General features: G+C 37.2%; 2 protein-coding genes and 1 long non-coding RNA gene across 3 annotated transcripts; 2 read left to right on the top strand and 1 right to left on the bottom strand.

Moving 5' to 3' along the window:
* Positions 1-16,237: 16,237 nt before the first annotated feature.
* LOC137268824 (uncharacterized) lies at positions 16,238-18,459 on the top strand. The gene is made up of 5 exons (XM_067803386.1): positions 16,238-16,327; positions 16,912-17,094; positions 17,206-17,652; positions 17,750-17,990; positions 18,125-18,459. The coding sequence occupies exons 1-5, from the start codon at positions 16,238-16,240 to the stop codon at positions 18,457-18,459; spliced, it is 1,296 nt and encodes a 431-aa protein (XP_067659487.1).
* A 4,603-nt stretch (positions 18,460-23,062) lies between these two features.
* On the top strand, positions 23,063-34,082 carry LOC137268822 (uncharacterized). The gene is made up of 18 exons (XM_067803385.1): positions 23,063-23,249; positions 24,030-24,268; positions 24,771-24,775; positions 25,426-25,458; positions 25,641-25,875; positions 27,859-27,990; positions 28,479-28,640; positions 28,879-29,015; positions 29,252-29,360; positions 29,604-29,690; positions 29,800-29,980; positions 30,331-30,420; positions 30,554-30,577; positions 31,078-31,135; positions 31,873-31,911; positions 32,056-32,240; positions 33,506-33,682; positions 33,961-34,082. Exons 1-18 carry the CDS (start codon positions 23,063-23,065, stop codon positions 34,080-34,082), a joined length of 2,202 nt encoding a protein of 733 aa, XP_067659486.1.
* A 5,744-nt stretch (positions 34,083-39,826) lies between these two features.
* Positions 39,827-48,830, bottom strand: LOC137268318 (uncharacterized). Its single transcript, XR_010955026.1, has 6 exons — positions 47,860-48,830; positions 45,951-46,085; positions 45,518-45,571; positions 45,363-45,392; positions 43,713-43,751; positions 39,827-43,254 (listed from the first exon to the last, which is right to left on the bottom strand). It is a non-coding gene; the product is annotated as an uncharacterized lncRNA (long non-coding RNA).
* Between the last annotated feature and the right edge of the window lie 1,884 nt (positions 48,831-50,714).

Genomic DNA, 50,714 nt, shown 5'->3' with positions numbered 1-50,714 from the left:
TATGTATAAGAAACATGCATTCCTCATTGGTGTTGATGTGATATGTGATAAGAACGTCAACTGATGATTGGTTAAACTCTTTTTTTAGTATATTATTCAACATTGGTGAAAAGCCATGCTGTTGATGAAAGGTGAGTATGTCGGGCCCTTATCACATGGTCAGTAATTCTTCTGTATGCTGGTTTCTGAGATAATGTTTTAGGATCTGTATGACTGGTGGCCTCATGTCGAAACAGTATGTCAATTAATTATTTGCATAGAAATTTGAAGTGTAGTTTTATTTGTGACAAGGAGCTGTACATGTTGATGGTGTTATATTCTGTACAGGTACTGTATCGCTCAGTCGTATGAATATATGTAATGTACAAAAACTACTTGGCGTGTCACTGTTATCATTTGTGGTCAAGTGACCTTCAGGAGGGGTGGATACGGGTTTTTAGAGAAAGGAGTTGTGCACACTTTATTATCACAGGGGTTTCAAAGGTTATGTGAGAATATTTCGCGAGGGGGAGGAGAGTGAATGCACCACCTATATTTCACTCACTCACTCACTCACTCACTCACACACTAATATTTTACTATGACCAAAGACTAATGAATGTGTACAGACTGTTGGAGGTACGGGCAGTGATGAAATGCATATAATGGAATAAAAACAACTCTGTAAACGGTAAAAGGACTTCAGAACTAGATTACGTTTGTTGCGGAATAGCAGTGAAAGTCAATGATGACACATCGCTTGCTCAAATTTTACAAGCATGTACCGACCGGTAACAACAGCTGTTCATTCAGTTTACTTTGAAACGTATTTACAGTTCCACGTCAAACCGCAGAACACCACGCGGCAGTTGCCAGCAAACAACCAGACAGTCAAGTGATCATGAACTAGAAAATTCAGTTTTCAGAAATTCACATATTTTGTTGCTTACAATGAAAACAACCCCACACGTTTAGATGATAGACTTCTTTTACAACACAGTGGGGATCAGTTTAATGGTCCAATATTTCTTTTAATTTCTTTACAGTGATTCCCTGTCATTTTGTATGTATGTAAGTCAGGAGTTAAATTATGGAATCTGTTTAGCTTAAGTCTAATATCACACACACGCTCTTTGGGCAGAAAACGTCCTCAAACGTTTACCAGTTTATCCCGAATTTGACTGAAATGTATGAACAGAAAGCATCACATTGAGCCGTCTCATGGCCAAGGTCGAAGAGTTCAAGTACAACTATTGTGACGTCATCATCGCCAGTTCTGACGTCACGGGTTTCAAGACGGCCGCAGACTGTCTCGCCTCATACTCCCGCACGGTGATGACTTGGCAAATAGGGGTTAGAGTTTGTGAGCGTAACTCGCTCACTCACTCCAAAGCGCATGCCTCATTTTCTGCCCTTCGTTATCAATTGTTGACGGTCGAAATCAGGAAATAATGCTTTCTTTAGGAAATGCATAAGTCTGTGATGGTGGTTTCATTTTCTAAATTCAAGCAGCCCCAACTCCTGGTTTCGTCAACAATTCATGATATGCCAAATAGTTGGAGGAAAGTAGTTAATGTTACAAATATTCAAGAGACATGCCACAGCTCACGAAAGGAAGCTGGGAAGACCTCACCATACCACACCATGTTGTGCCATGCCACATCACGCCACGCCATGGCACATCACGTCATGCCACATCTTACCATATCATGCCACACCATGCCACATGACACCACGCCATATCACGCCATGCCACATCACGCCATGCAACATTACATAATGCCACATGACACCATACCACATCATGCCATGCCACATCACACCACATGTCATGCCACACCACACGTACGCCATGTCACATCACACCATGCCACATCACGCCATGCCGTACCACATCACGTCACGTCAAACGATACCATGCGACACCATGCCATCTTTCATCTTTCATACTAAGGTTGTTTTGTACAACAACACCCTGCTCATGGAGGTGGTGTTGTAACCTAGTAGGTGAAGTGTTCGCATCTTACGAGAAATAACCGGTTTGATTCCCTACATGGGTGCAATGTTTCAAACCTTTTATTGGTGTCCTCTGCCATGACACACAATGCGGAACTTGGTGTGAAACAGTGCTCTACCCTTCCACTTTCAGATGTGATACAACTAAAACAAGAAAGAAGTGTTCTCACACTGTAATATACTTTATTCATACAGTGAAAAGTAACTCTCAGTCAAATATGGTCTTAGAGAAAATGAACACATGGGCTGTGTAAGAAAGCATTTTTTGTGAAAGTATTACAAACCAATGGCATCTTCACTGGAATAGATATTTGGTTCGTTAAAGCTGCACTCAGCCATATTTCATTGTATGACTGACAGCTCTCTACAACAATATAAATCCAAAAGACTCCACGAAAGGCTTGACAGTTCGTGTGCCCGGAAGATGAAACCTGGCCAGTCCTCTGACACAGCATCACCGAACAAGACCCATACACTCACCTCTTTCTTCCCTCACAAACCAACCTCTCTACTGATTTTATTTCCACCCTTACTTCTGAATGCAGTCACCATGGCCTGCTGGGGAGTCGACTACCATGAGCAGATCCACGGTCTGCCCATGCTCTCTCCTCTGTCCCCAATCCTCACAGAAATCCACATGACCTCTTTTGAACAGTAAGCATTTAATACTTCACCCATCAAGCCTATCTGCCTGTTCGGGAAAGTCGACTGATGACACCTTCAGCATTCTGCAATGATGTGTGTCCAGATCACCATGGATGACCGAATTGCCCCCCTTTCCAGATGTAGTCCTAATCAGAATCCCATTCAAAAAGATCCAAACCGTATATCAGTGGAAAGTCAACCCTCTCCGACCAATACAACATTTTGACTCTAACCACCGTCTGAGAACGAAAACTGGAACATCAGGAATATTCTTCATTATGTAGAATACTCATTATCAATCATCATCATTCTATTGCACGTTGATTATGCCAAGAATTACCTAAAAATTCGGCTTATACAACGGAACTGTTATTTATATGTAATGACACGTGTGAGCATGAATCATGTAACCCCTTGGCAGGTATCACGCTCGTCAGCACCATGTCCCTGTCTACGTTATAGTGTTAGCCCACTGAGATACCATTCAGCAGTTAAGCGTTAAAACTACACAGACACATCATACTGTCTCCCAGTCATTAATGCCTGGCAGGTACCTGCAAGTACATTATTTTCAATGTCTTTTGGTATGATGCGGCTCAGGTTCGAACCTGTCACCCTCCCCTCTAACCACTGCACCAGGAAGGTGGTGGAATGACAGGATGAAATGAGATTTGGACCCGTGATTGCTGGTTACTGGTGAGCCTGAAGGGATCCGAAAAGTCATTTCGCCTGAGATGCCTGTAAGGGTTTGTGTTGGATGTTCACGATTGCACATGCACTGCATGGAAATAATGATAAAATTTTGCTTTCAAATGAAGACAAACATTATATAATAAATGTGCCAAATATACATAGTGTCTCTTCTGGTGTTCAGAAATAGAAACTGACTCAAAATTCTGTCCAACAGCAGAGGACAAGGAATGATGATGCAAGCAAATACATACCTTATCCACAAAAATTTGAATATTTTCAAACTTGACATAATATACTTCTAAATCAGCAACCACCACTGCACAGATATGATGGCATACATACACAAAGGACATGAAGGAGTTTTAGGTATGGAGTAATGTCAATTTCCAGTTGAGAATAGTTCCGTGTTTGTGACAATGTTTGCACAATAGATTACGTACGTCATAGCATTTTTTCCGTGTAGATGTTTTTGTTATACTTGCTCAGAAAACACTGAAAAAGGGGCTTCCGAACTGCCCTTAAGATCGGATCCATCGGCCAGACGAGCGCGGGATCGATCGATCGGATCCTACATCATTTCAGGATGTCAGAACGTTATCTTCGGATCCGAGCACTTGATTTAAGATAACTTGCTCAATATTTCAGAAATTTCGGATACCACCGGTAATCCGAAATTAACGCGATGTGAGGCGCATTGAAAATATATCATGACCACGGTAATTCGGATCCGAAATTATTGTCAAACTGGACCAACCACTAGCCACAATCACTTGCACGTGTGCATCCCGTTACAAAACAGAAGGTTTAAAGTTTATAAATCCAAATTTCGCGAAACTACCGTGGGAAATTGTTGCATGTGCACTCAAAGTCCATTTCGCTACACGCATGTCTCTCGACCTCCGCGGTTTCCTCAACGCGCGCTGACAAACCTTGGGTAGCCCACACAAGGCACGCCCGTCGTGATAAACTTTGAAAACTGTTGAAAGTGGCCTTGACCTCAAGTACCGCACTCACTCGCTCACTTACGTTCTCCGACTCAGCCATCCGATAACTGCGGTCCGATTCAGCCGCTGCGACATATGTCAATGACGTCAAATGTGTGGACCCTCCCTGATAGGTTACGAGACGATCCGATTTGGAACTGGGAGCCGTTGTTTAAACCAACTTACGGTGGTCGTAGCGCTGAGATCGCGTTGTACCACTTAACTCAGCTCTTCAGCACTCCATGCCGAACGTGATGGGGTGTTCACTGTCTCGGCTGATAATCTCTGTAATCGTGTTCCAGTTGAGTATATCGAGCCTAGTCAATCACTGAATTGTCTGGTCGACACCTGATTATTTCCAGACCGACGTTCTGAAATTTCATCTTGTGTGGAGCTAAGCAACAAAACACAAACCACAAAACTCTGACAAGTGTAGTTAGAAATGCATGGGTTTTTCCTGCCATATGTGCGATATAGCTTATTGATCATTTTTTATGATCAAATTGAAGTCTGGATATAAACAGGATTAAGCTATTGCGGGGTCATCATAGCGTGGGCTGTGATAGCCTTGGGGTCAAGGCGTTACTCCGAAGAACTGGGTTCCATTCCCGGCTTGTGTACAATGTGTGAAGCCATTTTCTGGCGTTACCCGGCTGTGATGATGCTTGAATATTTCTAAGAGCAGCTTAAAGTTAAATTTACTCACTCATCCCAATGTACTTTGGGCGGTTGTTTTCTTATTAAAGCTTTCGCTTGTTATCTTGAAGACTAAAGACGTGGGGTTTTTTTTTGTTTGTTTGTTGTTTTTTTTGTTGTTGTTGTTTGTTTTGTTTCAGTAAATATGGTAGAAATCAGATGTAGCTTTTGATTCTAACACACACACACACACACACACACACACACACAAAAAAAAAAACAACCCAAAAAACCCCCAAAAAAACCAAACCAAAAAAAAACCCCCAAAAAACCCAAACAAACAAAAAAAACAAAACAAACAAACACACAAATACAAAAATAAAAGTAGTCGCACGTGTTCGATGTTCATGATGTGAACCCCCAGCTGTCTGCTCTGTGATTCACATGTTACCGACGTCGGTTGTCTCTATGCAGCACGTGGTCCTTGTCTCACTCCATCAACCAAAGATATTGCATCACTAGAATGTATGCTGTTGTAGTTTTTTTTATTCATTCAGGTATTTCTTCATGCGGTGGGCTCATAAATTACAGGACAACCAGTTCTTGTGAGAAACAAAGACAATGTCGACATCACTGTTCTCAAAAGTTTAATTCTCAACATGTCAACGTAACTAAAACAAAAACCCAACCAGCAGAATACCCGACCTGGCAGCAGAAGCGTAATGACTTAAAAAGAAAACCAAACAATTACGCAAATGTTGCATTATTAAAGCGATTCTCGCATCCTCTGCCGGCCGAACATTATTTTCAAGAAAATCTCAAAACGTTATGTCCCTTGAAGTGCCCTTTACGAATGTCCTACAACTCCAGTGGACACAGAACTCAGTCTACTAGACAAAATGGCGGCGAGTATTTATATGTTTATATGAAGTAGGATCCGATCAATGAAGAGGCAGGCCTATTTTACTTTCTAAAAATACTAGGTGAGTCAGATGAAATGCTGCACAACAAGGGCGAGCAAAGACAACTTACCTCCACATCTTGTGAAGTACGCCGCTGAAGCAGTCACTAATATCTGGCGCAAAAACATACGCGCAACGTGTGATTGAAACCAGTTCGGCAAACACCGACAACACCGTGTGCGGCAGTTTTCGAGCAATTGTTTTACATCCCATGGCAAATGTTCACTGTTTGGAAGATGTTCGCCCCGAAGTCTCAATTATCGATTCTAGGCAAGTGGTAATAATAAATTAAATTCTTTTACTGCATCATTAGCTGAGAGCATATGCAAAAAAATGTTCTCACCTTTAGATAGGGGGCGAGGCTAATATTTAACAGTTTTGATGATTTAACTCTTATGAATAGCGACCAATATCAGCACGCGCTATGTACAATATTTGACGTTTATAAAGACCCCAAATCTGTTTACAGACTTTTTCGTGTAAATTCAATACAGGTGGCAATGGATGGAAAGCCCAGACTTCTCGTCCGAAAAGTAACAAGGCTACTACTACTACTACTACTGCTGCTGCTGCTACTGCTACTACTACTGCTACTACTGCTACTACTACTACTACTACTACTACTACTACTGCTACTGTTGCTACTACTACTACTGCTACTGCTACTACTACTGCTACTACTACTACTACAGCACACTCAGCATGGTCAGGAGGCTGCTATTTTCCCCCCCGATGACTGGATGCCAGTCTCAGCACCACGTCGTATTATCAACCTCAACTCCTCAAGTCTCATCATAGCAACCCAACGTTATCCAAATCAATTTGTTTTCTCATAAATTTGGATGAACTGCATACGTGTTTTGTTCATACGTTTTGGGTCTCAGTGGTGGCGTGTAACGAAATACACTGAGACTTAATTTACTTAGACTGTGTCACAATGTAATCGAAGCGAACTACTGCAAGCAAACCATTGGTGATAAGTCGAATGGTACATCGGACGGGCACAAATTAGTTAGTGAACAACACACCGTGACGGTCTTGTCCAATATTACACATTCGTCTTCATGTTTAGAAATTGGTCAGTTGGAATGGTGGCGCCAAGGATCATGGATACTTGTCATACTGTTCCAGTAACCCTTTTAACATGTATGAGGACATTGGCTATTTTCCTTGTTCTTTCTACCTCCGGTCGACACATTTGTCGTTTCCCTTCATGAATGCAGGGTGTTTCATTTCAGCACCAACAAATACAACTACTTCTTTAATTTCAAACCTGCCAGCTAGAATAATGTCACCATGGCTGAGATAGTCAGGGAAGTTTTGAAAACGTGTCACTGGCTCTTTCACCCCATCCTTTGGAAACATAACTCACAGTCCCTTGTGGGGTAATTCCAGTATAACTCACAGACCCTTGTGGGGCAATTCCAGTATAACCCACAGACCCTTGAGGGGCAATTCCAGTATAACTCGCAGACCCTTCTGGGGCAATTACAGAATAACTCACAGACCCTTGTGGGGTAATTCCAATTAACCCATTTATTAAGGTCTTAGATTTTCTTCAAATTTTGTGAGCTGGTATATTTGGCAAGCAATGACAATTAGTAGTGATTTACAAGTAATTAAAATTTCCCATACATTTTTACACCACAAAAGTACCTTCTTAAAAAATAAGACGATATGCACAAACGGGTACAGTTTTTTGCATCGTTGGGTAGGTGCATTCACACGAGAGTCAAAATGACAGCAGCTGTGTATGCCTCTTTCGCGGAGGAAGTGAAGGGACTTGTATATTTCTTGGCCTGTCATATCATGTATTTTGTGGCGAAAATATAACGATAGCTATGGTTGGCTGCATTAACTGGTAAATTTCAGTCAGTACATCACGGCAGTTTTGAGACGTTGTAAGTGAGTGAGTGAGTGAGTGAGTGAGTGAGTTTAGTTTTACGCCGCACTCAGCAATATTCCAGCTATATGGCGGCGGTCTGTAAATAATCGAATCTGAACCAGACAATCCAGTGATCAACAACATGAGCATCGATCTGCGCAATTGAGAACCAATGACATGTGTCGACCAAGTCAGCGAGCCTGACCACCCGATCCCGTTAGTCGTCTCTTATGACAAGCACAGCCAGCTTTTATGGCAAGCATGGGTTGCTGAAGGCCTATTCTACCCCGGGACCTTCACGGGTTTGAGAACTACCGTTGTAAACTACCATTTCTTTTCTTCACCGGTGTACTGAAGTATTTGTTGCCTCTGACATATTATCCCGTAAGTGCATTTATGATTTTTCTCTCTGACTTTCTGTAGATACAGGATGGCGACATGTCCTACTCTATCACGGTACATGCCGCCATGATGTCTACCATTTTTGTATAGGGTCTTAGACAACCGTCTAAATCTTTTAGCTGGCTTCTTTTGGCAAGCAATGAAAGGAATGGGGTGTTTTACCACTAAATATTTTTTCCATACTTTTTTACACTTCAAAATTACGCCCTATAAATAGGACAATATGCAGATAAATGAACTTAAATTAGGTGACATATTAGGCCGAGGCGGGGTCAGCATCTTGAATCTTAAAATTGACTCCCTTCATTTGAAAGCTTTCATGGAATAAAACCAAGCTGATGCTATAATTGTTCGATTTCCTTAACCTGGACATGGCCACACCCATCCTTCATATATTCGACCAATTTCACTAACTAGTTGTGTTTGCAAAACCATGGTGATCAGTAATTGATTTGTTTGGTAGAAACCAATAATCTACTTACTGGCATACAGTGTTGTTTATGTAAGAAACAGGTGTAGAGATTTACATAATTTAGTATGACATACTGAGGAAATACTTACCCAAGGCCCTTCACCTCCTCCAGGTGTTTGTAGGAATGCACCTACCAAGCACTGTATAACAACCCTGGACCCATGGTTTTCTTATGTGAGGGACTAGAGAGGACTTAGGGATACATTCAGCTATGATGTTTAGTTCGTCAGAAAACATTTTCTGGGATCAAGAATGCTCATGAAATGTTCAGGGTTTCAATTTGTTAATGCACATAGGGGGACACCAGGTGGAGCTGCCAAAAGGACACATTGATTACCGGAGACATATTTTGGTGAAAATATGGAGTAATAGAGCGGTTGTCTGTGCTATCTTTGGTTGTGCAAGTTCTTGGCGATACAGGGAACGAACTGGGAGGACAAAATGGTGTCGATTGATATTTACCGAGCGAGGATCGGCAGTTTTTCTCAGCCTAAAGGGACACGGCAAGTGACGCTACACAAAGAAAGTGAGTACTCGCCGATCGTGTCAGGCTCAGATGTCCACTTCAGGTTACTTATATGTACATTTCTCATGTCTATACATCTGATCTCATCATATGCCGTGACCGATTGGATAGAAAATACAAAGTTTGAGCATTTTTTGCCCAAAGAGAACACCTACATGTGTCAAACATGTGACGTCACTGGTGACCCAGTTTTGTCTATGTACATGCAATGTGCTCCATTTGCACGTGGGATGTGTTTTCTCGGTGGTAACATGCCGCCCGTGGGTGTTGTTACTCACATTCTAATGTGTGCAAACGATATTGAAACCAACCCAGGCCCTGTTTCTCTTGAACAAGTGAGAGATGCTATTTTAGCTGAAATTCGCGAGGTCAAATCGGATTTGTCTGCTCAAATTAGTGCCATGAAAACTGAAGTGAGAACAATCGGTTCTAGATGTGACCAACTAGAAGAATCTGTGACTAAGATTAAGTCAGATATTGACAGAACAAATCAAAATTGTGATATCATACACGATGATGTTGATGCCGTCGTGGAGAGAGTTGACGCTATTGATGAACGTCTGGCAATGGTAAATGATGAGTTGGACAAGCTGGAATCCTTCAGTCGTCGTGATAACGTTCTTATCCACGGCGTTGCGGAAGCAGAAGGAGAGAAGTCAATGACATGTAAGGAAACTATTCTCTCTCTATTCTCCACCCATTTGACGTATAAAACTTGGCAACCATCCGACGTTATCCGTGCCCACCGCCTTGGACGTAAGCGTCCAGACTCAGCCAAACCACGCCCCATCATTGTCAAAATGCAAGTGTCTGACGATAAGGTCCGAGCACTGAAAGCCAGGCCTGTTTTAAAGGAATATGGATATGGTATATCCAGTGATCTAACCACACGCCAACGTCAGCAGCTGCAAGCCCTTAAGGAAACAGGCAAGTTTGACGCAAGCCAGGGAAACGCCGTCAAACAACACGACTGCATAGGAGCCCGGCCGAGGCCCGGAACTTTTACCACAGGGCCACTCTTCGGCTGACACCGGTAGTGAACACGCTCGCCATTCACGAACTGTCACTGGGAAACTCAGTATTTTGAGTTGGAATATAAATGGCCTGAGAGATAAGGTTGATGATATCGATTTCTTGAAATACCTGCGCAATTTCACCATAATATGTTTATTTGAAACATTTGGGGAAAGCATGAATTATAACTGGCTTGAAGGTTATGATGTATTTTATAACCCTGCAGTCAAACTATCAGACTATGGCAGACGTTCCGGCGGTGTTTGTATTTGCATCCACCATGGTCTTAGAAACGTATGCAAAATAATAACAACTGATCTCGATAACTTTTTATGTTTCAGACTTGCTAAGGAACTGCTTTCTCTAGATAAAGATGTCAACCTGATATGTACATACATCCCTCCGACAGGATCAACTTACTACAAACATAGGGCTTATACTTGTAATATTGAACAATTAGAACAATATCTTCTAGATAATCTTCATAGCATGATTGGGTGTCATACCCTTATCTGTGGCGACTTCAACGCACATACAGGTAAAGAAAATAATCCGATCTTGTCAAATGACGACAATGTGAATAATGTATGATGATGACTACCCTATTGAAGATCGTAACTCCCATGACAATGTTGGTAACGGTTTTGGTAAAGTGTTGTTAGACCTGTGTTGATGACTACCCTATTGAAGATCGTAACTCCCATGACAATGTTGGTAACGGTTTTGGTAAAGTGTTGTTAGACCTGTGTTGATGACTACCCTATTGAAGATCGTAACTCCCATGACAATGTTGTTAACGGTTTTGGTAGAGTGTTGTTAGACCTGTGTTATGCCTTCAAACTGTTCATAGTGAATGGTACAGTGTACGGAGATGAACAAGGCGAATATACTTACAATGGCCAGCATGGATCCAGTGTTAACGATTATTTTGTGTGCTCACCTGACTTTTTTCCATATATACATATGTTACTTCATGTTACGAACATCTCTTGTCAAAACTTGATTTTGATCTGAACGGTGCCTTAGATGATTTTGTTCACGTTGTACTAGAATCAGCAGTATGTAGGAAGAAAACATTTAATTTCAACAAAGAGAGCAGTAAGCTAACCTTAAATAATGATTGTAAAGCTGCTAAAAGAGATGCTCGCAAAGCACTGAGGAGTTTTCGGGATAGACGTACTGAGAGCAACAGACGTTATTTTTTAAAATGAGAAATAAATACAAGACTTCATGTAGAGTGCATAAAAATAAGCTGCGCAACCAAAATCTAAGAAGACTTAATGAGTGTGTGCATAATCCCGCTAAATTTTGGAAACAAATCCGTTCCTTTAAAAATCGAAGTAATCTCAAAATAAATATTTCTAAATCTGAGTGGTTGATTCATTTTAAAAGAATATTTTCAAATGATTGTATTTTTCAGAATGATACTTTTGCTTTTGATGATGACGTTCGTGATATCAACCTTGAAATGGAATACGAAAGTATCGATAAATTGATTTTAGAAACACAAATTTCTGATGATGAAATTAAAAACGCGATTAATCATTTAAAGTGTGGTAAGGCAGCTGGACCTGACAACGTTGTGATAGAAATGATAAAATACTCTCAGGTTGAGTTAATGCCCTTCCTCCGGAAATGTTTTAATCTGATATTCGAAAGAGGTGTATTTCCAAACAAGTGGTCTCGCTCAATTATTGTTCCGTTACACAAAAAGGGAACTTTAGACAACCCGGATAACTATAGAGGTATATCGTTAATGAGTATTTTAGGCAAGATATTTACAGCCATATTAAACAACAGAATTTCAAATTGGTCAAGTATGAGAACCTTGATTCCTGAATGCCAAGCCGGTTTCAGAAAAGAATATTCAACTGCAGATCATATTTTCACATTATATGCTATAATACAAAAATGTCTCTCACGAAGTAAACGCAAATTATATGTTGCTTTTGTTGATTTCAAGAAAGCTTTTGACTCTGTAGATCGTCCCAAACTGTGGTATTGCTTACGAAAAGCTGGTTTACAAGGAAAAATGTATAACATTTTAAAGTCGATGTATTCAAACATAAAATCATGTGTACGTTGTGGTGATAATGTAACAGACTTTTTTGACTGCCCCATTGGGTTACGACAAGGCTGTATTCTAAGTCCAATGTTGTTTTCTTTCTTTATAAGTGAACTGATTATGATATCACACTCTTTGGTAAACACGGTGTTCAAATGTTCCCTGATATGCTCGAAATTTTCATCCTCCTATTTGCTGATGATGTGATCTTGGTGTCCGATACAGTTACTGGCTTACAAAATCAACTCAATATCTTAGAATGTTGCACAAACAATTGGAAGCTCTCGGTTAATTTCGAGAAAACCAATATAATAATCTTCAGAAGAGGCGGTCCCGTCGCTTCAAAGGAGAAATGGTTTCTCAATGGTAAATTACTGACTATCGCTAACCATTATACTTACCTTGGTCTTATGTTTTCGCACACGATGAATTTTAGAAAAAGTGTCCTTGATTTGCAATCACGCGCAAAAAAGGCTTCCATAGATATTATGTCCGTTTCTCAAAAGATAGGTATCTTCACTCCGAAGATATTTTTCAGACTGTTCGATTCGCAAATTCAACCGATTATGCTTTATGGGTCAGAAGTGTGGGGTTTTCAGCGTCAAGATTGTCTTGAGAAGATTCATCTCTTAGTTTGTAAAAGATTTCTAAATGTTGGACAAGCAACACCGAATTGTATGGTTTATGGGGAATGTGGGAGATACCCAATTTATATAAATTCACAAATCAGATGTTTAAAGTATTGGCTTAAGATTTTGGAAATGCACGAACAGCGAATACCTAAAATAGCTTATAATATGCTTGCTCACCTCGATAATATGGGTAAGACAACTTGGGCGTCACATATTAGAAATCTTTTATTTTCTCATGGCTTTGGATTTGTATGGTTAAATCAGACAGTAGGTAATGCAACTCTTTTTCTTAAACGTTTCCGAGAGCAGTCAATTAATATGTTTCATCAAGAATGGCGTTCGACTTTAGAAAATAGTTCAAGGTATGATCTATATCGATCTTTTAAAAGCCTTATACAACCAGAAATATATTTGTCTGTTTTGACATAAAGAAATATCAGACGTACGTTTGTTCAGCTCAGACTAGGTCTATTAGATTTAAGCATTAATAAAGGAAGAAGATTGTCCATTGAAAGAAATTTGAGAATTTGCCCACTTTGTATTTCGGCTATTGAAGATGAAATCCATTTTATATTTGTATGTCCATATTATGATAATCTTAGAAGAAAATATATACCAAGTAACTATCTATCAAAACACTCAACATTATCCTTTGTTTCCATTCTCACTTCCAGAAATGAAACTGTCATCCGTAACCTTTCTTTGTTTGTGAAACACGCTGTTGTCATGAGAAATAATGTGTTATCCATGTAACTTCATAATTGTCATTGCATTATATATTATAAATATGTATATGTACGTAATTCCTTGTATATGGCCCGGAGGCCTTGAATACAATAAATTTCACTTGACTTGACTAGTTGCATATAAAAGCCTGTTTGGTTGTATTCCAGGAAATGTTTTAAATTAAAAAGAGACAATTTTAAGACTTAACAGGTTGATCTCCCACCTCCTTAGCCTAATATATTAACTAATTTAATATCTGCATGTTGTCTCATTTGGGGGGCGGTACTTCAGTGGAAATTGAGTGTTGAAAAAGCGCAAACCATTTTCTTTTCTTTTCTATTTGAACAACGAAACTTTCAAACACATTTTAATGAACTTACATAGCTAAATGAAAATCATCCAACGAGCCCCACACTTCCCGAAATTAGCAGGTGAGCTACCTCGCTACTGGAGGTGGCCATGATAAATGAACTTAAACTCTACAAGTAATGTGAATGGTTCAAACACTAAACAATTTACTCAGCTTCATCCACGTCTATACTGCACTTTTCTATCTTCGGAAGTAGGAGAGAAATGTTTTTTTGAAGTATCTGTCCCAAAAATGAGACGATATGCATATATGGGTTAAGTTTGTAGCAATAGTGTGATGCTTGTAGCTGGACCAAGTTTGTGCTCTTGCGGTAAGATTTGAGTGTCGATCACTTAAAATTTCAAAGCAGTCAATAATGCCGGTTGCACTAGCATGAACACATATAAAGTTTCAAAATGAAAAATAATGTTACAAAATCAGCTTTATTAGTTGCCACCGCGTGAGAACACTGACTCAGAGTGTTGTGATAAAGTTGTTAGATTATGAACCTTTACTTATTTGCATGTGATACCTGATATGGTAAAACAAACCTAAAATACCCACATCACTTACAGTTTGCCAGTTTATATAAACACTAAAAATAACTGTTAAGGGACCGTTCATAATTTATGGCTGAGGGGTGGTGATAAAGATTTTTATGGCATTGCATGTACAATATTAATGTGTCCTATCACCGCTCCTAACCAAAATACAGTGAATGTATATAGTAAGTAACACCCCCAACCCTCCAACCTGCTTTTGATGTACAAAATTGATGAGCCCCTCGAGTACCTGATATGAAATATTCATGCAAGGCATACACAAGTGGTTGCATGTTTTTTAAGCAGCAAGCCAGAGTCGTCTTCAACGCTCTCTTTTCCTTTCACCTGCTTGACCTTCGATGACACTCGGTCACAAGAGACATGCCGAATTGTTGTGTTGCCGTCAGTTGCTCCTTGGGGGTCGGGTGGTGGTGTCACTATGCACAGATTTCCACCGGACTCCGTAGTTTGTGCTTAAATTGGTTGTTAGTGTGTGCGAAGCGAGCGTTGTGGAAGCCTGTGGTAGATACAATGTACTAAATCGGATGGTTCGCCCCTATCACGCTTCCAGGATAGAAAATGGAGTTCAAGCTTCATCGAGTTTATAAAATCAAGACTGCTTACTACACATTGCTAACCAACAGGATTTTGCATGGATATAACGCTTTCTTCCTCGAAAATGAGGTTGTGGTCGAGGTGACAATATTATCGTAAGTAATATTATATTGACATCATATATTGACCGCTTCCAAGAGTGAAATTGGTATGTTATAAGCAATGTCATGTAAAATCGTAATGTCCATCAAGAAAGTACCTATTTAACTACCAGTGGACAGTAATTTTGATTTTGTAAGTCGGTGAAAACAAACTTAAACAGCATTCATTCTCAGAGAGGACGCCGCCAATTTTGAAAATCGTGAAGTCCTTTAGAATTATTGAGATTATGGTTTGTTCTCATCAAGTTAGAAAATCAAAACTACTTTTTAATAGTAGTTACATATGCATTTGAATCATGGCCAAAAGGATTTTGCATGACACAACTTTTAACATAAGGACTTCTTCCAAGGAAGCAAAGTGGGGATCTAAGTGACATTTATATTGCAAGCAATATCATATTGACCTCCAGCTCACTTCCAAGAGTGAAATTGTTATGTTATAAGCAATGTCATGCAAAATCATATTGTCCATCAATAAAATTCATATTTTACTACCAACAGAAAGTAATTTTGATTTTGTAAGTCGGTGAAAACAAACTTAAATAGGGTTCATCCTATGACAGGACGCCGCCATTGTTTGAAAATCGTGAAGCCAAATCCATTTGAATTAATGAGATTAGTATGGTTTGTTTTCATCAACTTAGAAAATCAAACCTACTAGTACTTTCTGCTAGTAGTTAAATATGTATTTGAATCATTAACAAAAGGAGTTTGCATGACACAACCTGTAAAATAACCTAATCGAGGTCGGTGTCGAAGTGAAAATACTGCGATTTAAAACACAGACATGTACCCGATACACGTCATTCATCACAATGTCTCACCACTGTGTTGTATGCGAAGAAATCAACATGCTGTGTCTTGCGACCGGTGTGAGTTATGGACTCACAGAGTTTGTGGCACCGGTATATCTGTATCACGCTACCGTGAGATATGCGCAAATGAAGATTTCCCCTTTGTATGTGTTCGGTGTGAAGGGAATTCCTTTGACAACATGCTGGACACCGTCAACTTCCATCTAAGTCTGGAATCAACTGCCGAGTCAAATCCCCCAGAAGAAGAAGCTATGGATCTGGACGCTGATGTAAGGGCTCCTGATATATCTGACATTAATATATCATCAGCGTCACTGGCACCTCCAGAAGACCATGATGACCGCGAACGAACTACGATTGAAACCACCATATTCCAGATATTCCAGAGAACGTCTTTACAGTCGTGGACACTGGCTCCCAGAAAGGAAAAAAGAAGCTTGTGGATTCGTATGGATTCACATATGTCATTCGGGTAAGTACAGACACATCTTCCTAAATACATGTGTATGCAAATGTAATAGTTGATTATTAATATTTAAAATATGTTTGAAATAATATGATATTTTTTGTTACAGAAATCAACGACCAACCGAACGTACTGGCGTTGCAGTGTCAGAAACAAAACAACAACGTGTCCTGCCTCGGTAATCCAGTTTGGAGATTCGTTTGAAGAGGGAAAACACCGTCATTGTCACCCACCCCAACATGGTCAGTTGACAGCGTTCAGAGTGAGAGTGGGGGTAATTATCGTGTTTGTTTAATGACTGTCCGAGCTTGTTACCTGAGTAATTAATCCGAAACTGTGAAACTGAGATTAGTGTATTAACCGTTGTGCAATTGTTATATTCTGCAGGTGAAGGAAAAAGCCGTCAACAATATCTACATGTCGGGAGCCAGCATTGTTGAGGAGCCTCAGCAAAACCACGTCGATCCGGACAAGCCTGGTGGTCGTCAGAACCAAGCCTCTTTAGTGAGGATGGCCAACAGAACGAGGGAGCTTCTTCGTCCTAAAGAACCTCGGTCTTTGGACTTTCAGGTACATGTTTGTTATATGGCTGTGTAAAAACTGTGTAATTATTTACATAAACATAAATATATTTTTTAAAAACTTTGCTCTTGCGTAATGTTACTTTTCTTCTACTTTCAGTTGGACGACAACTTTTTACCTGACTACTTCTTGCGTGGTGACGTAAGAAACAAAGGCGAGAGGCATTTGGTGTTTGCCACAGACCGGCAATTACAGCACTTGAGTGTGAGTAGGCAGTGGTTCATGGACGGTACTTTTAAGATTGTTAGAAGGCCGTTCCATCAGCTACTGACTATTCATGCTTTTGTGCGGGCTGGCAAGGACTTTAAGCTGGTGCCTCTTGTGTTTGTTATAATGTCAAGGCGGAGGACATCTGATTATGTCAAGATTTTCAAGAACATCCTAGAGGCTCTTCCGAAGAAACCAACAGTGAAAACAATAATCTTGGATTTTGAGTTGGCTGCCTGGAAAGGTGTACGGAAGTCTCTGCCTGACATCCGTATTCGTGGGTGTTTGTTCCACATGACCCAAGCAGTTTGGCGGAAATGTCAAGAACTGGGTCTACAGGTACGTTCATAATAATAATATATTCATTATTCTTTATGCGTTTCATATTCATATTTTTCATGAATAATCATATTCATATGTTTATTTACTATTTCAGGTAGCTTACATGGAGGATGACGACATTCACAAGTTTGTGAGGAAGCTAATGGCGCTCCCATTTCTTCCTGTGGCTGACGTGACAAGACTATTCCACAGACTATCGGATAGAGTTCAAGCGAATGGGATGTTGCGTCAACTCACTGACTATTTCGAAAGTCAATGGATCACCCACCCTATGTTCACCCCACGCACCTGGTCCGTCTTAAACATTGCAGTCAGGACTAACAACTTTGTTGAAGGTATACATTTCATTTCAAAATACATACAGTCATGTAGACATTATTAGAATAAAAATAAAGAGGAATGTTACCGATATTCTTGAATAAAATAATAATACATTTATAGTAATAACAGTATGTATTTTTCTGTTTAGGCTGGCACAGGTGGATGAACAACAAGGTGAGGGAGCAGTCGCTGGGAGTATACCGCCTGGTCCCAGAGCTATACCAGGAAGCTAAACTCCTTCCCCTCCAGACCAGACTCGTCCAGGAAGGACGTCTGAAGGCCTATGTACGAAAGACATCATCGGCAAGGCAAGATGAGGTTTTCACACTGTGGAACCAGTTCAAGGATGGTGATCTCTCCTTGTCCCAACTCTTGACGAGATGTGCGGCAATTCATGGGTCAATCCATTGTTTTAACAAAACTCTATCTCAACGGTCCTTTTCAGGACCACCAAACAACCCAAAAGAATGCTTGATAACTTGAAATAAACATCTAAACATTACAAACAATTATACAATAAAGTCAACATAATAATAAAGTCAATATAACAATGTTTGATATATGGTGACGTTTTAGCCCATTAATCAGTAGCCGTTTTCGCCAATTTGGTGCAGTTTTCACCAAACGATTTTGGTGCCGTTCTGCTGTGGTGCCGTTTTAGCTATAACCCGCGATAAATTTCTTCACTTGCTAAATTTACTTGGTTTGTAACGTTCACTCGTAACGTCTTTATACTTGGTCTCCTAATCCTAATTACTTATAATCATACTTGTATGCATTTTGAAACTTTACAAAAAGAAGCGATCTGCGAATGTATAACAGGAATGTAATATGTAGACATTTTATAGTTTGCCTATATGAATTATAATTCGCATGTACGCCTCGTGTATGTCGTCTGTATTATTATACTTCACGACGAAAACAATGATTCTGTTGAAAGCTACGACAACTTAATAAAAACAAAAATGCAAATATTCTAATTAAAGTTATAGGAGCTATTACCTTGTTCGAGTAATGTATCCATCAATATCCACAAAAACAAGTGATATATAATTCTTCTGCTGATTTCCCAAGTGATGTGTCTTTTAACAGTCTAATATACGAAAACGTGATGTATCGTTTCAGGTTTTTCACATTGCTGTATAGTTTCATTGGTCACCCAAGATAGCACACCCGGCAACTAATTGCATAATGTGCGTCCTTCTTTTAAAAAGGGTATTTAGTTAGCCAATAATGAGCAATCACGGTTAATCCTTTGAAAGAAGGGTGCTGTTTTTGCAAAGACACAGACACGACAGAGTGTATTCAGTATAGATTAGTAAATGTAGATACATAAACACTACCTTTTGACAAATCCCTCATTTAAATCCCCATAAAACTAATTAATCAATCAGCGTGTTATCGGTTAATTTGATCGATCCAGACACAAGAAATGCCAAATGGGGGGCCTTTGTCGGGTAACCTAAGTGGCGTTACCACTAATTATATCTGTTATAAATTCATTAACTGAGCATCAAGTGAATGATGACAAATAACGTGTAGGTTTATACTACCTAACACAACCTAGCGACACCGAGTGATTTTGACAGAATCGTCTATGAAAACAAGGGTTGTAACTCGAAAACTAGGCTAAGCAGGAGACAAAACTAAATGATAGTAGATTGTGAGAACGTATAACTTTCATTTTTCACAACAGCCTTCGCGATTTCAGGTTTGTACAAGCCTGTAAACGAAATATTTTAACCCTGAAATGTAGATGAATACTGCACAGACCCTCATAGCTATACCTACAATTACGTCACGCCGCTCTGATTATTTGAAATTTCGTTTACAGCTGAGAATTGTGCACTGTTGACAAAAAGGTCGATTTAAGTTAATTAAGGGTCAAAACGAGTAGTTTTAATGACTGGCTTTCATTTATAGCGATGTCAGCAAGTGATTTTATATTTGTACCCTACTAGAGTATATGTGATCTTTAATAACGGGACAGGTAGTCGACTGAGCCTTTTGTTGACAAAAACAAAATGGCGACCGAGGGTGCATTGACACCCGATCCAGGAAATATTACCTACTACTAGCAGATCTTTGTTAGCGTCTGTTAACTTCTAATAGCAGTTACAAAGGCAGCCTTTCCGCCACTGGAGACTAACAATTACTTCTACTACTAGACTACGTAAAATATTATTACCATATTAGGGCATCGTCAGTTTTCGCATCAAGCACGCCATCTTTGAGACTCGGCAACATACAGTTGCGTTTTTGACACTGGTAAATCACTTAAATTGCTTGTGCAGATCAATGCAATCGAGGCCTAAGAACTCAGTAATTAGAACTATTTTCCTGTTTGCCTCCATAGTAAACATCGCACTCAGTATAATTTACACTTTACCATCTCATTTATAAGGGTTAGATCTACATCTTACAAAAGGCTCAGTCGACTACCTGTCCCGTTATTAAGGATCACATATACTCTAGTAGGGTACGAATATAAAATCACTTGCTGACATCGCTATAAATGAAAGCCAGGCATATTTTGATTCTTTGCGTCACCGCTGAGGTACAGTTGTCTCCATTTTTGCCCTAATAGACTTTAACAACTTATCTACTTAAATTTGATTACATCTGTTGGTAAATCTGTATGTATCATTCGAATTAGATGTAATCATTCGAATTAGTGCCTGAACAACTCGTTCTATATCTATCAGCAATTTCCGTGGACTGGTGTAAACTTTTGTTATTGTTTTTCTCCCGTGAGTACCCAGATGATATCCCAGAATTCGTGACTGGTTCGTGACCTCTGCTGCGCAGTCCGTAGGCGCAACTGATAGTTTAATTATAGACAGATCAACTGAGGTGAAGTCATTTTTTACTTCATTACAAATATATTATGAAAACAAATGAAACACTTTGAAGGTTAATCATCTGCCAGTGGTAGAAATGGTAAAAAACTATTAGGACGGAAAATATCGAAGCCAATGTACGTCTCTATATTTTGCCTCATAACCCTAATTAGTTTATTGTCATATTTGTATGATTCTGAAAATTAACAAAAGAACACACGATCTGCTTATACTCATAGTAAATTTCTAACATAACAGCAACATTTATACATTGTATAGATTGCCAATGTGGATCCTATTTCACACACATACGGGATCTAGTGTCTGTTTTTTGTCATACAGATTCTGCTGAATGCTACAATAAATAAATTAAAACAAAATGCAAATAATGAATGTAAAACAAACTACTTTTATAGCAACAATGTCAGGCTACTACCTTGTTCAGGAGTGTATCCATCAATATCCACGTAAAAGAAATCGTATTCCATTCATCTGCAGCTGGTAAATAATCCTGCTCTGTGTCGCGTGTCTTACAACTGTCTCATTTGCGAAAAAGTAACACATCGTTTCACGTCTTTCGTTGGTGAAAACCAGATAAACCTCTCATTGGTCTCCCAGATAGCACACCTGGCAACTAATTGTATGATGTCCACTATTCTAAGTAATTTAGTTAACCAATAATGAGCAATCAATCAATCAACGCAAGGATGGTTAATTCTTTGAAGGGAGGATGTTGTTTTTGCACTCACACTTTACGACAGGGTGTTGTCATCTACACACTCTGCCCTTTGACAAATCCGCTGGAAGATAAAAGTAATTAATCAATCAGTGTGTTATCGGTTAATCCTTTGATCGATGTTTGCTTTTGTAACTCAGCTGATAAAACCTCTTGCATCACTTACATGCACATATTACATAACATACAATACATTTGCCATTACAGACCTTAATTTATAATGTTGAGTATTTACTCCAGACAGGAGAAATGCCAAATGGGAACCTTTGTTGAGTAACCGAAGTGGTGTTACTACTAATTATACCTGTTAAAAAATCATTAATTGACCATCCACAGAATGATGACAAATAACACGTGTATTTACACCATCATGCGCGAGTTACAGCAAGGAAGATGTAATCTCTGTGTCGCATGCAGCCTGAAAACACTTATGGGCCGAAACTGTTTTGAGGATACATACCAACGGAATTTCGTTACATAAGGAATATACACAGGCATTTGCTGTGTACTTTGGTAAATAGGTGAAATAAGGGGTTTTTTACGTAAGAAAATTTTCAGATTTCTCTACCAAACGCAAAGTCATCGTTTTTTGTTTACGAATTCAAATAAATCAACTGTGTGTTTTTATTATCATAAATAAGAAACCATTGTAGCTACCATAGCTACCAAATTTTACGTATGATATTTGCTATCACAGCTCAACCAACACTCAAAACTACCTAAATATAAAGCTTTGCAATCTTCCGTACTGAAACAAATGGCTTGCTACGTGCCTGTAGACATCATATTTTGATGTAACATGATTAAATATCGAGGTTAAAAACACTGAAATAGGATCAAATTGGATCAGTAACTATACCATCCAAGCATCCTAAAAGTACTACACTGCTGGGATATTTGGTTACGATCGGACAAGGAATACCATGGATATTTTTAAACAAATGGCATATGATGGGCATTCGGCCTCCTGACTGTTTAGGTGAAAAAATATGGACAGGAGCCCAGTTCCTTTGTCCGTCACGGTCGAAGGAGCGGGCGCTGACCAAATTGCGGTTTGGTTTCGTAATTAGACCGTTGGCGAGAAACATTATTCGCTCCGCATCAGTGCCCCTTTAAAGAATTTCATCTCCATAGCAGTCGGTGAGATAACCAGTTATTTAAGTAACTCCTAATTGTTCAACAGTCTCATTACAATCACAAAAAGTCTTCATTTATGTATTTCATAACTTATATAAATGTGTAGCACGTTTATAGACAGCTGAATATGATCCATTTTAACTACTGACTGATATTTAATTTTCTGGCAAAATTTTAAAAATATGTGTGTCAATGTATGTCAAGTTTAACTTGCATCCATGTTTATTCATATCTTCTTTGTTAAATTAAGATACAGTTGTTTATATATTTTGTAGTTTCTATATTCACCTTACTGTCATCTTTGTTATACTAATCTCAACCATTATTCATATATCAGAGTTATCTGTGAATGAATATGTTTTTTGTTAGAAAAATGCCTATCACAAGGACAAGGACAAGGACAGTTGTTGCGCCCTATCAACAAATTGGCAGAAGGGGGAAGTTGGCAAAAAGAAAGGTTTCCTTGCACAGGGAGCACCTGTGCAGAGAAAACAAGAAAAAGTCGGTAGAGGTGATGAGTGAGCAGATGGCAGTGGATCAAGAATATCTGCCACATCATGGTTGGTTTTTGTAAAAGTATATTCAGTATATTATGTTCATGATATTATTTTCAACATTTTATCATCATTTCTATCCACAGTTTTAATATTTATGTTTAAAATCAGTAACTCCATATACCCATGTATATAGTCAATGAAAATACTTTCACTTATTCATGTCCTAGCTGTCAAGGTTCAAGGTCTCCCTTTTGGTCATTTTATTTCAGCACATGTACTTGACAAGTGATCACTGGTCACCTACTTGTGTACTGTATAGTTGTCTACTGGAATGTTCTCAAAATGTTACACAGGTCAAGGTTATGCACAGAAAATATATGCATTTAGTCAGGTTCAGAGGGCTGGTATTTCATAGAACACATGATAACGGTATCACATTTAAATCTGTGTTGGTTTGTAACTATTTTAAGGGTCATGTGGAAATGATGGTATCTCTGTTTTTGCTATTATTTCTTATGACTTTAATATATGATATTTAGGCTTACATTGCTTTCTATTTTTGACCCTCATTAAGAGCAGCCCACTAGTGGGTTATGCCAACAGCTATTCACCCATGGCCGTGAACCTCCAGGTTAAGAACTGGTCTTAGTAACTCATGGTTGTCTTAAGAGTTGCTAACCCCTATACTCATCCTGTTGATCACTGGATTGTCTGGTCCATACTCATTTATGAACAGACTGCCACCACACAGCTGTGATATTGACAAGTGTGGTGATAAACAAGAAAACAACCTACCAACCAAACTTTCTGTTTTTAGTATAATAAGTTTTCAATTTGTTACAGAGACCAAATACACTTCTGAAAAGAAAAACAGAAGGCAAACATGGGAGACTTTAAGGGCAGACATTCTTAACATTGCAAGGAACCAACAGATTCCACAGGTGCTCTCATGTCATGTATGCCAAAGAGACACAGCGAACTTGTTCCGATGTCTTGACTGTGCACCATGGCAGGATCTTTGCCAAGACTGTTTGCAAGAAAGACATAAGTTCCCTCATCTCCATCATTTTGAAAGCTGGAGGGTATGATGTTATTTGTATGATATTCTTGTAGTTTCATCATATGTCTGACATTAGGTGACTTTGTACACTTTTTATTACAGTCACAATCAGTGCATTATTTTTATTCTCATCTGATTTCACATTTTTCATAGCTTATGCTTATAAGTTACATTCAAGAAAGAAATCTTTTATTTAATAATGATCTTTCCTCACATGTGATTTCAACATCGCTGCTTTTCTCCAAAATATATAAATAAAATTAATCTGACATGTAGTAAAGCATATGCACATTGTGTCTAAAAATCAACTCACAGCATTTCCAAGGAGTTTGGACCACATTTGTAAATTTAAGAACTTAAGCCCTTAACAACCATGAATATTACAACAGCGAATTATTGAACTCTCTTGTTATGACTTGTAGGTCCATCACTTGGAATTTAATTTAGTATGTATCGACTGGGTAAGTAATAACCTTGCAGTGAAAGAACATGTTGCTTTGTGGTTTCTCTGTATATTTTTGCAGGAGCGGTCCCATTACTGGAGGGTAATTTGTTAGTTTGTATTAGCCAATCAGATTGATTAATGACGTGATTGTCACATGATGATTTGTTTCAGTTTCATTGTTTTAAGTAACCCATATCATTCCTGTGGTTACACATCTGCTAGAGTAATTAATATACATTTATCCTTGTAATACAGTCATGTTTAAGCTCTACTGTGATACTCTTTACTCTTTGATCGGCTCTTCTGTGAGTGTATGTTCGATTCCCCTCATGTAAGAAGCCAAATTTCTGGTGTCCCACACCATCTTGTGTCTAAAAATCAATTCCCAGCATTTCCATGGAGTTTGCACCACTTTTAAGAACTTTAGCTCTGAACCAACTAATATGTATTCCGAGTTGATTTGCATGTCACCCCACCCACCTCCCACCCCACACACTTCACACCACACCTCTCTATGCACCAGTAATTATTCATCCCTTACTGTTTGCCTTTTTATACAGCAAATAGCATCTAATCAAACCAAACATATCCAGCATTATTACTTTCATATTTTAGCATTCATGTTAAGGTGTTACAAGGATGACATTCAATATCTGTTTTCAGAATGGCACTTACATAAGTGTATCACTAGATACACCTATATGGGGTTCAGCCTGTCAAACACAAGGGTGAAGTTATCAGAAGGACATGGTGGTTGTTGATGACAAGGTATCATTATATACTAAGCATTAAAATGATGTTTAAAACATGATCAAAAGAGACAATTGTGTATACCATGACCTTTTGATTTTGTCTTACATCTTGCAAACTATCTTGAACAACAAGTGCTGCTCATAATTGTTAGCCAAAGTTTTATCATTATATGACTCAATCATTTCACTGTGTTTGCAGGAAGACAGCATATTCGGTGCATGCAATTTTGCAAATGTGAACTAGAGCCTATAACTCTCATGAAGTTTCATCTCTGGCCAGCCTCACCCAAACATCCAAAGGTGGCCTCTCACACAGACCTTCTCCGGTGGATCTATGCACTGTCTGTGGAATGCCATGTCTCTGTGAAAGGTTTTTGTGAAGCCCTGCGGGCTCGGCTCCCAAAACAACATCAAGACTTTGTTTCTTTGGAGGTTAGTTCTTACTGAGTTTATTCAATCCAAGAAATTGCTCAAACAAAAAGGAAAGGCCAAAATGAGTGCATTTTCTTTACATACAATTTATTTGTTCAGAAGCATGACCCTAAGTCATTTAAAAAGTACTGCATCTCTTATGTGTTAAGTCAGTTATGTTTACTGTTACAGTTTATATTATATGGCAGATTTTCTGTGTACCTGAAAGTGGAAAAGGAACCAGTATCCTAGCATTTGTTTCCTGATGAGCCATTATACATTATCTCATGGAGTAACCATGAGTTTCATTAAAGGTCACATGCAACCAAAAAATCAAACATAATTAAAACACAGTTATCACTTGTTCATGACATAAAATGCATTTGTGATTGTGAAAAAACAAATAAACAAAATTATAACCGTACAATTGCAAATCAGAAGTGCAGTATTTTGTATTTGGGTTTACCTTCCTCGAAACAAAGCTGCAGCGATACTGAACCCAGTCAGGGCCAGTGGATATGCACTCATGTGTAACGACGCCTTGTCAATGGCCACTGGTTCATTTGCCGATATGCTTAGCCGGCTCTTTGTTTATTGGTTATCAGCACGATAGGTCTTAATGTCAAATTGCAAATGATCCGTAATTGAAGATGTTCATTGCATATTGTCATTAGCAGACAGGTACATTGTTTACTTATTTGTATACAGAACCAAGATTAGACCACTGGTCATGACCTCATACTTCGGGCAGGTATACTGTTTCAAGCACTGCGAACCTATTCACTGCATATGTTTTATGAGCGCAGGGCAGCATAGCTGTTGACACCAGTTTTTCTCCCAGCGCTGATTAGTGAATCATTTGAACTCTGATTTTGCAGACTTATTTTCATCGTGGTTTCTTTTTCAACTTTATAGGCTCAATTGGCATTTTTGATGATTTGTTTCGGTAAGCGCATACCAAAAGGTATCGAAATCTGCAAGGTTGTGTTTTACATTGCATGTGACCTTTAAGAGAAATATTGAACTCTCTCGTTATGACTTGTAGGTCCATCACTTGGAATTTAATTCAGTATGTATTGACTAACTGCGTAAGTAATAAGCTTGCAGTGAAAGAACATGTTGCTTTGTGGTTTCTCTGTATATTTTTGCAGGAGCGGTCCCATTACTGGAGGGTAATTTGTTAGTTTGTATTAGCCAATCAGATTGATGAATGACATGATTGTCACATGATGATTTGTTTCAGTTTCATTGTTTTAAGTAACCCGTATCATTCCTGTGGTTACACATCTGTTAGAGTAATGTACATTTATCCTTGTAATACAGTCATGTTTAAGCTCTACTGTGATATTTGTTTTACTCTTTGATCGGCTCCACTGTGAGTTTATGTTTGATGCCCCACATGGGTACACTGTGTGAAGCCAAATTTCTGGTGTCCCCCACCATGATATTGCTGGAATACTGGTAACAGTGATGTAAAACCATACTCATTGCACTTCGGCATGAGAAGAGAACGCTTTAACCATGAGGCCCCTCACACTCTGATTGTTGCAGAATTTCAGTGTCATGAGAATGTTATTGCAGTTATTGATAACTATTAATAACGTTATTAGAACTGATGTCCCAAGATGCTTTTGTCTAGAAATAGTCTGTGTACATGGTCTTCACCACCATTTTTATGTTGTCACATACACATAAATCCTGTGTAGTATTAATACATTTCCCTTAACTGTAGTTAAACTGTTGTGCAATCCATATGATTGTGTGAGTGAATTTGTAGTGCATCCCTTTCCTACACCTCCACTCGTAAGACTGGTCATAAGACATATTTTAATTTGTTGGCCATAGCAGTACACTAATGGCATCACACAATAATCTCTTCCCCTTCAACCAGGAGAGCTATGGAGCATGTGGCTTAACTTTGAGTTCAACTGAATGATCTACATGAGGAAGGTACAAATTCTTTGTGTAAATAATATTCATTTTCTGAACTTTTTTGTTCATCAGGTGAAGAGCATATATAAAGTTCTTATGAAAGAAACTTTGGAGGAGTTCAGATACTTCCTTTACAACATAAGCCATTTGCACCAATTCCACCCTCAACTGAGTAATGGAGCTGAGTGTGCAGCCTGCTACAAAGTAGGTCATTTTAAATTTAGTTTTATTGCAAACATAATTTTGTTATAATTAAAAAACATAAATCTGAATACTTTATATTCTGTTCATAACTCTCAAGCAAACTTTTTCTTAGTCAGTTGATGAAAACTAAAAATGTAACAAAAGTGACGTATTTAATTAGTTACAGCGGAATATTAAAAAAATGGCCAGTGTATACTTTTCAAATGAAACATTTAAAAAAACCTGGGTTTTAGTATGTGGGGGTTGTTTTTAAAGAGTGAACTACACAGGTGTCAGCAATACATACTTTTTGTAAACAATATCTATATATATATATATATTATTATTATTATTATATTATTATATTATTATATTATTATATTATTGTTTTAATAAATATACATATGTGAAACAAATTAATTTCTAAAATGTGCTGAGTGACATTTAAAGTAAAGTAATGATTATCCACTTTTAGAATTCACTATTTATCTTTATCATTGTAATTTCAGTTGCCAACTAAAGTAATCAGCCTTGACGCTGATTTCCAGCTTGTTCGCAAGGTTTCCTCGGGCAATTCATGGGGAAAGTCCAAACATACCAGCTTCTTCCTTGAACAAGAAGTAGATGAATACATGAAATCTTACAGTGGTGATTCAAAAACACCTGATGGGGTAAGTGGAAAACACATATCCCTTAGTGAACTATTATCAGAAATACTAGAACATGCTTGATAAGGTGTTAGAAGCAAGGGTTTTAAGGTGAAGTATACTACGATTGACAGGTAAACGGATCACTAGCAATGTGGTTAAGGGAGTGGAGGGGTAGGCATTGAGACATTGAGGTATTAGGCTGAGTTAGAGAAGAACATTTTATCATTATTGTAATTTTAGTAACGTTTTTGTTTGCCAGGATTGCAGTGTATTCCAGGCAGGAAATAGTTTGAGAGCCAAAAATAAGACGGCAAAGCTTTCAGAAACAGCTGTGTTTGGATCTGCATGTAGGCATGACTTCCCCCAGCTTTTCTTCGGCCTAAAACATGGGGAACGGTAAGCAAATATATGTGTTTGTGCATATTTTAACAGTGGTGAATATCATGGTGGTATTGTCACATTTTTAGATAGATAACCTAAATCACAACTATATTAATCTCCTTAATGAAGAAATGTAAACATGTTGCAACATACATTGCAAGTTCAGATTTACTTTGAGTATATTCGTAAATGATTTTGATAAATTTTCATTACTGATGTGAATAATTATATCTCCTGCATTATTCTTATAGGTTAGGATACTCTGTTTTTCTGATTGAAAAACTTTCGGAGAAAACTCAAGTTGGCACAAACTTGCATATCATGTATGATATCGCATGTGTTCTTCACAGACACTTACAGGTAATCATAAAGAACTTGTGTCAATTTTGCGTTAAAAATAGCCAGTCAGTAGAAGAAGTGTATTTGTGAATCATGACAGTTTACAGTGAAAGCACTACTCAGTTTTGCATACATAACTTGACTTATATGTATCTGTGTGTTAGCCATCTTACATCAATGCTGTTACAGAATATATAGCTAAACTTTGAAACACAAACCTTTCTTATTATCACTCTGTGTGAATCATTGTGTTCTCTTTTTCAGAAAAGCCAACATCACAGTTACTTAGTAAACAAAATTAAGCTATCTGTGCCTATATTTCACAGCTATGAACATAAACAGTCTTGCCAGGTTTGTATTTTTGTATCATTTTAGTTCTGCTATTCTTAAACAGGAAACAGGAAATGTGCTCATTGTCAAAAAGCATATATTGTCATCAAATACAAATTTATTTTCAAAGATATTGTACAGTCCAAGGAGGACAGAAGGAGTTGGCCTGTCAGATGGGGAAGGTGTTGAAAGACTATGGTCATACCTGGGAAAATTTGCAAGTATTACAAAGGAAATGACTCCAGAAAACAGGGTTGACCTGCTGAGTGATGCCCTTCTCCACTTTGGCCAAAACATTCAAGACAAATTTGGTGTGTAACAAACATGTTAATTCCATTGTTAACTCAATGGTCCAAGATATTTTCTTTTTGACAAATGCAATAACTACAACAATGCCAAAGTTTGCACAGTCTCATGAAATCTACAGAACAACTCTAATAATTTGTCTCATAATTTTGAACACTGATATAAACATGTGTCTAACAAATTATGTACTGTAGAAATAATTACTATATGTTGGGGGGCTTTCTAAGTTAAAAGGTTTTACTTTCCTTTGTTTATGTCACGTGTTGAGTCATATTTGTTGCTCAAGGTATGTTGCAATGTTTGTTGTGTATTTGAACTGAAAATTAATCTGTACTGCTTTAATTTTTTCAACTAGCAATAACTTTGGTCAGAAGATATGAAAAGGCCACTCAAATGGAGCTGTCAAGCAAGGCTGCTCTCCAGGATTTGTTGTCTTCTCAGCAAGGTATTCACATCAGTTTATGATTTGGATGATGCCTTTATAACAAAACAACCAAATCTTTTCAAAATGTTTGTTTGATGATGAATTTACTTCTTAGTAGAGACAATTGTGAAAGGATAGTAGTTACTTCCTACAGGTGCTGATTTTGGTAGGATTGAAAGTGCCATAGAAGAGGAAAGACTTGCAGCAGCACAAAAAACAGTTCCTGATATATCACACTTACATTTTGTGGTCTTTAACTTACATATGAGTCTTTGTAACAAAACATCCCCTTATCATACAATTTAGAGTATTTTATTCTTTCTCTCAAAATGCTAACAATCAAAAGAATGACAATATGTTGACTACACATATGATGTGACCATAAACATGCAAAGTAAATGACAGTCCAACTAGTATGTTCATACTGAGATGTGTAGTAGTTAGTAGGTGAACAAACAAATTCAAAATTAGCTTGAACAAAGAAACATATCTGAAGTCAGCATCTGTTTTAATGTTATCAATATGCCCATCATTACTCCCTGACTTCATGTTACTCAATTATCAGTTCACTGCTTCAATGGATTAACCAGCACTGATAAATACAGAAAATAGTATTCTGCAAAAACTTTGCAAATCAAAACACTATTGTTTGAACACTTAATTGTAGTATCTTTTCAGAGCCCCTTTCCACTGAGGAGGAGTACTGTGTCACGTCTGAAACTTTGGACAAGCTCAGGCAAGTGTATCAGACAACAAAAAGCTTATATATAACCAAAATGACCAGTGTGCAAAATAGTTTCCAAATCTTGCTTGGCATTCGGGCTAACTATTCCTTAAAGTTACTAACCTATGGAATAATTCACTAGCCTGAAATTTGAATTTAAGCAGCCAATATGATGAACATTTTTATCATGCCATAATCTTGCATGACATAAAAGTGTATTATTACATTTACAAAATGATCAGATGAAAATTCACCAGTCAGTCGGGCCAGTGATTGTGGACATTTACTGTCCTGATTGGATTTTTATGAGTCATGGTCAAGCAGCTCAGTGGCTATTTCGCATACTGATAATGACATATTCAGGTGAATGATACAGGTAGCAATCATGAGTAAATTCAACCTGTTGAAGAAATGTTATACAAATGGAAGCACAGATACTTGCAAGAACATGGATGAACTTGCTGTTTAGAGTAGAATTACACTCACATAATCTTATTCATGACTTCAGAGTTGAAAATTTGGAGATTTGTTTTGCTGTTCAAGCTTATATTTTTTAATTGCTGTACTTGATAATTATATTTTTTTAGTAATTTTCTAGCAAATATTCAACATTAACAACTTGATTTCTCTGAAAAAACAGCACAATGATAGATAGGTAAACTCTGTTGCGTGGTTGATACTTTGCTCCATTCTGTTCACTTAAGCTTAAACATATTTCGTTGTCTAATATTTAAGTCTCTATTATCCAGATCTGATAATCTGAGAAGAAATACAAAACAAGAGCAAAGGTATGTAAGTTTGTATCTCATATTGCTTGATGATATGTACCTGATACATTTATCATTGACTCGCCTCATGTTCTTACGAAAACACATTTTATTTGAGGTTGTATGACTTGGGTTGAAAAATGCATGTTGTCCTTATTGTTTCAGACTGGAGAACAAATTGGAAAGACTTAAGGCAAAGAAGAACCTTTGTAATTTGACACCTGGTAGTGAAAGGTTCATGACCCGTCTGTCATCAGCACATAAGGAAAAGTCAAAATCACTCCTAACAAAACTGAGGCACCAGTGTATTGAAAAAGTCTACTTGCAGGAACTCAACAGAAAGTATTCACGTAAGATTATTCATAAGCTAGTTCATTAGCTTTATCTCAGATCTTTTTTAAACCATTAAGAAATAATGACATTATGCGACTTTGCGTTTAAGACATGCTTTTATGATTTAATGTATTTTTCCTCATACAGGGCTCCCACAGGTCAGGGAAATGTCAGGGAGTTTTGACTTTTCCCTGAAAGTCAGGAAAGACTTCACAAGATATCAAAACTTGCTGAAAATAGATTATTGCTTTTATCTTTTGGACATATATAGTGTTCATGAACTAAATGCTGATGACGGTAATTATCATCAGTTTAATGTTTTCATGACCTGAAATTTAATTCAGTATGTGTCGACTAACTGCGTAAGTAATAAGCTTGCAGTGAAAGAACATGTTGCTTTGTGGTTTCTCTGTATATTTTTGCAGGAGCGGTCCCATTACTGGAGGGTAATTTGTTAGTTTGTATTAGCCAATCAGATTGATTAATGACGTGATTGTCACATGATGATTTGTTTCAGTTTCATTGTTTTAAGTAACCCGTATCATTCCTGTGGTTACACATCTGCTAGAGTAATTAATATACATTTATCCTTGTAATACAGTCATGTTTAAGCTCTACTGTGATATTTGTTTTACTCTTTGATCGGCTCTTCTGTGAGTGTATGTTCGATTCCCCTCATGTAAGAAGCCAAATTTCTGGTGTCCCACACCATCTTGTGTCTAAAAATCAATTTCCATGGAATTCGCACCACTTTTGTAAATTTAAGTTAATAGTAGGGGTAGATTATGGACAGAGCAACTTTATGGCTGCTGGTCACATGGGCCTTTTGGTGGGAGATAGGGGCAAGAGTCTCTGTTTTGATAAGAATAAACTTTTAAGGGTTTTGGGAGCACAGGGACAGAGGTTTCCACCTTTGAAGGAAAGGGAGATAATACAATATGTAGGGGTCAGAATAAGTACAGTACATTGTATATCAATTTTATTATATATTTTTCGTTAATAAGATATCAAAACGTGCTGAAAATAGCACTGATTTGTATTTGTTTGAAATTGCTTTTATCTTTTGGACATATATAGTGTTCATGAACTGAATGCTGATGATGGTAATTATCATCAGTTTAATGTCTTCATCACCTGGAATTTAATTCAGTTTGTATCTACTACATCACTTTATGTATGTATCATCACTAAAATCTATCTATTCTGTTCCCATAACAAACAAACATGAAACACCAACACACTTTGCATACCTAACTGTTTTGTTTTATTCTTCTATTTTCAGGAGGACAAAGTATTGCCATCAGACTCTCCAGACAAATCAAAGCCTCAAGGTCTTACATTGACAAAACAATTGCTATATACAATGACTTGAACCATGAGCAAATTACCTATGAACAAGTCATGGATTTGAATAATCCAGGATGGCATGAATTCACGTCTGATTGCTCTCCAATCAAAAGTGAAGCAATCAAGCTGTAATTCCTGGCCAAAAGATCCTCTGAAGAACAGAATCTTTAGGAGCAGGAAATGAAATCTGTTTTGTCCTGGTATTTGGACCAGCACAGGACTCTCCAACTTCTACTTTCTCAGTGTGAAAGAGTTGAAAAGTCTTTGTACATTCAAGAAGGCTTATTGCTCTAACTCTTTTGAGAAATTTGTGGGTCAAACTTCAGTTCCTTCAATGTTTACAGACATGGTTGGGATTGAAACTCACAACTTTTCACTCCTTGTTGCAAGAGGTGTTAGAGTATGAAAACATTAATGACCTAGAAGAAGATGAAATCACTGAAGATGAGTCAGATCTGAGAGTGGGTGAAGAGCTGTATGCAGGTATTGCTGATGAGGAAGACACATGTTAAACATTTAATGTGGACTCTTGTCTGCTTCCTATCAAACAAGTAATCTCTAGTCCGGTGCTTCAATCTGCTGCATGTGATACTAACATCAACTTTTTATGTGAATTAAACAACAGCACCATGACATTGACTGGCACATGCAGTTCGAATGTGGTTGTGTTAGTAGTTTGTAGTTGTAGATATTGCTACATGTAAATGTATTATCAGGTGTTTGTTAATATGTGTGTGTGCTTGTGTGCGTGCATGTGCATGTGAGGTGTGTGTGCGTGCAGGTGTGCGTGTCACATGGGTTCAGGGTGTTGGGGTCATAGTGTGTGTGTGTGTGTGTGTGTGTGTGTGTGTGTGTGTGTGTGTGTGTGTGTGTGTGTGTGAGACAGGGTGTGTGATAGTTTACTTGTGTTTTGACATATAGAAGATTTATCAGTATGGTGTATATGAGGAGTAATTTTAGCTTACTGTTGTATCTGTGTTAACTTCATATATTATTTGACCTTGTACACATGATAAATGAAATTGTTTATTATTCTTATTATTTGTTGATATTGGTAAATGAGAACAGTGATAAGGGTCACTAAAAGTGGAATTTGTGATGTTTTCTAAGAATACATTTGATAATTCATTGTGAATATCTTTACAGATGAACTGTCCAATCATTTGACACTGAAGCCGTTTGACAATGATTATCTATGCTTATGTCCCTAATTAATTGATGACCAGTAACATTTATACAAATTGTTAACCTGTCACAATTCAATGGAGAGATGTGTGAAAACAGTGTGTTTTGTGTACATATACTCTTCAAAAAAGGTAGGGGATAATGAACTTTCAATTTGGATAGGATGTGTAAACGTTAACGTTTCAAGGACATTTTATGAATGCACCACCATTTCCCTCTATTACCATCCCTAAACACAACGCATGATATGCATGTGCACAACGCAGTAGCCAAATGCACATGCATTGGGTCCCATTCTTGATTTTGACATTTTTATCAAGAAGGTCGAGAAATCTGTTAGAACATTACTTTTGACACTCATCTTGCATCACACATTTGTTAGTGTTTGTATCTTGTCGTTTGTTTTAAAATGAAAATCGTACACATGCAAATTACATGCCATACACTAATCACCTTTCAAAAGCAACTACAGTCCACATAACTATGGTTGTAGGGAAGTGCAAATGGTGATGAACTCTCAAAACATTCAGTTATATCATATCAACATTGATCGACTCTGATAAATCTCCTAAATATTTTTAATCATAAATAAAAAACTGAAGATCTCCTACTTTTTTTGAAGAGTATATAACTGATGAACTTTCTAAGAGAAAAACGTGAAATAGTACCAGTGTAAGATCTTCCATTTAGCATTACTTTTAAAACAGTGAATTAACAATACATTCGTATATTCAGTAAATCGTGTATTAACCTGTAGGTTTTGTCATCAGTTTCACATTGTGCTGATTTTTCCTCTTGTTTGTATAGTATTTTTTTTAAAATATAGAATGATCATAGATGTGTCTTTTGTCATTTACTTTGCATGTATTTTAATAATGATAGATGAGAATCAGTCCATGTATGTTGTGCAAAATCCACACCAACAGCATGCTCATGATAGCACAGGATTATTATCCGGATAACCGAAGCTGCCTGTTTGGTGCTAGATGGGTAATAGTCACATGACTTATCCCACTGGGTACCTATGTTTTGCCGGGTGGACTGAGGCAATTTTTAATAGTCTCACTTGCTTAAGATTCGTTTTGGGGCAGGACTGGAGTCCTACAAACTCTCAGCAGTCAAAATGCGAAACATGGTAACCCTTCCAAACTGACTCTTGCTTTGATAAATTCAGCTGTTTTGTGACTGACCTCGGTGCACAGGGCCAAACACCACCATATTTTGTGTTATCAGTATCTTTAAGAATTCTCAAATGATTCACAGTTGCTGTTACTCAGTTCAGTGAAGGAGAACTGAAAACTGTTTCCACTGCCTAACATACTTAAGAGTTTCACATGTTTTACACAATATTAACATATATAAAAAGAAAAACACATATTGAAAACATATTTGAAATAAGGTTACGGTCATCATCTCCTCATTATCTGTACTGTTTATCATTCGTACTGAGAAATTGATCCTTCGTTTCTACATATAATAACACTGACTTTTTCAAGATTTACTCACAATCTGCATTTCGAACAACATGTATTCAAAACATCTAGCTGTTCCTTCAAGTTATAAACTGTATACGAGAAAAACACAATCGCTTCGGTAAAGAAGAGCATCGTCAAATCTTCAACCCTAAACTGGTCCGATTATAAGTGTAAAATGTGATGGAACAAGTGCTAGTACCTAAATACAAGTGCTGTGTACATCCAAATGATTCGTAAATCATTTATGTTTTCCAAACCATTTAGAAATTGTCAACGCATGTGCAGAATACCCCACTGTACATGTCACCGTGAGTTTGAAATCCAGATCCTCAGCTATATATTTCGAATATATGCGGAAAATAAATATCACAGAACAAACGCTTGGGTGTTTGTACAAGACGTGTGCAGAAAGATATGATATATAATCTTGACAGAATCTTCAACAGTAAACGATTTCATGTACCAACTCCTTTGATTCTGAAGTCAGAACCCTTAACTATTTCGAATATATGTGGAAAATATCACAGAACTAACGCTTGGGTGTTTGTACAAGACGTGTGCAGAAAGATATGATATATAATCTTGACAGAATCTTCAACAGTAAACGATTTCATGTACCAACTCCTTTGATTCTGAAGTCAGAACCCTTAACTATTTCGAATATATGTGGAAAATATCACAGAACTAACGCTTGGGTGTTTGTACAAGACGTGTGCAGAAAGATATGATATATAATCTTGACAGAATCTTCAACAGTAAACGATTTCATGTACCAACTCCTTTGATTCTGAAGTCAGAGCCCTTACCTATTTCGAATAGACATGTGATATGTAACAGACTAAGCGCTCCAGTTATAGGCAATATGCACTTATCCAGATCGTTCTGAAATGCCGTCGGAAATCTTTGTCAAGACCTCGGTTGATAGCTCAGAATGGTGGACAACGGACGGAAGACGAAAGTCAGGTGTGGAGTTAAGGACGACAGCAGTCATGTTTATTTTAGTTTATCGAGATCTAAATAATACAAGTTAATACATAAGAGAACGTACACCGTTGGCTGATGCTTGAAAAGCGAGAGTGTTTCGAGGTTTTTTTTAGCTCCTTTGAGAGTTTGCTCCATAGAACTGCAGCATAATAAATGAAAGATCTTCGGCCAAACCGTTTTTAGGTAGTTTTCGGAATGTGGAAGAGATGTTGGCCGGCAGAACGAACAACTCTGGATGGCTTATACACGTACATGAATTCGAGAAGACGTGATGGTGCGGATCCGTAGTGACATTGGTATGCCAATACCAGTAGCTTGAACTGCACACGTGCTGGTACAGGAAGCCCATGTAAATTGATGAGTACAGGTGTTATGTGTCCAAACTTCTTTGTCTTGAACACAATCCTTGCCGACAGTTTCGATTGGCTTAATTATATAATAATTATTTATAATCAGTAGGTAGGTTGAAGTACATTAGATTCTCCTTGTTTCAAATTGTTGAAACACTTGCTTAATAATGGTCCTATTACCTACTCAGAAACGTTTCACTCGTTGCAATGAAGAAGTTGACTCTCCGTAGAACTTGGTTTTTCTAAATATATTTGCTGTCTTAGTGTTCTTACGAGTACCCACTAACATGGCTCTCGTTTTCTCAGAGCCAGAAACAAATTTATTGAGGAAAGCCCACACATATCTAGAGTATGTGGTAAGTCTAAATTGTCAGTGTCAGTTTCCAGTGTCTGTACCAATCTGCTGAATTCACAAGCGAGAACAGCGTTTGTAATTTTCAGTTGATCTCTAGCTGTCTTTAGTGTTTAATATTCACTCTAGGTAGCCTACCACGCCACTGATCAAGATACTCACCCGTGAAGATCCCTATTAGAATTTATCCTCAGTAACCCATGCTTGTAGTAATCAGCGGGTCGGGTGATCAGGCTCGCTGACCTGGTTGACACGTCATTAAGTCTTAATTGTATAGCTCGATGCTCATGATGTTGGATCGTCTGGTCCAGACTCGACTATTTCCATCCCGCTAACATGTAGGTGGAATATTGCTGAGTGCCAAGATAAAACAAGACTCACCCACTCACTCACCAAGACACAACAGTGGGCGAAGACCTTCTGCTTCTGCAGTGTCCTCTCACTCTAACCAAACATGATTACACTAGAGACCCGATGACTTACGGAATCTGTGTATTTCCTGCAACCTTCTTGGTTACACTGATGAGGAAAGTTATTCAACCTCATGGTAACACTTAACTGGAAGATTGATGAACTGAATGCTTCATCACCAATGAAATCAAATATACAGAGTGTTCGTTCCAATCAGTGATTGAAATGTACGCAAGTGGTAATTAAGGGCGGGATTCTTTGTTCTGGGACATTCAAAATTTAGTCAGTCTTTGACTAGTGCTTGGTATGTGTTCAGATGATCGGTGGTCAGGCTTGCTGACTTGGTTGACACACGTCATCGGTTCCCAATTGAGCAGATCGATGCTCATGTTGTTGACCACTGGATTGTCTGGTCCAGACTTGGTTATTTACAGACCATATAGCTGGAATATTGCTGAGTGCGGCGTACAACTAAATTCACTCACTCACTCACACCCAAAAGACAGACCCCCATAAGACACACTCAATGAGTACATAAATTAGCTCAGCCATGCCACCCCCATTCAGTTAATGAGCTGACCCGTATTCAGTAGAGAGTATAATAATTCAAGCAATACTCAATCATCAAAAGAATTTCATTACTCAAGGTATAAAAACACATTTATTCCTGAGCCTTATCTTAAATTAACCTTTCAAAGTAGCTAACAAAATTTAGGAAAACAAATCAAAGGTTGCCAATAGAAATAGGGTGCTGGCTGAATATTTTGAAAGAAAATCAAATTTGTAATCTTTGTAGTTAAGCTATATCGGACAAATTCCATTTTTAACAAATATGCCCACCACTTGTTGAACAATGGATATCATTTTTACCAAAATATTTATGTGTGAATCCCTCTATCTGTACATTTTTCTCATGAAATGATTTATTAACCACTCACTCTCAAATTATCCAAATATATGAAACACTGTGGCTTTTCAAATGATATCATGTAAATATTTTATTCATATTTGTATATACCTGTATGGTCTATGTTTCACCTTTCGCTTTTTGTATTTTTTGAGAATAAAAATTCTGTTCTGTTCTGCTACCAGAGTCACTACAGAGTATAGTAAAAACACATTCCCATCTCTCTTAGTTTCCAAGTGAATAGACAGAATGTTCTCAAGCAGTTTGATGCAATAGGCATTAATTTATAAATCATAAATCATTACATGAATTTATAAAAGTATAGTTAATGCCTTTTTATTTGGGCACATACCATTATTATCAAGGGTACAGCTTAATTAAGTCATATGCAACCAACCATAAAATGTGTTGTTTTAAGCGGTCTTTTTGGAGGTCTGCCTTATGGGAAGATATCACTTAATCCATCAATGTGTTAAGCTCGAGCTACTGCTGCCATTAGTGTTATAATAAACGGTTGGTACCGGTCATTTGTTGACAGCCAAAGATTTTTTCTAAGAATCATATTTCAATCTGAACTAACACAGATTCAGTAAAAATTTCTCAATTTTATTTGACTTTAACAACATTCATGGCGCAAACACTAATGTCAATAAGAGTCACAAAAAAATGAAACAATATTTGTTGCTCTTGTTAAAAGTATGAAAGAGCAAACCATATGATCTAAAGTCAAATCAAACCTGAATGCATTTCATGCAAAAAGAGAGCATATTCAAAACTCATATGCAAGAACCAAATGTTTTTAGAAAGGATAACCTTGATAGACTATCAAACTGTCCAATTCTAATCCTAAATTCACCTGGCAAGAATGTAATAATTCTTCAAAGGCATTTAGAAGTTGGCATAGTAATACATGACAATCTTATGGATAGCAACTTCTTGGGTTTATTTTCACGACGTTTCAGGGCTTATCCTAGCCCCCTCATCAGGTTGAGCTGAACTGGGCCCCGTTTCACAAAACTCTTGTAAGCCTAAGACTCTCGTAACTTTCCTCATAGCATTTGCACCTCCTATGTTACAGTATGCCAGGTACAAGACCTACGAGAAACGTTACGAGATCTTAGGCTTACGAGAGTTTTGTGAAACAGGCCCCAGAAAAGTAAGGCTAACTGTTAACTCTGCCCATGACTTCACAATGCTTATGATGTCACAATGCTATGACAACATGATACCAGTAGCTAACAGGAATGCTATGACATATATGCTTTTACTGTTCAGTTCACATCAACCTGATGATTTCATGTATAAGAATATAATAACACAAAAAATACCAATATGCCAACAGGACATGTGGAACCACACCCCTCAGATCTAATGAATATTTTTAACACATATAATTTAGAATCAGCCCTAAATATCATAATTCTGCACAAAATTACTACCAGTAAGCATAAAAACAATCCCTTAAATGCAGAAATCAATGCAAATGAGGTTAAGGCTTGCATAAATCAACTTATGCGCAAAATGAGTACAGGCCTTGATGATATCAGTACAACATTCTTTAATGAATTGCTAAAATCAATCAGTCCTGTTATAAAGGTCACTTCTGCAAGCTGTTCAGCAATAGGTTTAAATCAGGCCACTTTCCAAACATATGTACAACTCATCACACCACTTCATAAGAAACGAGACAAAGCTGACCCAAATAACCACCATGAGCAATAGCCTGGGTAAGTTATAATACAAAACTTCAGATAATCTGTTTGTTCTAAAGTCTCTATTTGATAACTATATACATAGTCAGATATATATCTATGCTTGCTACATTGATTTCATAAAAGCCTTTGACAAAGTTGACAGAAATATGTTGCTCAACACAATATACATGGAATTGCTGGTAACCTGTTACTATCCAATATACTCCTTGTACTCAAATGGGAAATACCAGCTACAAATGTCTCAAGGGTTGTCTAATATGTCTGCCTCAAACACTGGTGTCTGATAATGATGCACATTATCACCATCATTCTTTAACATATTTATAAATGATATACATATATATGTACAACCAGAAATACCAGGACTAAAACTGAATAATGTTTAAATTTGTCATTTATTATTTGCTCATAATCTCGTTATTATCAGCTTCACCCCTTAAATTGCAAATGCTACTGATCAATGTATCATGATATTGCATTGTAAATAATCTACAAATTGACTATGACAAATCCAAATAGTTATCTTCGGAAAGAGCAATGAATGCAACAAACACTGTAAATGGTCAGCACAAGGGAAAACATCAGATTCAGCTGACAGGTACTTATATCTTGGAATACAACTTCATGGAAAGTTCAAAAGTTGTATACAAGTGCTCACTAGGAAAGCCACACATGCTTATCACAGGTCTTATCATATGAGGATAGTTTCTCACAAACACAACACCATTCACAATGGTATATTGGTAAAATATTCACAAGAAATAATCTGGAACAGATTAATAAGTCTTGAAATGGTAGTGAACATATGTATCTCAATTACCAAAGTGTATTCAGAGATGAAGTCTATGAAAGTGTAATTCTTGTAAAAGACCATCTTTACTTGAAAAGATCATGTAAAAATGTACATTAGAAGATAGATGCAAGGGTAATTGATAATGATTCTTCACACATTTTTTAAACAGTAGTTCCAAATATCTGGATTTTGTTTACTTTGTTGGTTTGTTTAATTTCAATGTTTTTAGACTTTCCTAAACAAGATTGAGAAATATGAAATCTTACTGACCAAAAAAGAAACTTATTCACTCTCAAATTCATACTTATATTGTCGCGACGTTAAAATAAACAGCCAAACTTTCACTATTTTGTCTGCTTTTCACTTAAACTTTGACTGACTGAAAAAAGGAGATTGGACATTTTCTTTGTTTGACTGACTGAAAAAAAGATACTCAGTGCCCAATTTGTGTTAATTTTATTGAGTATATTTCTGCTTGAGAAACTAATTTTCTTGACAGAACATCTCTGTTCACACACTTTCTTCAAACCATCAATGAGTGGTTTTCTTTCCTGACACCTACATTTATACACAAAGAATTTTGACATCAATAGTAAGAAGTCAAAAACAATACATGACAGTATTTGAGCCACATCCAAATATAACAAGTACAGCAGAGAGCTTCAGATCAAACATATGGCCACATTTCTGAGTCATCTATCCATGGAAGTTATTCCAAAATATATCTACAAATGTACACAGGCAAAATATGTGAATTAAAATTTCTTCACATGAAAAACAAAAAATGCAGAGATTATTGTTTCTTTGTTTTATAGAAGAGGGAGTATATGGAAAGAATTCTTTGCAACAATCTGTATTAGAACCATTTGAGTTTTGTTTCTTGTGTGGCCTGAAAGCATATTTAATAGATTTTGACCCATTCAACATCTGAAACAATCTGATTTTGTCATTTATGCTGAGACTGGACTTGAACCTGTGTCAGTGAAACACAGTTTTTATCCACATGTCGCAGACAGAAGCTTGTAATGCTAAGAGGGACTGATGTAGATTCTTTTTCAATACATAGATCTTTTTTTTAACAAAATTTAAGTGCACTCAGTACACCACAGTATTCCAGACAGCTTGTGGAAATAGAGTATCTTTCTATGAAGTTCTTGTATAACATGAACAGACCATCAGAATTAACAATGTCACATATCTGGGAAATATCTTCATGCAGCCATTTTTCGCAAAGGAAGGCTTTTTCATTCATCTTGATATTTTTGTAAAGGAAATGCTTAAAGAATACTACAGTCACATCATGAAAAGCAGTATCTCAGCCTGTATTTTCAAGGTTATTGAACTTTGAATATTACAGTCTTTCTTCAAATTTGTTGATTAGAGTTTTATCAATGAAATGTGTTTCTGGCTCCCAGGTGCTCTGACTGAGAGAATATCCTTTCCATTTCACCCGATAATGCACCTTTCCCTCCAGGAGTCTTTTGTCTAAAATTTTTTCCTGTCTGTACACACCTGTAACACAATGAGACATGTTAAATATATATGTGATGCACAAATTAGTTCACCAAAATAAAGTACACCAGAAGAAAAATATATAGATAAAGCGAATTCCATGTTAAAAAAAATGTAGTGATGTTACACCTTAATGGTTACAACTATAATTAGTTGCATAGAAATAAAGAGGATGGATGCAAACATGTTTTGCCTTGAGTCCATTTGATTCATGATGAAGCTAGTATTATTCATACAAAGATGCAGATTGCCATCTGAAGTAAGATGTCAATTTGTAATATGTTATTAATTTGTTATCTTGAAATAGTCTAAACCAACTAAGCTTGAAATACAAGGAAGGACATATTTTCAACTTTATATGGCACATGCAGTTTCAAAGAGAAAGGACAACAATAACACTGTTATAAACACAAAGTGGATAATAAGATGGTTCAATGATTTGTAACTTGTGGTCATACCTTGGAGGGTTTTGGTTTTTCCTGAACCTTTCCTTGATCCTGATATCAGCAAAATGAAATATGAATTAATTATTACCCTCAAAGAACAATATTTTGTTCTATCTTATATGGTAACTGGTCGTTAACACTGTATAACTGGAGAAGTTATTAACATTACACAAGTTTCTGTTGTTAACACTCTTATGAGCAAGGATAAATTCAGCGATGAAAACATTGCGTCATTAGTAAATAAGTAATACTAATCAATTTCTGATAAAATATATAACCATTTCATTTTCTGCAATGATTATATTCTGTTCTAGATACAAGTACCTTATTAGAGATATATAGTCTGGTTCATAATTATTGAGAATTTTTCTTCTTACTTTGAGCTATCCTGACACCTCAACCGATTCACTGATACTTAAAACTAAGTAATGGTATAAGGGAGGTAACTCATCTTGGCCTACTGAGTATAGTACAATTAGAGTTACCTCCCCTGAATTTGTAGCAGACGTCATTTTCCTCAGCACTGTCAACAATGTCTGCTGAAGATAAAAGAAGGTTGATTTTTGAGTTGTGTAATCAAGGAATTGATGATGTAAATACATTGGCAGAGAGAACAGGAACTCCTCTTTCTACTGTGTATAGGATTAGGAAGAATTTTAAAGAGGGAAAGGATTTTGGGCACCAGAAAGGAGCAGGGAGACCCAGAAAATTGGACTTCTCAGATCGCGTCCGGCTGGGAATTTTAGCGTCTAAAAAGCAAAGGGCAAGCATCTCCAACATCAGGTATGAAATGATAGAAAGGGGATCAACAGTTGTATCGAAGTCTACAGTTAGAAGAAATTTGATTGATCTTGGATGGGAGAAAAAGACTGGAATTCCTTCTCCTCTCATGAAACAAGAACATAAAGACAGGCGTGTTGAGTGGTGTTTGGCACATGAAAACTTTGACTGGGAAAATGTGATTTTTACTGATGAAAGCTCAATATGGGTATATCCCAATAATGTGAAAATATGGACAAAGTCTGCGTCAGCACCGTTGTATCAACGACCTAAATACAGCCCAAAGGTTCATGTATGGGGAGGCATATCCTTATTAGGAACGACCCCGCTGTGTGTGTTTGAGGGAAATCTGACAAGTCAACGCTACACTAACATATTAGATAATTTTCTCCTTCCAAGTGCACATGTGTTTTATGGAAATGACTGGATTTTGCAGCAAGATAATGATCCTAAACACACCGCAAAACATGCCAAGCAGTGGTTTCAGGAGAAAAATGTGACTGCATTACCATTTCCTGCATATAGTCCTGACTTAAATCCCACTGAGAACATTTGGGGGATGATGAAGGAATGTGTGAATCAAAAGGGGTTGACAAAAATTGAAGACATGAAGAGAGAAGTGGTCCGATACTGGGACAGCATAACTCATGAGACACTAACCTCTCTGATAGGAAGTATGCCTACCCGTCTTAGACTGTGCCGTGAAGCTCAAGGAGACTTGATAAAATATTAAATTGTTACCTACACAACATGAAAACGTCAGTTCACTTTCACAATACATTCAATTTTATCTGGTTTGTTCTCGTTTAATAATATGAGATGCTTTAGCTATTCTCAATAATTTTGAACCATACTGTATCTACATGGTAGTTAGGACCATACCTTTTAGTTTTCTTCTTTTGACCAGAGGTTCTGGAATTTAGAAAGGATATAAAAACAAAGTTTTAAAAATAATTACCATGCCATAAACTTTAGTTAACACTCTGCTGATGTGAACCTCAATTGTTATTTTTTAAAAATATCACTGATTAGCTCACCCACAACTTCCTCAGTAATGAGGGAATGTCCACCACTTGCTAGTTCTTGTAACACTTAAAAAGAAATAGTATAACATAGCAGTCACCTTCAAACCAGGCAGAAAATTTGGAATTGTAAAATCAAGAGGATCATTCAAATATGTCTTACATGCAACTATACATAATTGATACTCACTTTCATATGTCACTGGTATAAGTTACAAAATTCATGAAAGCAAATAGAAATCATTTCAAGCTTATTCTGTAACTTCAACAGAGCAGTAAATTATTTAGCACCTTAAAATGAATGTTAGTATTTTAACTCTGAGTGTCCTAATTTGTGGTACATATGTTATTTGGAAAAAGACAGGTTGCATCATGGTTACAAAAGAGAAGTTCTTAATTTGATGTTATTCCAAGGTTTTGTCAACGATCGATAAAATAAATAACTTACGGACATTTACTGATGGTTGTGTTATTGACACTGTTGGAGCACATTTTGACACTAGTGGTGCAGGTTCTGACACTGTTGGTGTAGGTTCTGACACTGTTGGTGCAGGTTCTGACACTGTTGATGTAGGTTCTGAAACTGTTGGTGTAGGTAAAGATGTGGGTACTAATAGTGAGAAAATATGTATGAGTCATTACAAACAAACAGTAACTTATGAAGTTCTCAGGTTAACTAGTCTCTAAACACCTGTCCTAATTTTCGGTACACTTGAAATGGGCCTTGTGTTAAGGTTAGATATCAAAACTGTTTTACCATCACTTAACATAATTGAAACATTTAACACTTATTCATGACATATGAAATGCAAGGCTCTTTGTTTTATGGCATATAAGCCAGATAGGTGTTAAGTTCAAATTGCATGTGGTCAATGATTAAAGCTGTATACTACATACTGTCATTAGAGGACAGGCAGGCAGACACAGGCGTCAATAAACCAGACATCAAGTTTAGTCTGTGACACAGGCTGCTTATTATTGTTTTTTTGTATGTATTATTTATTTGTTTGTGTACACAAGCCACATTATACTTCTGGTCCTTCCTTTATATGTCAAGCCCTGCGAACCTATTCACTGCGCATGTGCTATGAGCACAGCATAGCATAGCTGTTGAAACCACTTTTCACTCCAGTACTGTGGTGAAAATAGTGAATCAGTTGAACCTCAATTTTTGCGGTTCATTTTTCATTGTACTATTTTTCAGCTTAATAAGTTGGATTTGCGTTTTGAGTTGTGTTTGCATTAAGATTCATACAGTGAAAACTTCATACAAAAGTGAAAATGAGTTCTGAAGTAACAGTGAAAAAATATTCTGATCACAAATGCATATATGCTTTGTCAAACTTATCTAAACTTCGTAAAAACGGAGTTTGAATACATATACATTACTCTAGCAGATGTGTAACCACAGGAATGATACGGGTTACTTAAAACAATGAAACTGAAACAAATCATCATGTGACAATCACGTCATTAATCAATCTGATTGGCTAATACAAACTAACAAATTACCCTCCAGTAATGGGACCGCTCCTGCAAAAATATACAGAGAAACCACAAAGCAACATGTTCTTTCATTTCATTTGTTTCAAGCAGTCAGGAAGATATACCATAAGGTTGAATTTTCAATGACATATCTCTGTAGAGTTAAAGTAATCCATTAATCAGTTGGTAGATGACCAGATGGTGGCCACATGAATACATGCAAAACACAAAACTGTAATGCAGGTCCTATATTGAAGTTTATGTAAATACAACAAGTGAATATATTTATACATATACTTTCACTTGTGTTACATAAAGATTGATACAGCAGTGTTCAAGCAGTGCGATTTGAGCATTCAAGTCATCACCTGACAAACCCTTTACTGATGTTATATCTGTGAGTGATAAGCTGGATAAGAACATGTTTCTCTGGCACTAACTGATCGAGGTATTACAAAAAATGCAAAGAAATGTAAGCATATGTTAATAAATAATAAACAAAGCATAAATAACAACAATACAGTATAAAGTAGAGACAAACAGATATTTCAGGCATATCATTTAGGTTGAGTGAGTGAGTGAGTGAGTGAGTGAGTTTAGTTTATACTGCACTCAGCATTATTACAGTTATATGGGGGCAGTTTGTACATAATGGAGTCTAGACCAGAAAACGCATCAATCAACAGCATATGCATCGATCTGTGCAACTGGTCAACCAAGTCAGCAGGGCCCATTAGTCACGTCTTACGACAAGCATGGGTTACTGAAGACCATTTCTAAACAGGACCTTCATGGGTCTCCTTATAATAGACAGGTGCTAATATCTGTTTGGCAATGCCAACACACATCTTTGATTCATGTCTAACACTTACCAACATGATTCAGTTGGGTGTCAAACTGTATTACCACAAGTCTTTGAACAGCAGTTAGAAGAGATTGTTCATCATCAAGTTGTCAATGGCAGATATCTTCAGTGATATAATGGTTAGACCTTGGGAAAGAGAAATAAAACAAAATACACATACAGTTCAGGTTTTCAGTAAAAACTCGACATGTGACAGCCCTAAGTATGTTTACACAGTTAATGCAACTATCAGGCTCCTTCACTCTACACTTTAGAACATGCCATATATGTAATTGGTGTTCGTGGATGACTCTTCTGGCAGGAAATCAACAAAATGTTTAAATGACAAATTCTATCAAACTTCATAGGCAGAATTTGTTTTTCCAAATAAAATAACTATGTGATAAACTCAATTGCAAACCATACTAAAACTGTGTTAGTACAAACTTTCAAGGAACAAATTGTAGTTTATTTTTGCACCCGCCTCGAGGTTGGCAGCTTAGAAAATAAGAATAGGCATTAGGGCCAGCCACATATTTGGGCGAGTGGCTTGGCTTGCTGATATCCCTTCTTCTGTCCCTGGCCCTTCGGTTTCCAATCTAAATCTGGAATTTATTAGAATGATTGTTTAATTAATAATATTTAGTAAAGAAATATTTTTGGATGTTGCTCGTTGACAGATATGTTTGAACTGACCTAAAACCATAAATGATGGCCATAAATATGGCGGAAATATTTACATTGATTATGCAAAAAATTTGCACAACAGGGAAAAAACATTTATGGGATACTGAACCCAACATGTGGCAAAAGATCAAACTGTTGAATTAGTTATACATAATAATTGCAAAATAGGAAAATAACATTTATGTGATAATACACAAACAAATATGGAAAAATATATAATTATATATACTATTATTACCTAAATGTATTCATTAAACCTTAATGAGGAGAAAAAACTTCACACTTTGTAATGTAAAACAAAAGGTTGGATAGATGTTTTCAGAACTTTTGAAAATGTACAACTGGACACAAACAAATGGATAGGTTTGAATAAAAAAAAGTATGCCTAACAAATAATGATTAACAGATACCTGTAACAGGGTGTGGAGTCATCCTACATAAGACATCCTTACCTTACCTTGTCAGCTTCTTGACAGGGTTAACCTCTTTAGTCATGTGTACAAGGTGTCCAAGTTTGGAAAGGAAGGTCAGAGGTTCGACTTGGAAATTTTGTGGCCCATAAACATTATGTGAACCCAAACAGTAGTTGGATAAAGCTTTTTGAGAAAGTGGGGTTGCACACTCTTGAGACACGTGGGAGTGCACATTTTATTTTCACCAGTTTTCAATGGCCACTTAATAAACTTTCAGGACAAAATGGGAGTTGCACAACAATGCATCCCCCTTTCTCCTCCTACCTCTACAGACCTGTGAAGGTCCTGGGGTAGAATAGGCCTTCAGCAACCCATGCTTGCCATAAAAGGTGACTATACTTGTCGTAAGAGGCGACTAACGGGATCGGGTGGTCAGACTAGCTGACTTGGTTGACAGATGTCATCGGTTCCCAAGTGCACAGATCGATGCTCATGTTGTTGATCACTGGATTGTCTGGTCCAGACTCGATTATTTACAGACCACCGCCATATAGCTGGAATATTGCTGAGTGCGGCGTAAAACTAAACTCACTCACTCACTCTTACCTCTACACCCCCCATCCCCACCCTATGCCAACTACATGCATACAGTATACTTGCTTTAATTGTGTATTCAGACAGTCCTGTCTGAAGACTTAGTTCTTGGAACCACTTGTTACATTTTTGACCAGCTGAAGTTAGGCCCTTAGCAAAAGCTGTTTCTAGGACAGAAAGCTGCTCTTTGGTAAGATCTTTTCTCTGTCGTTTCTGAAATATACGAAAGTGTCCACATGACTGAAACTAAAGCATGACATAATGTAACACTTGGTTAACTTTATTTATTGAATACTAGTATATGGGAGCTACTAACACATGAGTTATTGAAAGCATACAAAGCATCAAAGCACTATTTCCTAATAATGGGTATTTACCATCTAAAAACACAATATGACAACTCGTTTACCACATATGGTAATTATTCAATTGTGTTATGACAATACTTCTTTTTCATCACTTTATCAAGATTTAGGAATTATGGTATAATGTCACCATGTCAGCAAACACTGAGAACAATCTGAAATAGTGGTGTAAAGTCTACAGTGAAGACCAACAGAACATTTCCTCTGATAATACTTTAATGCACCCAGAGTAATTTCACGTTATCAAAAGAATGTTATATCAGTATATGAAATGTGACAGTGGTTCATTATTTTCATATACTATAAAATTGCTTTTTCAGGATTAAAAAATGTACTTCGATGTCTCACAAACTTACAAGAGTGGCTTAAAATATGGATAATACCCACATGTATGGTGAGTAAACCTCACACATAAAAATTAAAAGAAAATGTTTATGTTGAATTGCACCAAACTACAGAACAACAGGAAACCATTAACAAAGATATATAGTGATTATAGATAAGTACCCCAAAAAGTAACCAATATTCTTATTTCAACATGCATGATTTCTTCAATCATTTCTACAAATATATTTGTTTTTTGGGTCATATTGATTTCCAAGATAATGATTCAAAGCACTTTTGATATTTGTAATATATTATTTTATTGACATAAGATATGTACATATGTTACTGGCATGAACAAAAATGTCATTGGTTAAAGCTACTACACATCAGTGTTTCAGATACAGAATTCTTGTAGTGTGTGAAAAATGTGTGTGTGTGTTTCATTAATAATCAAAAGCAGAGGAAAAGAGGAAAAGGAGCTCACCTCAGTAGTGATG

Source organism: Haliotis asinina, chromosome 16, assembly GCF_037392515.1.
Source record: "Haliotis asinina isolate JCU_RB_2024 chromosome 16, JCU_Hal_asi_v2, whole genome shotgun sequence".
Classification (NCBI taxonomy): Eukaryota; Metazoa; Mollusca; class Gastropoda; order Lepetellida; family Haliotidae; genus Haliotis; species Haliotis asinina.
The sequence above is the reverse complement of the archived record's forward strand: the minus strand, read 5'-3'. Positions and strand labels throughout refer to the sequence as shown.

Coding starts and splice junctions, on each gene's coding strand:
- LOC137268824 (XM_067803386.1), top strand. CDS start 16,238: ATGCTGGACACCGTCAACTTCCATCTAAGTCTGGAATCAACTGCCGAG. Junction 17,095..17,205: donor CTCGGTCTTTGGACTTTCAG/GTACATGTTTGT, acceptor TTCTACTTTCAG/TTGGACGACAACTTTTTACC. Junction 17,653..17,749: donor GTCAAGAACTGGGTCTACAG/GTACGTTCATAA, acceptor TTACTATTTCAG/GTAGCTTACATGGAGGATGA.
- LOC137268822 (XM_067803385.1), top strand. CDS start 23,063: ATGCCTATCACAAGGACAAGGACAAGGACAGTTGTTGCGCCCTATCAA. Junction 28,641..28,878: donor ATTCAAAAACACCTGATGGG/GTAAGTGGAAAA, acceptor TTTGTTTGCCAG/GATTGCAGTGTATTCCAGGC. Junction 30,578..31,077: donor TGATTTTGGTAGGATTGAAA/GTGCCATAGAAG, acceptor GTATCTTTTCAG/AGCCCCTTTCCACTGAGGAG.